Source organism: Pagrus pagrus, assembly GCF_965226575.1.
Source record: "Pagrus pagrus genome assembly, chromosome: 9".
In the NCBI taxonomy this organism is placed as follows: Eukaryota; Metazoa; Chordata; class Actinopteri; order Spariformes; family Sparidae; genus Pagrus; species Pagrus pagrus.
The window spans coordinates 29,023,083-29,095,171 of NC_140193.1; the positions used below are offsets into that span (position 1 = coordinate 29,023,083).

Genomic DNA, 72,089 nt, shown 5'->3' on the forward strand with positions numbered 1-72,089 from the left:
TATATAAAGTTTTAAAATTTTATTAATTTAAGTAATATATCTACATATTTACTCGTTTTTTTTAACAAATGGTTGCTTTTGAGCCTTTCAGACACTTCTACAAAGAATTAAAGGCAGAAAAATAATTTCAAATCCTTTTTATTGCTGAGTCAAGCAGCATATTAACATGACAACCATCCAACATTAGGCCTACAACAAGGCACCATTAGCTACTGCTCTTCACGCCGACAGGAAGACCGACTGATCATCTCAGTAATATACCACAGATTTATCATGAATCAAACTCGGACCAGAAAAGCGTTTTCAACTACTCCATCCCCCTCCCCCCCTCCCTCCCCCCGCCGGTCGGTGCCTCCCCGTCTTAACTCACGTTACTCATTTTGCTCTGGTCTTATCTGGAGACATGCAGCTGCCTCAGTGAGAGAAGTAGCTAGTCGATGACGTAATGTGTACTGTTATGTTTATTCTACCGTTACTGGCACGGCTAATATGTGTAGCAAGGCTAATAGCAGATGGCTAATTCTAACTTTAGCTTGCATATTACATAGTGCTTAAACGTTAACTCGGCGTGATCGAGACCAACACAGCGGGGAATATCGTGAAGTGGGTTGAATTGAAACTTGTTGACTTATTGTTTATTTCACAAACTTGTTTATTTACCGTTGAGGCGGACCACTCTCCTCCGTGCGTCCCTGCCGCTGCCTGCTCCAGCGGAGTTTGTCATGAGGTCGGTGCGCCCTCTACAGGACAAATAGCCTAATGTCGGGGGATCTTTTCAAATGGGGGAACATTTTCAAAGTAAAACCAAGTCTTATTCCCTGCATTTTATTTCTGAAAATATCGGCGACAATCGGCGAGTTTTGGCCGATTACCGATTAGTCTCAAACGGGCTATATTCGGCCGATTTAATCGGCTCGTCGATAAATCGGCCGTGCCCTACTTCAAAGTGGCCATTTCACTCACGGGGAGCGAGATTCACGCAACGCGTGAAATGTAAGTGACAACTGTAGCCACTAGGTGGAAGCATAGTACTGAATTGCAGCTCAAACGATTTTGGGACAATTCCACATTTGAGCAGTTGAGCAGCTACCGCAGAGCGGGATTGCGCTCCTTGGTATGGCCTCGTGTTGAGATATGCGGAGCTGCTCGGCTGGACTGTCATTTATTTTGTTTGTTTCGTTGTTTTGTTTGTTTGTTTGTTTTCGCCACTCTCCCACCTATTGGTAAGGTTAACAGTCGGCTTTTTTGCTCCAAGTGTGCTCGCCTGCCTTTAAATTGAGGGGCTTAGAGGTTTTTTTGCTGTGGACACGGGCAGGAGTTATATTCGAGTCTGTGCAGTGGATTGTGGTTGCTCTACAAGAGGTGCTGTGTTATGAGAACTGCCAGGTGTGTGTGTGTGTGTGTGTAACACCACAAGTCACTGTTTAATTTTTCCCCTCTCTCACTCGCAGTAAGCCCGAGGGAGCCAGGCCGGCTGTAATCCAGTTTATAGAGGAGATGTTTTAATCATTGTTGCAACCACCACCATTATTTACGTGTGCCAATAAATAACTTTTGTATAAATAAAGAAACAAGTGTTTTAAAACTTTATACTGGAGTTCTGGCTCTTTTCTTGAACCAGGGTAACATTTGTTTACTGGTAAAATTGCCGACCTGAATTATTGTCCGCCCCCGTGAGCCTATATCACGGCCTGACTGGATGTTGCTTAAATATAAGAATAGCCTATAATAAAATCTGATACCCTAAAGACATCTGAGGTTGTGATTTTGCTCGCTCGCTGCAGCCACGGCTAAGCGGAGGCAGAAACAATTACGCACAGCCTACAGAAGTTTCAACGTCCATACAAGCATTTAAGAAATGATTCTTATCAGTTCCATAATTCAGAGAGGATTTTTACTCAATGAAAAAATGTATAAAGATCAGTTTTTAGGTTGAAGACACGACAGCAGCACGTACAGTGAGTCCAATATGTATTTATGATAATATGTATTCAAACATGGAGAGACAGAATATCAAAAAAAAAATCCAGAAAATGAACCTAAGGAATATATATTAATTGATTTGTATTTCATTGAGGGAAATAAGTATTTGATCCCTTAGTATTCATTAGGAGTTCTGGCTTTTACAGACCAGGTAGACACTCCCAATCGACTTGTTACCTGAACTGAAGCCACCTGTTCTCACTAATCACCCGTGTGAAAAACACCTGTTCACAGAATCAGACAATCAGACAGATTCCAAACTGTTCACCATGGGGAAGACCAAAGAGCTGTCTCAGGACCTCAGAGTCAGGATTGTTGATCTCCACAAAGCTGGAATGGGGTACAAAAAGATTAGCAAGGTGTTGGATTTGAAGGTAACAACCATTGGTGCAATTGTAAGAAAATTTAAAAAGCATAACATGATCATCAACAGACCTCGGTCCGGTGCTCCTAAGAAGATTCCACCTCGTGGGGTAGCAATGATTCTGAGAACGGTCAAAAATCATCCTGCAACCACTCGGCAGGAGTTGGCAAATGACCTGAAGGCAGCTGGGACCACAGTTTGCAAGGAAACAATAGGCAACACTTTGCGCAGCAATGGGTTAACATCCCGCAGTGCCCGAAAGGTACCCCTTCTCAAGAAGGCACATGTGGACGCGCGCCTTAAGTACGCCAATGATCACCTGAAAGATGAACCAAGTTATTGGGAGAAAGTTATGTGGTCGGACGAGACCAAAATTGAGCTTTTTGGCCTCAATTCTACCCGTCATGTGTGGAGGAAAAAAAATGCTGCTTATGACCCCAAGAACACTGTGCCCACCGTCAAGCATGGAGGTGGAAGCATAATGTTTTGGGGGTGTTTCTCCGCCAAGGGTACAGGGCTACTTCACCGCATCACTGGGAAGATGGATGGAGCCATGTACCGTACAATCCTGAAGGACAACCTCCTCCCCTCTGCCAGGAAGTTGAAAATTGGCCGTGGTTGGGTCTTCCAACATGATAATGACCCGAAGCACACAGCAAAGGCAACAAAGGATTGGCTCAAGAAACATCACATCAAGGTCATGGAATGGCCCAGCCAGTCACCGGACCTCAATCCGATCGAAAATCTATGGAGGGAGCTGAAGGTCAGAGTGGCCAGGCGACAGCCCACCAACCTTCATGATTTAGAGAGGATCTGCAAAGAAGAGTGGGCCAAAATTCCACCTGGTGTGTGTGCTAAACTTGTGGTTAACTACAAAAAACGTCTCACTGCTGTGCTTGCAAACAAAGGCTTTGCCACTAAGTATTGAGTGTGTTTGGCCAGAGGGATCAAATACTTATTTCCCTCAATGATATACAAATTAATTAAAATATATTCTTTAAAGTTATTTTCTGGAATTTCTTTTTGATATTTTGTCTCTCCATGTTTGAATACATATTATCATAAATTTATAGACTGATCATGTCTTTATTAGTGGGCAAACCGGCAAAATCAGCAAGGGATCAAATACATATTGGACTCACTGTATGTCCAGACGCTGATGTGTCAGCTGGGGCAGCGGGTCGGTGATAAATAAGACACATGACCACAGTGTGACTGATGTATAGCTCCCCTGGTAGAGCAGCTCCCTCAGTAAGCAGAATCAACCGCTAGTATGGGTTCGAATCTCAGTGTAGGTTGTACCTTTAGTTAATGTGTTTTCTTTTCTCATCATCATTATGATCACATATGGCTCCAAGTTTGAACAAATAAATGAGCAAATGAGCATTAATTCTCCGCCGGGCCGCGGCACCAGCTTTCCTGCTTGTGTACATAAAATACATTAAATTCTGACACCACAACTGTAGCGTACCGAATATCAATAGATGATAACCAGAAAAAAAAACGTTCTATTGATCTGATTCACCGGCTTCATGGACGTCGGAACTATTTTCTGAGAGGGGGGGCGGGATTTTTGTTGGGAGGGGCGGGGGAAGCACGCACTTTTATCAATGATTAAGGATTTGATTTGAAGTTTTTTTATAATGGCGTGCAGTTATAAGAGAACTAGAATGGATGAACACGGCATCTTTATTGTTAAGAAAATGAAAATTTGATCACTAAATCAGGCCATTTAAGGAACATAACAGCATTATTTGTACCCTTGAATGAAAAAAAGAAAAGTCTGCGCTCCTGACTCAGGGCTTTCATGCATATCCAAAAGTGGACCTTCTCTCAGTTGACCTACTGATTTTAAGCAGGGTCGAGACATCGCTTTCATCCATAAAGTCACTGTGAACGTTCATAACGGTCAAATGTGTTAGTCTCTCCTGTTTCATGGTGCGCAGCCAGGTTTTCAGCCTGCGCAAGGCTGAGAAAGAGCGCTCGGATGGCGCGACAGATATTAGCAGGGCCAGGCACAGCTTAATGAGCTTCTCCACCTCCGACAGCATGGAGCGGGTTTGGGGCTGCAAGGTATGCAGGATGGACACACCCTGGATGGTGCTTACTTCTCGTCCCCTACACACATCCCTCAGTATGTCCAGCTCAAGGCTTAGCCACTCTCGTGGAAAGGGGGTCAGTTCCGAGGAACCCACATCCACTCGTTTCCCCTGAGCCGCCTCAAGAACTGCCTGCTCTTGCCCTGCAGCTATGCGGAGTCCTTCCTGATCAAAACGCCGCTCCGCCTCGGAGCGCACCAGGTCCAGATGCAGCCTGACTCCTATGCCAGATGCCTAGGCTACTGTATGTAGTCAGGCAGGCTGCATGTCACATCAAAAGCATAGATCTATGCATTAATTATATGTAAGAGATAAATGTATGTCAGATTCTTTATTTTTTTAAAGCGTAATGCCGTGGGTAGGGATGCTGATGGGGTGCGGGGGGGCAGATGGGAGGGGGTGCGGCCGCCAGTAACTCTGTTACTGTGATGATAAATATTGAATCTATAATAACCAGATCCTGACATGTAAATGTGATGTCTGTGGGAATAAAAAGCACTGATAATTAGCCTACAATACATTTTACATTTAACTGATTTTGATGAATCGTTTTTATATCCAGTGACTTTAACTACTAAAAATGACATAATGTATATAATGTAATTATCAGTGCTTTTTATTCCCACTGACATCACATATAAGGAATAGAAAGCACAAATATTTGTGTTAAATTCTGACACCACAACTGAAAGAAAGAAAGAAAGCCATAGACGTCGGAACAAGGGCCGCACCCCCGCACCCCTAGTAGTTAAAGTCACTGGATATAAAAATGATTCATCAAAATCAGTTAAATGCAAAATGTATTGTAGGCTAATTATCAGTGCTTTTTATTCCCACAGACATCACATTTACATGTCAGGATCTGGTTATTATAGATTCAATATTTATCATCACAGTAACAGAGTTACATACATTGGCAGCTGTAAACACTCATAAAAACATTAGAAAAATAGGCTACATATGTGGGTTTGTTGCCTACCTGTTTACTAAACATATAAGGAGTAGTTAACATTTATAATCATCAGAGAACGTTAAAGACATTGTTTTTGGTACGTCTGTTTACCAGATATATTCGTACGTGTGTGAATGTGTAAATGAGAGGCTTTAACTTAAAGCACTTTGTAGAAGGAGCTTTATAAAGTTCACTCCATGACTTCGACGTACGATTCAGCGCTCAGTGAAGCGTCTATGTGTAACCCAGATCTCGAGTTTAAGGGTGATAAACTAATTACTAAAGTGAGACTGGGCTTGAGTTCGATTAAAACAGGGAAAAATTATTATTATAAAAATATCTTAAATGAATCTAGGTCAGTTTTCTAAGTACATTTTAAGGACCACCACGACTGTGTTTTTTAAAGACAAAACATTCACAGGTGTTTATTTACAAAGGAAAATAAATCAAATAGGTGTTAGCTCGTCTCTCAGGAAGTGAAATATAAAATAAAATAAATGCACAATATACATACAAATGAGAATTTTCTTTAAAGGCAAAAATAAAATACAGACCCTTTAAATTGTTTTAAAATTAAATGAAATCGTTACCTTTCACAGTTTCTGGTAAACAAAACAAATGCTATTTCTATAAACTTTTATGCATTCACATTTACCACATGTGGGCCCACACACAAAAGACAAACTCATAACTGTTGCAGGCCTGTGATGACGCTCGGGTGCGGTGAGGCCTAAAAACTGTTAGGGCCACTTCACTCAAGAGCAGAAAAATAAAAGCACGTGCATTGTCATGTTAGTTCGTTACTCGCGGATCCAAGTGACAGAAAAGGGGATAGCAGGGGGACATATGTCAATAGCAGTCACAGATGGGGGTGATGGCAGGCAGAAGTCCAAGCGCAGCACACACGACGAAAAATCCCGGGAAGAAGAAAACAGCAGGGTCCATCCAACAGCAACCGTCTCAATCTCTCTCTTCACAGTGTCCGTCTCCTTTAATTACATGAACTCTGTTGAGCCATAATATCACCACGCTATATCAAATTGACTTAACGTTAACTCATTTTAGCATTTAGAGATTAACAACAGGCTAAAGCCATGCTATCAAACACGGGATGCTACGCTAGTTAGCGGGTGGCTAAATACATTGCACTCCGGTCTTTTCCACTACAACATTAAGTTACAGCTCACAAAATCATGGCATATACATTATATTTACCTTCTGCGAGTCACATAAAAGAGCAAAAACCAGGACCACGGGTAGTCGACCTCAATAACTCTTAATTGTTTCCCACTCTGAACTCCGGACGATAGCTCTCTTCACGACCGTCTGTGTCTCTCCTCTCGCATGCGCACTACACATTCACACTAACCTGCGCCAATAGTCCCGCCCCTTACCAGCAAATACACACTGATTGGCTCTTGAACTCGATAACAACCAAAAGGAAAACAGAAATGAAATGATTGACACATGACAGGTAATGGTTACATGCTGGCATTCCGACATCCCAAAATTCCGACATACCGCCATTCCGACATGTCACCATTCCGACATACCGCTATTCCGACATGCGAAAGTTCCGCCATTCCGACAAAGTTTCGTCCCGGCATTCCGACAAGACTAATACTAACCCAACCCATAACCCTAACCCTAACCTTAACCCTTTTAAAAGATGTGTTCCGACAATGGAAACAGAAATTGTCGGAGTGGTGGGACGTTTTCAATCAATGGAAGTGCCGCCATTACGACAACTAGATGTCAACGTCGGAGTGGCGGTATGTCGGAATGACCCGCGGATACCACAGGTAACAAGTTAGGTTACTAACATAAATACTGCTTGCTCATCTCTTTTTTCTCTCAGATCAGTTATTTGATTAACTTACATTAACTTAAAGACCTTAATACTTATTTATCTTTTTAACTGTAAATAGTCTATTTTATTAAACTGTACATCATATTTATACTTTTAAACAGCATATATTAACCATTTTTAATATCTTGAACTGTATTTATCATGAACTTTTCCTCTTTATATCATGAATTATTTATAAAACAACATATTATATTTTTTAACTCAATTTTAATGCACTGTACCCTATATGAATTTTGTACAGGGCTACATATGTATATAAATATGTATATCTATGGCTAGTTCCCGATATATCTAACACAGCAAGAAAGGTGGGACTTGAGGCAGAACAGCCAATCATCAGCCGGTCACACTGAAAGCCGGTGTCATGTTTGAAGCAATAACAGGAGAGGGAGGGGGAGAGGAGGCATCCGCAGCGCAGACAGAGAGCGGCCAGAGAAACTGAGCGACTGTAGTAAGATTTGAGCAGGAGGGAATGCTAATGTTAAGGCAACTGGAACAAGTTCGCTTAACTGGAAAGACCACATCCATCCCCCACACTTTTGAAAAGCTTGCTACGCCAGTGCCCCCACCCCCACCCCGGCGCGCTGAGGACAGCAAAGAGGTCTGCAACAAATACATTGATCACTTGGGCAAAGTCATCAAGCAAGTGATAGCATTAAAGGATAACTACCGTTTTTTACAACCTGGACCTTATTTTTAGCAAAATATATGATCATTTAATCACCCAGATAACTTTGGTGTCATTTGGCGTCGTTCGGACGAAATTAGATCCAGTGTAGCGCCGATATATCCATATAATGCGAGTGACGGGGCACCGAAGCGCAGCCTTTATGAGCATTATCTGCCACGAAACGAGTTCATTTCATTAATATTTTGTTACGATATGCTAGTGCTATTCCCCTCTGAGTCCGGGCTCGTCTATTGTCAACATCCGGGGTCTGTAGGTTGATCTACTACCTCTGACCTGGAGGATGTCGTCTCTGAGCTGCGCGCGCACCCGCGACAGCCGGCTTGTTTACCTGTAGCTGCTACTGCTAGTTTGACCCCGGATGTTGATAACGGACGAGCCCGGACTCAGAGGGGAATAGCGCTAGCGTATCATGACACAATATTAATGAAATGAACTAGTTTCGTGGCAGATAATGCGTTATATAGAGGCTGTGTGTCGCTGCCCCGTCACTCGCATTATATGGATATATCGGCGCTACACTGGATCTAATTTCGTCCGAACAACGCCGAATGACACCAAAGTTATCTGGGTGAGTACATGATCATATATTTTGCTAGAAATAAGGTCCAGGTTGTAAAAAACGGTAGTTATCCTTTAAAGGGCGCACCAACTGGCATGTGACTGGCAGACAGTGAACATTACGGCCAAGGGATCTCCTCCTGCAGGGAGACTGCTTCAGGGACTCACTCCGCTTTAAATAACCTTCTGTATATCCGACTACTGTGAAGCTGCTGATAATGTATTTTAATAAAGCTAGAGAAAACTGTCTGACATGACGTGGCGTCGTTCTTCTTTCTATAAGCCTGTTGTAGAAAATATAAGGAATAGAAAGGTCACACTGAAAGCCGGTGAAAGAAAGAAAGAAAGCCGGTGAATCAGATCAATAGAAAGTTTTTTTTTCTGGTTATCATCTATTGATATTCGGTACGCTACAGTTGTGGTGTCAGAATTTAACACAATTATTTGCGCTTTCTATTCTACACAAGCAGGAAAGCTGGTGCCGCGGCCCGGTGGAGAATTAATGCTCATTTGCTCATTTATTTGCTCAAACTTGGAGCCATATGTGATCATAATGATGATGAGAAAAGAAAACACATTAACTAAAGGTACAACCTATACTGAGATTTGAACCCATACGAGCGATGATTCTGCTTACGGAGGGAGCTGCTCTACCAGGGGAGCTATACATCAGTCATAATGCTCTCATGTGTCTTATGCATCACCGACCCGCTGCCCCAGCTGACACACATCAGCGTCTGGACATACGTGCTGCTGTCGTGTCTTCAACCTAAAAACTGATCTCTATACATTTTTTCGTTGAGTAAAAATCCTCTCTGAATTATGGAACTGATAAGAATCATTTCTTAAATGCTTGTATGGACGTTGAAACTTCTGTAGGCTGTGCGTAATTGTTTCTGCCTCCGCTTAGCCGTGGCTGCAGCGAGCGAGGCAAACCACAACCTCAGATGTCTTTAGGGTCTTTGACGTGTGCACAAAAAAAAAACACAGTTAAACATAAAAGCAAAACGAAAACAGATAAACATAAAATGGGAATATCACAGATAAATACAAAATACAAAGAATAAGACCTTAAAAGACATTTAAAAGGCTTCATAGTGAGTTGTTGATGATGATGATGGCGGATGAGATGAATGATTTTTTTCACTAAGTTTGTCCTTGCTAGAGGGACCCTGTAGCGACAGGCTGAAGGAAGAAGTTAGAATGAGGTGTGGAGTGGGTGAGGTATTATTAGCTACATTCTTGTATTCAAGCAACAACGAACAGAAACAGAAATCAGGCAACTCTGTCCATTCCCCGTTCATGGTCACTGCTCCCTGCTGCTGCATGTTGTCGTCCCCCTGCTCACAGATGCCACCTGGTGGTTGTTTGGGCACATTGCCGCTTCTCATGAAAACACATTTGATCCTCCACTAAAAAGGTGCGTGATTCTCGCGTGATTCACGCGAGAACTCGGCCACAGCGAAGTAGTACCTACTGTATCTGTGCACAACCTTTACTGAATGCCTCTTTATATTTTATGAAAAAACTTTTAACTTGCCCGATATATTTTCTTTGAGCTACAACTTTGCAGTGTCACACAGTGTTTCTGAATGCATTTCCCTGTGGACGAGCTGCTTCAATTGGGGGCTTGGGGGTGTTGGTGAAATTGATTTGGGGACACGCCCCTTGACTCTATTGGTGCTTACGGTTCTGTAGAGGTATCAATCATCCAAATCGACAATTATTGAATACAAATTTCGCGACTTCCTGTCAAAAATATCAGTTTTTGTTGCCACAAACACGGCTGGAAATTGTCCAAAGATATCCTTAAAACCATAAATGGTGTCACACTTACAAATGATGAAATGCCTAAGTTAATTCTTAAGTTTCCGAAAACCATTCTGTAAATAGTAAATTGTGGAAGTTTTTTGTAAATATAGCAACTTATGTTGAACCCATATCAATTTCAGGCATAAATCATCAACTTCCAGTTTAAGCACCACCCGCTTCTGATTTAAGCCCCTCCCATTCCAATACACATGCATATAATTTGGTAGGCTGAACAGATACAGATAATGGTGTGCGGGCCAGTACAAAGCTTAGCACAGGGGCTGTTCTGGGGTCCGTTTCACAAAGCAGGTTTAGTGAAAACTCTGAGTCTGTTAACCCTGAAATGAGGGAAACTCTGAGTTTTCCGTTTCACAAAGGGAGGTAACTCAAACCAGAGAAAGAGGGGTAACTCTAGCCTGTTTCACAGAGAGAGGTAACTTAAGCTCTCGGTCAGTTACCATGGTAACATACTCTATGAACCTAACCTGGTCGGGACCAGGTTTTTCCTCACCAAACCTCGAGTTTCTCTCTGTCTCCGCCCTCTTTCAGCCACACACGGTATTTGATTTCCTCATTCATTCAGTCAGCAGGCGAGTTTTGGCGTAATATAGTTCTGCCGTCTGTTTTTTGAGAAAATCATTGCAAAAATCAGTCAGTAGGCGACATTAGAAGTTATATTAGGTGGCGACTATTTTCACTACCATGGCATGTCCTTTTGATAATGATCCCGTGGATGAAGGTGCAGCATTACTGCGCAGAGAATTAAATATTCGTCGGGAGATGATTATCAGACCGCGCATAGACGTTCTTGCATTTCCAGACAATTATCTTTTTGAGCGGTACCGTTTCACGTCACAGTCCATCATTTACATACACAACCTAATCCGTCCTTACATTTCCAACATTACCAACCGAAGTCATGCTCTCACATCCCAGCAGATAGTGTGTGTTGCGCTGCGTTTTTTTGCAAATGGGAGTTTTTTATACAACGTCGGAGATGCAGAGCACTTTACAAAAGTAAAAAAAAGTCATGAAAGGGAAATAAATATTTTTATGAATAGGCTTAAAATATATAGATAGGTCTAGGCATATTAAATTTTATAAAAGCGCTTGTGTCTTGGGGGCTGAGCTCAGAGGATGAGCTCCCTCCAGGCTTAGGGCCAGCTCCTCTGCCTCTGTTAGAGGTGCGGTGCTGGGCCACCACCCGTTTTACGGGCATCTGCTTTCTTTCTGTTGGCTGAGTAGAAGTCTGTGTTAGTTTAAATAGGCTTAATTCTTTAACAGAACATGATATAGATGAGAAGACATTTATGTGTGTGAAAACAGCATTATGTTGGGGATAAAACAACTGTACAGTCAAACAGCCACTTAATATTTACTTTACAATGTAAAACATGATCAAAATGAGGTACTCCCATGAGATTATGCCGAGGTCTTACCTGTTTGAACAATGTTTTTATGTTTCATCTTAAGCTGCTTACACTTCCTTCTAAAAACGTGCTCAAACTCACCGTATGAGCGCATTAATAAAAAAAAAACGTAGCCCTCCTCTTCCCCGTTGCCATGGTGACTCGTCGAATCGGGGCTCCATTGATGCTGTCTTTTTATACTTGTGGCGCACGCGCTTAACTCCAGGTGAAACTACTCCGAGTTGATCAAACTAACTCAAATCAGCTGTTCTGGAACCGAAAACTCAGAGTTTCCTATCTCAGAGTAGATCAACTCAGAGTTCAAGGTTAGACTCAGAGTTTGTTGAACCTGCTTTGTGAAACGGACCCCTGGTGTTGCCTGGAAGAGTCAACACAAAAGTCTTCATCTGCTTCCGTCTGAGGATGGCAAGACCCAGTGGATTAACTTTATGTTTGATGGAAATATGACAGAAATGTCCTCATGACGGCTGGGAAGCTATTGAATTGTGTGGGTGCATTTTACTCATGAACAGGACTTATAAATTAATCAGCGTATAGTCTAGACCTGCTCAAATTGGAAAGTGTCATGAGATAACTTCTGTTGTGAATTGGCGCTATACAAATAAAGATTTATTGATTGATTGACTGGTTCAGTAACTTGTGTTTATATTTCTACAGACTGCATTATCAATGAGGGCCAATAACTGTACAAGCTCAAGAATAAATGTGTGTCTTAAATGTGTTTTAAATGTGAACCATGTGTATTGTTGAGCCTGCAGGAGAATTTCTGTCACTGTTGGGATGGACAATAACATTTTTCTGTTCTATTCTAATCCTATATCAATACCGGCTAGCTGGGACCCAACTTCAAACTTGCAAGCTGTATGTTTTGACTCCACTGTCCTCCATAGGAGAGAAAAGAAAAGACAACAGAAAAGGCGTAGTTCCTACAGAAACTTAGAAAGGCTAAATTCTGGAGCCTTTACAGAGGAGCAATAGAAAGCATCCCTAATGGAAGCATCACAAACTGGCATGATTCATCATGGCCCAGGACAGGAAGGTTTTACAGCAGCTGATTAAAACCGCCCAGAACATCACTGGTACCATCTACAGAGCATCAGTGATATCACCCACCCCAGCCACAGGCTGTTCACTCTGCTGCCATCTGGAAAAAGATACAGAAGTCTCTGCTGTCTTACCACCAGACTACAGAGCAGCTTCATTCCCCGGGCTGTGAGACTCTCCAATTGATCACCAACACTCAATAAATGTACTCTGTAACCTTGTAAAAGTGAGTCCAAACATCATACTGACACTGCAAGTTTTTGAAGAAATATACAGCCTGTTCTGCCTGTAATTTTCCAAATCAACACTGAGCATATGTTGATATTTAATGAGCCTTTCCTTCATCATTAATTATTTATGAAATGTGAAAGCACTTTAAAGGTGCCGATGTTCCCCTCAGATGCCTAAACGTTGTTCATTTCAGAATACAGTATATGTCACAACATGATAAATCAGCTCCTGTACACTCAACTCTTCTGGTGAATTCATTCAAAAGTCATGTTTCGATGAAGGTCACTCAACTAAAATGTAGCACAATATGCCACAATTTGTTTTGTATACAAATCTGTATACAAATGTAAAATTCACTTTTTCTGAAGGAATTGCATTCTGCAAATTTTACCAGCAGTGTGGCAAAAAAAACTAAACAAACATACAGTTGTATTTTCCGGTCTCTGTATTTGCTTTTGTTTTGTTTTTTTGTTTACTTATTTTTATCATTAAATTTTTTTTTCAGAATTTACAGTGAATAATTTAAAAATGTAGAGACAAAAGGTGAGCCGAAAATTTCCATTTCCAATTTCCAGCTCTGGAGCCACATGCGGGTCTTTTGCCCCACTGCAGTGGCTCCCTGGGGCTTTGACATTTTACATGAAAATGAATAATATATATACATATATATATATATATATATATATATAGATATATAGATATATAGATATACATATATATCATCCTCACTGCTTTAGGCCTACAGTGATTCTTGCATTCTCCGACAGTAAAAATGTGCAGCCTACACACAGAATTGTATCTGTTCTATCAAGTTGTGATTAATTGAATGATCCTGAGTTAACACATTGTGTTTTATGCTCAAGCCCGAGGGTTGCTTGCTGTATGTGGCCCAGGATAAAAAAGAAGGATTAACTCACACTGAAATGGATTAAAATAAATTTAAACTGTCCTGTGTTTTTTTTTTTTTTTTACTTTTAGTGCCTGCCACTATTAGTCTAGGCAGAATTTCTGAAAATGTGCTTATTTAAAGTGGTGGTGCATAGTCAAGAAGATATGTACTTTGTGGGTGGGTGGGGGTGGGGTGAGGGTGATATTGGGGATGACCAGGGTTCCATTACAGCACATTTGACCTCAAATTAAAATACAAAGTAAAAGAAGCCTGATAATAAAAAATATTAATGATAATAAAAATAATAGCTGAGCTAACTATTTTTGCAATATCTAAGCACTTTCTTCACATTACATCTCAAATCTGAATATGCCATCGGATTGCTCATGTAGGAAAACCTACAAAAGCACATTTAATTCATATTTTTACCTTGTCTAGTCAAAAAGATACACTGAAAAATAGTTTTCAGCCTGGCGGCGACGACCATGTTGTATTTCTCAATTTTTAGGCATTTTGGGGCATTTTTCAGCTTCATATACAGCAGATTTGGATTCAGCACCCCTTAATACCCCTAGAAATGTTGTATATTATAAATATTCACAAAATGCCTTCCAGGTTCTGATTTTGTGAAAACTGACCCTGTCTATAGTATGTGTTTTATTTATTATCAAATGAGGCTACTTTTTATTTTGTACGTTTTCACAAACACAGGGAGGACTTAAGCAGGTCTGCATATATAGTGATGTATTGCTACTCTTTTTCTATTTATTGTAGGTTAGTTCTTTTATTTCATAAATGCACCAAAACATGGCATCATTGAAATGGAAATGCAAAGTTCAAGTACCTTATACTGTAAGCATAAGTAGCCCACTGCAAAGTTGCCACATCATGTGGAATTATAAATGAATGCTCATTGAGGCTGATTAATAATCTTGATAGGCTAATTTAGACTTTCTAGGCCGTGTTACCTTCATTATAAGACACAAATATGTTTTGCGGCTCCAGACATATTGTTTTGGTTAGGGACTGGGGCAAAAATGGCTCTTTTGATCGTAAAGGTTGCTGACCCCTGCTCTAGAAGAACTGTTGGAGACCAGGGATGCCAAGCAGCTCTGTGTTTGAGGAGAAGTTTCACTGGAAGTGAAATCTATCACTGATTTGTCCACCTAGTCTCTCTGTGTCCTTGTCCCCCGACTCTCTCTTTATACATGTTCTCAATCTTGTTTACTCCCCAGCAGAACGAAGAAATTCTCACGGATTCTTTTGGCCTTTTGTCATCCCAAAGTAGCTTCTGTCAGGGGACATTCCAGTTAACAAATACTCTGTAATTAAGTGACAGCTGCCGATGCAGGATGTGAGTACAACTTGACAATGTCAGGTGCCTAATTACTGCCATTATGAGATACAATTCATTTCGAAAGAGCAAAACTTACTAAGCTTTTTTATTTAGCATGTGTGAGAATCTAAACTAAACTGTTTTATGTAACTTGTCATGAAGAAATTGAGCTTAAAGTGCCTAATATTTAATGTAAGTCTTAAAACATATAATGTATAATACAGCATAGATAATACAGTTACTGGCATGGCATCATTGTAAAGATCTGCCAACATATTAATTAGTATTTATTAGGGCTGGGACTTTAACGCGTTAATTAAAGGATAACTACCGTTTTTTACAACCTGGACCTTATTTCTAGCAAAATATATGGTTTACTCACCCAGATAACTTTGGTGTCATTTGAAGTCGTTCGGACGAAATTAGATCCAGCGTAGCGCCGATATATCCATATAATGCGAGTGACGGGGCATCGACACACAGCCTCTATATAACGCATTATCTGCCATGAAACTAGTTCATTTCACTAATATTTTGTCATGATACGCTAGTGCTATTCCCCTCTGAGTCCGTGCTCGTCCGTTATCAACATCCGGGGTCAAACTAGCAGTAACAGCTACAGGTAAACAAGCCGGCTGTCGCGGGTGCGCGCGCAGCTCAGAGACGACATCTCCCAGGTCAGAGGTAGTAGGTCAACCTACAGACCCCGGATGTTGACAATAGACGAGCCCGGACTCAGAGGGGAATAGCATGAGCGCATCGTAACAAAATATTGGTGAAATGAACTAGTTTCGTGGCAGATAATGCTCATAAAGGCTGCCCTTCGGTGCCCCGTCACTCACATTATATGGATATATCGGCGCTACACTGGATCTAATTTCGTCCGAACAACTTCAAATGACACCAAAGTTATCTGGGTGAGTAAATGACCATATATTTTGCTAGAAATAAGGTCCAGGTTGTAAAAAACGGTGAAAGTTTTCAGATCATGTCTGTGACTGGACACATGAGAGCAGCTAGGGATGGCGCTCTTATCCGCCCTGGCAACAAATAGCAACATAAGCAAGACAGCTAGACTTTCAATGCGTTACACCAACCACAGCACGCTGTCCAGCTCCTCTCTCAGGCCGGCCTTGAAAGTGAAAGTGAAAGTTAAAACTTTGCCGAGCAATCCTTGTCGCTGCTGAATCATTGTGGGTGATTATTTATTATTTATTTCATTCGTAAGGCCGTGTAATAAGCGGGATAATGTATAGTTACATTACATTATCCCTTACTTACATCAGGCTGAGTTCAACAAATCAATTTATGCTACTGTGATTTTAGTAGTTAAATACAGTAATCATCATAGTGTAGTGGCAGGAAAGACCATTTACCAAATAACGTGTTACTTAAACATTTTTCATTGTGCTGTGCTCTAAAAATAAACTAACAAACTAGTGTAGAGTCCTGTATAAGGAATGTTCAACTTAAATTTTCCCCTTAAATTTAGGTTCTCGGGAAAATTGCATCTTATCAGGTAATCGTTAATCGATCGATAAGGTCCATCAACTAACGATTAATGAATTAACCGATAATTTGCATCCCTAGTCTGTTGGTCTTGGTTAAGTACCACGTTGAAAAAAAATAAACAATGTTTTGTTGCTTAAGCTTATGTATTCAGTCATTATTCAATGGTATACTAAAACCCATATGAAAAAAATTGCTTCTCACTGTTCTCAGGTCAAATATTTATATGTGATTAAAAATGCGATTAATTTCGATTAATTAATTACAAAGCCTCTAATTAATTAGATTATTTTTTTTAATCGAGTCCCGGCCCTAGTATTTATAGATACTGTTTGGGTTTAAGGTCAAATGAGTCATCAGTTGTTTGGTTCTGAATAGAGTCTGTCTTGTGTCTATATTTACTTTTTAAAAACACATTTCGTGTGAGTGTTTGATAACTGGTTGGACATGTGGTGTCAATCAAATTGCACAACACAAAAGAAAAAATCTTAACCTCAAATGTTCAATTCAAATCAAGAGACATGTCGTCTGGAATGTAGGAGGGCTGGAAAGAATTTGACAGTTCTATTCGAAGTGTCACTGATGACTTTTACCTCCAGGGAAGATCTCTGGTTTGCCACACCTGGGCTTTTCATGTGTCAGTCACAAACTAAGCACAAAAAAAGAGCTTTAGAGAGTTACATCACATCATGTCACGCACAAGCTCCCTTGCAGGTAGCAGCACATGCAAATACACATAAAGTCCGAATTCCAGTCAGATTAAGTAAAGACGCACTATTTTCATGGGTGCTTTAAGCTAATTTTTACTCAGTAGGATGAGCAGTCCTTGTTTTCCACAATCCTTTGTAATCGAGCTTCACATGTGTGTCAGGAAAGACTGATCAGTGCCTGGATTTCATGTTTCAGAGTGCAGGAAGAAAAACATTTGACCCAAACTTTGACAGTAGATTGAGTTAAGATTGGGATACTTGTTGTTTTGGGTTGGTGTTGAGGGCATCATTGTATAAGGGGACTCTGCATGCTCCAAATGAGTTTAGGGTGTTTTTGGAGTTATCTCTATAATGGCCTGCAGGTACTGGCAAGGGTTCTTTTCAACATGCACTATAAATATCGGGACAGTTGTGATCTCTGGTGTGCCTTTTATGGTTTTGATAGCCAAGCGAACCAAGGATACTTGTTGTACAGACAGGTCGTTGAGACAGTCCCTGCTGAAATCTACCAGCAGTCATTGAGCCAGCTAACTCTTGCCAGACATGAAAACACATGTTGACATGGGACAGCATGTGGGGAAAAAAACGAGGACCAGTAATGTTGACTACTAATTTAATTACTTTGATAAGTTTTAAAATGATGATATATTAATCCAGAGACCATAATGCGATCACACCAGTAGGCTGTCAACATGTTTACACTCGGTAACACTTTACAGTACGATACACAAAAATGTTAGTAGTTACAGGGGAGCGTGTAAGGAATGAATCAGGAATGACTTGATAGCTAATGAGTAATTCCTCAATAACTGTTATTTCAGGACTATAAAGTAGATAATGATGGGTTAATGGCTGAGTTGCTTACTAATTCCTGATCACATATCATTACGATTCTTTTCTTTTTGTGTACCTTCATTTAAAATGATATGTAATACCAATAAGTTACTCATTACTTAATGATTAGGTACTGAGTATTTCCTGGGAGTTCTCATTTAGTTCTTTAATAACAGACCAGAGGGTACACAAAAAGAGTAAGTCATGATTCAGTTATTAGGAATGATTAGTCGTCACTAGTTCATTTCACTCAGTGGCTGGTTGAAAGTGAATCAAGAGTTACTGATATTTATGAACTAATCATTACCTAATGATTCATTAATATATTATCTCCCAGTCTGTGCGCCAGTAACTCATCATTATCTGCTATATACTCCTGAAATTGCAGTTATTTCAGAATTACTCATTAATGATTCATTAACTCAGGTCATTCCCAACTACTCACATTTTTTGTACCTTATTGTAAATTGTTACCCAGCCTTCCCAACAACACAAAATTATTCATTCACAGTCATAATAATTTTTTTAAGGAAAGGGATACTTCTATTCTGTACCTTTCCACAATCTCTGTAGATGTGTTACTATGAAAAAAAATATTTGTCTACATAAAAATGTTATCAATGTGACCTTTAAACAAGACAATGTCACTAATGCGATTGTTGGCTATGAAGTCTTTAAGAATGTGAAAATACATAAATTTAAATTTCATTAGTTTTATGACTTTTTGATTGACTTCCTCAAAAAATATATTTTAAGTTGACAAACATCATGCGTGTAATTCATGGCACAATTCAGGCGGGAATATACAATTATTTGTCTGACTCCATTCACTACCATAAATATTTTTTTTATGAAATATGGTCCGATGGGGGAAACCTGAAGGCTTCAGCTCTGTATTGCACCATAAAAGAGCCAACCATACAGCTTCAGATTCCATTGGCTCCTTTAGCCATCTAGTTCGACCATCTTTGGTTGAACTAGATAGTTAGAGTCAATTTTATATAGACATTTTTGATTATATCAGCAACTATGATTTTAAAATTCAATGTGGGAAAAAAACATTGGAGAAAGTATTTCTCCCACCCAAGCTCCTCCTACCCAGTACATAGAACCCTAATCATTGTTTGTTGTTTGGTTGTACCTAAGAAGAATGGCTAGGACATTGTAAATGATGTGTTTTGAACAAATACTGATCAATTCAAAACTATATATATTCACAAACTCATTTTTTAAAAATGGACTTCAGCCACTGCACATGAAGCTGAATGCTTGTCTGGTACTCTCAGAGTAGGGTATTCAAATCAGGAAAAACATCAGCAAAGTATGAATCAATAGATATATAGTCTGGAATGTAAGAGGGCAGGAACAAGTCCAAAGTATACTGGAGCACATAGATTAAGACAACATAGGTTTATTCAGTGTGATTCAATGTGATGCGTCTTCATCAGAGTCACATGACTCACATTGAGAGAGAGTCACATTGAGCACAATAATTGTTGCAATTATCCTTTCTTCAGTGTAAATGTGAAGGCTTTTTCTTTAGTTAACACTGAACACTCTGACTCTCCAACATTAAACTGTATCTCTGCATATTACAGAGGCTCCATTAACACGGGGACCAGTCAAAGGTAGCACATGATATTGAGGTTACTGTATATAAAAAACAAATTAAGACAATTAAGATGACATATAATCACACTTTCAGTAGATTTATGTGACATGTTCTTCATTAAATACATATACATACAATAGAAGTGGTAGACATTTATACATCTCACTGCCTACACAGTCTCTACAGTATGTTGGCTTCACAGGAGTCAGGCTGAAGTATCTTTAATGTTACAATAAACTTAATAGATTTTCGAAACCACGGATAGCAAAAAGCATAGACCACCGGATTGAGGCAAGAGTTGAAATAGAAGAGCCACGTCTCTAAGGGCACAGATGTAACACTAAACAAGCTGTTCTGACCTATGAGAGAGGAACAGTAATATGGACAATGGCATGACAGAAACACAACTACAACAACACCAAGAGTCCTGGCTGCTTTCAACTCTGATTTCTTGGCAGAAACAGTCTCTGAGCTCTGAAGTGTGACAGCTGTAATGTAGGACCGCATGGCACGAGCCTGAGACACAGCCACCACAAAAACTCTCATATACAGAACTACAATGACAGTGACAGGACCAATAAAGGTCAAAATAAGGTCAACAACTCCTGCAATGTAGTGAATGACAATCACACACTCTCCAGCACAGGAATTATACCTGCCTTGTTTTTTTAAGTTATCCATCATTATTAGGCTGTTGTATAGAACAGAGCAGACCCAACAAAGGCAAGTACAGAGTGTCACTACTCTCACAGTGATTTTAGTGGAGTAATGCAGAGGGTCACAAATAGCCACATAGCGGTCAACTGATATGAGCACCATGGTTCCTACTGAAGCAGAGGTAATAATGAAGTCTAAAACACCGAACAAAGCACACATGAGGTCACCAAGAAACCAGCAGCCGTCTGTGAGAAGGATCTGAAAGGACATGAGGAGACCCATTGTGCAATCTGCGACAGCCAGAGAGAGGAGGAGGAGATTGGTTGGGGTGTGGAGCTGCCTGTATTGAAAGAGGGGCATCATATGTATTATTTTTTGTAGTATCAATTTCTATTCCATTATAATATTATCAGACCTAATCCATGAGTAAAATGTAAAAGCAGAGTTTATAATCATCTGACACTTTATATTCTCTTTCTGTGAACCATTAATTTATATATGTCTGGCACTTTCATGAATTGATTAAATAATTTGCTACTTGAAGTGGGAGATAGAGATGATGACCAGCAGGTTGAGAGTTGCAGTGAGCAGAGAGATGAAGGACAGCAGAGTGTAAATCAGCACAGCCTCAGTGTGTGGGAGCTTTGCCCTCCTACAGGATGTGTTGAGGAGTTTTGGAAAGCAGAGTTCAGTTTCTTCCAGTGTTTCCATCATTGAAGAAAAAGGATGAGAGGAGAGGCTGCTGACCTCTGGCTGTTTGTTCTATCAAACAACTGATTTATGTCTTCTCCCCCTCACCCCCCTTTTTCCCTCAACTACAGCTATAGTTTCATTTACAGTCCATCCTCCTCCACAGTATCACCGACAAAAAAAAAAAGGCTGTGGGAAGGAGTGGCCTCTGCATACCATCAGGAAAATGATAGATGAAGAATTTCCTGCTCTTGTAAATGTGTTTGAGTGCTGACAGCCCTGTTTCTGAAAACTCCTGCCCAAAATTGTAAAATTGATAAAAACTTGCCTAAAATTTTCACAACTTTGGAAGGAGGCCTATTTCATGAAATGAGGCTAATGAAATCTAAAAAGCCTCAACTTTGGCCCATGAGCTGCATGTTTATACACTCTGAAGTAACAGCAGTGTCAAAAGTAATTGCTTGGTCTGAATTTGCCAAGCCAAACTGTCTCAGCTGAAGCTACTTCTGAGCCTTGATCAACTGAGCTAAACCAGGTGCCTGTCTGACTTTGAAACTGAATTTGAATTAATTGTTTAGAATTTAAATTGCCTAACTTGAATTACTGCATTAAAAAGAATGATCTGAATATTAGGAGTGTAACAGGACATGTATTTGTCCCGAACCATCGCGGAACATATGTCACAGTATGGAGAATGCAGTCATATGAAGAATATAACAGATGATGAAACTATGGTAAGAGCATAGAGATAGGACACAATAAAACAAGACAAAGAAGAAGATATTGTGAATAAATATCATAGAACTAGATAGTAGATAGAAAGAACCCAAGGATGGTGCTTATTTAATCAAATGAGAATTGCTCACCTAGCATACAGTCATGGTGAAAAGTTTACATCCACTTGTAAAGAACATGTTCACCATGGCAGTCTTGACTTCCGATGGATTCTACAGCTCTCAATTTTCTGTGATGGAATGAGTGGAACACATACTAATTGTCGCAAAAAACATTCATGAAGTTTGCTTCATATCTACATTTATTATAGGTCTTCTGAAAAGGTGACCAAGTCTGCTGGCTCAAAAATATACATACAGCAACTTGAACGATCAATTGAGGTGATTATAGAAAGTTGTGTGATTCAAATTTTCTTTGTAGCATGGCCTCTTGTGTCACTGCAATCATCAGGAAGAAAATGCAAACTATCACCTGCTGCTGAGAGAAAACTGGTCAGGATGGTCTCACTTGATGCAAGAGTGCTGGGTCAGGGCACTTCATCCTTGCAGACAGGGGGTACCCATGCCTCCAACACTCCCCTCATAACTCCCTATAAAAGGCCAGTACAAGGTGTGGGAGTCCAGCACTTCAGACAGCACTGAGGACAGTGTTTTCCGGGCCCTTGCACCTCTGTGTGTGTTGGGGTTCCCACACTCACACACGGACGTGCCAGGACATGACATGATGCATTTATGGCTCGATCCTAATTGCTCACAAGAAAACATTTTTGTTGACTCAGATGATTTTTTTTTTTTTTAGATGATAAAAAATGATGTTTCACCAATTTTGTAATGGAAGACTTTTGAAGCAATGTGAGTGGATGCCTTATCTCCTATCAATCATCGCAAAAGAAACATGACACTCAACCATCCACTTAAACACAAGAAAACTGTCAAACACCAGCTTGGAATGCTTGTGAAAGAATTTCTAGAGCCTTCATGTTTACCACATAGACCTATTTCAATTTTGAGCAAGTCAGCTGTTAAAAAGAAAAAGCAACAGGACCAATTATAAGATTAAATCAGAATCTGGCATTCCATTTATCTCACACAATGATATTAACAATACACAATGGCAGTTTTATGAACAGTTTTTACATGCATGTAAATTGATCACATGTCGTGTAGACTAAAATTACATGCAATGAAGAAAAACAATAAATTCCCCAAAAAAGAGGGAATCACAACCTCTAATCACAACCTGAAGGAGAGTAACACCTGTAGTTCTCTATTGTATTGACACTATCTCTCCACCCAACTGCTCATTTGTAGGTTTTTCAAGGGTTTTCTGGCAGTTCAAGCACACTGATGGCTGTTGCATGGTGGGTCCACTGATGAGCCTAGTGTAGCCCTGTTGTGGAATCCAATGTTGTTGGTGGGAAGCAGCAGAGCATGCTGAGTTTGCCAGGGGTGATGGGAGGGCACCATTATGGACACATTGCAAGGCTGTGCCCGCTTCTGTGGCTTTGGGTAACTCTGCTGCAGAAACCACCGTTGTTTGGCTGCCTGTGTTGTTCAAGCAGGGACTATGTCCTTGCCATTGGCCCAGGATGAAAAACCATGTGGTGGCTCTATGCTGCATGTCTTCCCCAGTCACTCTCTCCCAAAATCAGAAAAAATGAAGATGGAAATGGTAATAGGTCACATATAGGCTGTGGTGTGCGCATGTCACCTGTATGCCCGGCTGAGCTTTCAGGATGCAAGTAATAATAATAAGAAATTTAAGGTAAAGGTCACCTGGCCACACTGTAAAAAGGGATTTTAATTTTTTGTCAACAATACATAAAATTTAATGTTGTGTCGTGCACATAATGTTGTCAACAAAAATATGTCATGTATTATGATTGGAAGTTGCCAGAACTTGATCTTCAAATAATATTTTGGGGAACTTCTGTCAAGTTTTCATGTGTCATGTAGTGTGAGACTGATTGACAGCCTCTGCGGTTGAACCTGTGCATCAGTGAAATTGTCAACATTCACTGCAGACAGCCTGTCATCTGTCCCTGTTCAGCTGTTTCAACGGATGTCAGCAACAAGCATATGCAGAGTAAGTGCTAATTTGTGAAAAGTAATCTATATGTGTAATTAAGATTTAGTTTAATGCAGATAAGTTATTACTACTAGATGCCAGGTATGTGGCCACTGTCAGAGACCACTTTCAGGAGCTTCACTTACACTTCAGAAACAGTGCCAATTGTACCACCACCCTGGGTGTTAGTGACTTGAAAATAAAGGTAATAGTAATTTAACAGCATTGTAGTTGTCTTCTGCTGATTCACTACTAATCATGATCTCTAATGTAATTACAATCGAATAACAGAGTTATAGAACTATTCATAACTATCATGTTTTTAATTGCAACATTTCCAGGAGGTAAAGGGCCCCCACTGGCATTCTCAGCACAAAGCTATTGAGACACTAGAGAGGAACCTGAGTGCAGTTCTTGGGAGCCCTGGCAGAGGAGGCAGAGGTTAGAATATGTCTTGTGGCGAAGGGACTCTACACATTCTCTGCTACGTACAGATTTGTGGCAGCAGTTACCTACAGACCGATGTTTTGCCCCACCTCGCATGCCTGTCCAAAATCTTCCAAAAAATGAATTTTCTCCATATCAAGGAGCATGTATGCTTAATGTTGATTTATGTGACTTAAGTGTTTTATTTGTCACATTGATATGAGGGCTATTTGCATGTCTGACCAGTATTGTCCAGTATATGTCACAATTCAGACTTGCTCTACCTCCTGAGCTACAGCCATGTTGCACTTGTTATTGCGGTTTCCTGTAAGCTGCAAGTGTGATTTTTCAATGATGAAGGAGGAGCACTTTTAAAAGCACAGATAAATATGCATTTTCTTTATTGGTACAGTTTGTGAATAGTTTTTTTCTTTACATGGTGAAAACAGACCTAAGAAACAAGCTCCAGGGAAAACACCTGGCTGCCTGTTTGAGGATCTCTATATATGGACCACATCCTGAGGCCTTCCCTTATGAAAAGGCATTATAATATTTTTTCAGAAAGCCTCATACAATGATGTGTTCCTCTAAAGCTTGATTTATGCTTCTGCGTCGCGGCGACGGCGGAGCTACGTCGTCGACGCAGACCCCTACGCAGACCCTGCGCCGTAGCCTGACGTGCGCCTCCAAAAAATCCTGACTACGCGTCACGTCGACGCGTCGAGACGCGAACGGCAAGGACTGGGATTGGTCCGCTCAGACCGTCATTCCGGCAGTTGCTTTTCCGGTCAACAGTATAACAACACCGCCAGTTACTTCTGCTGCTTGCATGCTTGTCTCCTATTGCTTGTGAACTCCATGCTTTGTGAGATCCCAGCAGGGCAGGAGGAGTATTGGTGTTGTGTAGCATGTAGCTTGTAGCCCCACACTGTGACCAGAATGCTACACAGCATATCCGCTCTGACCGCAAATGCAGTGCAAGAGAGCAAGAACCCCCCGAAACCAATCCCCCCCCCCCCCCCCCCCGGCTTGGCGGTGAATTGAACGCGTTCCCTCGACGCAGAACTTCGAATGCTCAATGACGGCGTAGGGTCGACGACGTAGCTCCGCCGTCGCCGCGACGCAGAAGCATAAACTAGGCTTAAGGTGTGCACAGTGTGCAAGTAGTCTCTGGAGCAGGCTCTTTTAGCAGTGGAGCACTTTTATCAGCTGAAAAGGGCTGTTTAGTTGCTAAATGAAGCCAAAGAAAGAACTTTGTGACCCCTAAACTCGACGTTAATCTTTTGTGGCAGACGATACTGTTTTTGCATTGTTTTTGCACTATTTTTGCACTACGCTAAACCAAACAAAACCAATAAAGTGTTGTTAATACTTGATGCATACTGAGCCAGTGTATTTCTTATGTGCATTTCTTATGTGCTTCATGTAACATCTCAGGAAGGTTAGCATTACACTTAAAATACTTAATAACTAAACACAAAATACGTTATACTGTAGCCTGCATAATACACACAAAACTTAACCAAACTGGAAAATAGTCTCAAGACTGCTAGAGCTCCATTTACTGCTTGTGGAATTAGAATGACATTTGCACATGACACAAGAAAAAACACATGAAAAACAAAAATACTGCACTCTGCTGTAACTCTCAGTCAACATAATGTGTGTTATTCTGTCACTTTCTTAGAAATTAGATGTTGTCCTCAACATCATGACCTTTTGCACTGAAATGCAGTTAAACATGTTCAAAACCCCTGTTACAGACTGGAACTCTTTTGATGCATTCAGGTTTGTCTCAGTCCATTTCAACTGTCCAGTTCAGTTCACATTACATACAAATAAAGCTGCTGGTTATAGTATGTCTGCACTGGCTGTGTCCATGTTTAAGGCCTTACATACAGCAAGACTGTAGCAGAATGAGTTCTGATTTTGTCATATCTTGGCCTACGCTGCCTCTAAGTCAGTTGAGGTCTCCAGCTCATCTTCCTGTGTGTCATCCACTGAGGCAAGCGATGTCTCCTCCTCAGTATCAGGTGTGGAGTCCTCTTTAGCATCCTGGATTTCCGGTAAGTCATCATCACTGTTTTCCATCTGAGGTGGTTCTATTGTAGGTTTGTTTATGTCTGGTTCAATCACATTTGCCATTACAGAGGTCTCTACTACTGGTTCCGATAGTGGAACCATGAGCTGAGGTGGCACAAGACAGTAATCAACCTCATCATCCTCTTCCTCTGAATCTGCTCTCCCTTTTCTGTTACAGCAGTTTTCCTTTTTGTTTTCACAGGTAGGTGCAACTCGGCTTACAATATCAGATGATTGCATGGTAAAAGGAGGTTTCAATGCAGGATCCTGGACTTTCCTTTATCATGTTCAGGTCTCAACTCGTAGATGGGGATATCCTCTCCTACTTGTTGAACCTCAGTATAAACGCTGTCTTCCCAGTGATTTCACAATTTTCCAGGTCCAGCCCAAGGGGTCATGTTTTGGACTAACACCCAGTTGCCTAGGTAACTTGCTATCATAATTCCTCATGTTTCTGTGAGCAGATTTTTGGGCATTCTCTTTTGCATTAGCATAAGCATCTTGCATTCCTTGGTACCACTTTTCAACATAGTCACGCTGACTGCAACTTCCAGGTTCATTGGGTAAGTTGAAGTGTATACCAATGTGTAGTCTTGGAGAGCAGCCATACAGCAGGTAAAAATGGGGAAAAGCCTGTGACTGTTATTATTTGGACTTTGTGGTTGCCTGTTTGTGGTCTGTGTTTTGTGCTTTTTGTTTCAGAGGTGCTTGGTGAGGCTGGGCGTGACTTTGTTGCTGGTCGGAGCTGTGCCAGTCCACACACCTGCAGTGCATTGAGTATAATTGCAACTGCACTTATACCCAGATCTTCTCTCTGCGCGGTGGCAGGTTATGTCGCCAGCTCCAGTGGTAACTGATCGCTCTCAGTATCTCTTGAGTTCATGTATTTAGAAAGCCTTCTTGTGTTCACTCGCCAGCGCATTAACCCTGCCTTCCTAATCTTCCAGTGTGACCAGACCCTACCTGAGAACCAGCTCCTCAACCACTACAGGGACTTCTGTACATGTGCAGTTATAAGCAAAAATTCCAAGACATCTTGTCTTCCGTTAGTCTTAAGCATCTGCATCAATGTTTTGATTGAAACATTCCACTTGGCTCTTCCCCTGCGGATGGTAAGGGGTAGTCCTCGATGCAGCCACAATGCAATTATAGGAGCTGAATGTGTTTGGTTGTGTTCTGAGGTTTTGGTGTAATTCACTCAGTGTGTGTGTGGGGTCGCTGTGCTGTCACCTGGGGAGCTCAGGTGCATACAGGTGGCATTATTCACTCCCTTTGTTAGGTTTTGACCCGGAAGGGCAAACCGTTTTTGACCGCTGTGGTGCAGAGGCGCTCTTCATGAGCTGTTTTGTTTGTTTGTTTGTTTCCTTTGTTTACGGACAATGCACCACAATAAAACCCACTGTGGAGCAACTCAAGGAACAGCGTGGACATTCATTAATTGCGGTATGAGAGCAAAGCCAAGGCGAGGCGTGTCAACCAGGTTATTCCGGAGTTAGAAACCTCAGTAGCTCTAGTATTAGACTGAGCCCCTTTAATAGCAATGTTTTCTCAGTTGCTAGAAGAGCTCATTCTCGAAACTCAACTTTTCTGATTGTGATGAATGTGCTAAGGAAATCCAAATTTTAGGGCATAGTCATTGAATATTTCATCGGCTACTGTTATTCCAGACTTTGATGTTGTAGGGTACACCTCAGCAAAAACTGTGAAATGACCTACAATGACCAGAATATACTCATAGCCACCTTTGCACTTATCAAGGTGGCCTGAAGTCCACTGACACAAGTTTCGAAAGGCTGGGTTGTCACAATGTTTGTAATAGGGGCCCTTGTCTCGCGGCTGGGTTTTTTCTATTTCAGACAAGTACAGCTCAATACATACTGCTCTATTTCACGCTGCATGTAAGGCCAGAAAAAAGCAGTCTCTAATCAGTGATACTGTCCTGCCAGTGCCTTGGTGCCACATCTGATTGTGCAGCTCCTTAAAAGCTGTGGGTTTGAGTTTGTCTTTCCCTAAGAGCTCCACTTTGATCCATCTCCAATTTATCCCATTGCCGGAGGAGAAAACGGCTCCGTGCACACTGAATTTTTTCAGTTTGTGGCATTGGGATCTTATTCCAGACTACTTACACTGTAAAACTGGGCCAATATATGAGTAGTCTTTCTGATCCAGCTATATTTGTACTGGCTTTAAAGGGTCAACTGAGGTATTTCAGGCATCAAGCAGACTTTTAACAGATATGGCCATAGACCATGAGGCATTTGACTCTGGCTGTGTTTCCACTGCCTGGGCAGTCGTTCCCACTGCATCATAAGACATAACCTCCATGCACACACCCATCAACTTCTCAATGTCAACTGGCATTCTAGACAAACTATCAGTTTCTATGTATTCTTTGCCAGGGCTGTATTTTATCATAAAATTAAAGTTGGCTAATTCTGCTAAACATTCACTATCCATGGCATTAAACTTAGCAGTGGACAGCATGTCAGTTAAGGGACTATGCAAACAGTCATGGAATCTTTCTGTATTTTCCCAATTGAGAGCAAGGAATTCCAGTTCAAAGTGAAGGTGTTTTTTTTCTGTACGCTTTTTCACTTTGTTTCTGATGCAGCCCAGCTCTTACCCTTGTTAAAAGCATCTGTATGAAGGACAAAAACGGCTGGGGAAAATCTGGGAATGCCAGGCCATGTGGTTGAATTAGACAGTCTATAAGTTGCTCAAGAATCTGTTGGTGTGAGTCAGTCCACTTAATCTTTGTGTGAGATGGTAGCACTTTTCAATTTCCTGCTTTGTGTGACTTACTTCCTGGTGGCTGTGAGCTTTGCGAACAGGTGCCTTCATGAGCTCATAAAGGGGGCTGGCAATGCAAGAAAAGTCCTTTATGTATTAGCGACAGTAGCGTAATAGTTACTTAATAGTCTCAACTCACAAACTGTTTTTTTTCTTTCAGGAGGGTCAGTGCAGTCCATTTTCTTTCCTTCTGTTGATACTATTCTCCCAAGGCCACTTGATTTTAGTTTTATTCCATACTGCCTCAGTCTCTGCAATACTTTCTTTACATCATCAACATGGTTTTCGAATGTTTTTGCTGAATACAAGGGTGTCATCCAAATACAGTGTTTCCTCTAGGATTTTTTTCAGCAGCGGGGGCAGGCTCTCCGGGGAGCCGTGGCGGCGTAAACAAATGACACTTGACTGCAGATTTTACTTTTATGCCCAGCATAATCCCCCTTTTTATTGAATGGCCAGTTGAAAATGGCTTTTTAAAGGCTGAATGTAAAAATAAAAAATAATTACAAAAATACAACAATAAAATAAAAAAATAAAAACAATAAATAATAATTTCTTGATGGGGCTGTAGAATCAGTGGCAAAGTTTGCATCCAGTGAATTTTTCTGGGTTTTTTATAGAAGAGCTCTTTCTGTCATCACTAACATACTGTTAGTAATCAAAGAAGATCTGAGGCTTTGTTCTATATGTTATAATATAATATATATATATATATATATATACATATATATATATGTATATATATATATGTATAAATAACGATTTCAGTATTGAGCTACAATCAGGCTACATTCATGACTCTGTACAGTCAAACTTACCAAAAACTTCTCATTGATCATCATTATAAAGTTTCAGGGCGTTCCTGTAACCATGGTAACTTGCGGTGCCAGAGGGGAGGGAGAGACGCTGAATGAAGCCGTTTACACAGATACACTGCAGACAAAGTCCAGACTATAGTTGTTATTTCACACATGTAGCACACAACAGGAGACTCTCCATGTCAGAAGAGTTCTCACGTGCTGACTACACTCAATTGATAACGTAGCAGCGCGACGAGTCCTTGCTAGCTAAGCAGCTAAACTTTAGCGCCGCTCCGTGTTGAGATCCCGCCCCGTGTGGGTCACTACACTGTCATTGGTCAGGTGCGCACACACTGTTAACGATACCATTGGCTGTAGAGTGTGACAATCTGAGGAAGATAGTTATCTAGTTTACCTCAGCACTCGCGACACCCGACTAAAGGTGAGAACATATAGGTTTGCACGACTGGCTTCTCAATACAACCTATGTTATGATCTGGTCTAGAGAAAGAGTTGGCCTCCTCCCTCAACATCTCACGACTAACCTGCCTCTGGTTTTCATCTAGGTGGCTGAGATCATTGGGGGCGTCCCAGAGCTCTGTCCTCTTTTCCTGGTCTTTTGTGTGCTGGGCTTGAATGTTGTTTACATCAACAGGTGAGCGAACATACAATGGGTGGTGGGCTGACGAGTCAACTGGGTGTTTAGCTGGGAGGTTAGCTTAGGGGTTCACTGGGTGGTTGGGTCCCCCAAAGTATGTGTCTTTGCTAACACGAGGATACAGTTTTGGTGCAGTCTCTGTCCTATGAATCGACTCTCTGATTTGCAACATTTCTGCTTTAAGATCCTTCAACAGTGCTATGTCTGCTTTGATTTCTTTCTTTAGGTCTGACAGCACATCTGGAGGGAGCTTGACGATGCTTGGTCTAACTGTGCACTTCTGGTCTCCAATTGCGTTGCTAGATTTAACAGCATGGATGCCAGTGTCGCTGTGGTGCAAGTCTGCTTCTTTTTATCTTGTCTCTCCTTCTCGTGAGCACATGCATATGTAGCCTCTCCAAGAGCAACTCATCTGAGGTATCTTGTTGCAGCAGGTAAGGTTGAAGATCAGTTTTAATGTTGTCATTTTGTAAGCCTGTAAGTACTGTGTGCATGAACATGCTCTGCAATAGTGCAGGGACATACTTGAGGCTAGACTCTGCTTCCTGTGATGCACACAATATGTTCTGCCTTAAATCTATTGCTCTAATTGAGAAGTTTTGTGGAATCTCTTTATTGTTCTGGACTTAAGTGGTAAGCTGTTTGTATAGCTCAGTTGCACTCCTCTCTTGATAGTGTGAGCAAGGGATCCTCCTAAGAGTAGGCAGGCATTGACAATGACATTTGCAACTTAAAACACATGAAAAAACAAACTCACTCTGCTGTAACTCTCTGTCAACATAATACACATTGTTCCATCTGTCACATATGCAGGTTTTAGGCCAGAGAATAAAAGTGTAGTGCAGCGCCCCAACCTGGTCCTTCTCTCAAGCCTCAGCGGTTGCTGAAGCAAAATCCATGGTGTGGGAAGAGTTCTGGGAGGCTATGGATAAGGACTTTCTGTTGGCCCAGTTAAAGCTCTGGCAACCATTCACACACTCAGCAAGTGAAAGCAGGCTGGTTTAGCAGGGGAGGAGAACTGCTGACCTGGAAAGAGAGTATATTCAGGTGGTGGCCATGGGTGGCTAGGTTCGGACTTAGCGTATTGAAGATAGATGATGTAATTAAAGCAGTGAGAAGTTCAGTCACTGCTTGTTAAAAGAAATGTCACCAGAGGGAAAAAGGGAGGAGGGATGTCATCATAAATAAGTTGTATGACAGAGCTTCAGGCAGACACTTGAAAGATCGAGCAGCATCTCGTCTCCTCATTCTGATGATGAAAACTCTTGATGAAGTTGAACTCTGCTTTCCAGAACTCCTCAACTCCTCCTGCAGGAAGACTCAGCGTCCTCACTCTGTATCCATGCTCACTTACATCATTCTGTCCTCCATCTCTCTGCTCACTGTGGCTCTCAATCTGCTTGTGATCATCTCCATCTCACACTTCAAGTAGGCAAATATTATTTACTGATTTATGCCTCAACGAAAATTTTAGTGAAATCTGTGTAACCCATGTTTCTATGTTTCTATAATTGCTTTTAATAGATGGAATGATACAGATATCGACATTATTTTGCTCTCTTATCTTCCCAGGCAACTTCACACCCCCGCCAACCTCCTCCTCCTTTCTCTGGCCACCTCAGATTTCTTTGTGGGCCTCCTCATGATCTTTCAAATTGTCCTTGTAGACGGCTGCTGGTTCCTCGGTGACCTCATGTGTACTGTGTATTATCTTTTGAATTATATTATTACCTCTGCCTCAATAGGAACCATGGTGCTCATATCTGTTGACCGCTATGTTGCTATTTGTGATCCTTTACATTACCCCGCTAAAGTCACTCAAAAAAGAGTTCAAGTCTGTGTTTGTCTGTGTTGGATGTTTTCTGCTCTCTTTCACAGTCTGCTGCTGAAAGATAACCTGAAACAACCAGGCAGGTATAACTCCTGTATTGGACAATGTGTGATTGTCATTGATCATGTTGCAGGACGTGTTGATCTCTTTTTGTCCTTTATTGGTCCTGTCACTGTCATTGTCATTCTGTACATAAGAGTATTTGTGGTGGCTGTGTCTCAGGCTCGTGCCATGCGGTCTCATATTGCAGCTGTCACTCACCATTGTTCAGGGAAAGTAATTGCTAAGAAATCTGAGTTGAAAGCAGCCACTACTCTTGGAGTTGTTGTAGTTGTGTTTTTAATATGTGTCTGCCCATACTTTTGTGTTGCACTTACAGGCCAGGACACCATGCTCAATGCTGTGGCTGCTGCCTTTGTAATATGTCTGTTCTATTTTAACTCCTGTTTAAATCCTCTGATCTACGCCTTTTTCTACACCTGGTTCAGAAAATCCATCAAACTCATTGTTACACTCAGGATTCTGCAAGTTGACTCATGTGAAATCAACATGCTGTAGCGAGAGAATTTGATGTATAAAGAGGCCGACACACCATTAATGTTATGTTACTAATATGTAATTTCTGTATGTTCTATACAGAGAAAATAGGTATTTAATTCATGTTGTTGACTGAGTGAATTACAAAAGTCTCAGAAATATGTCGTAATAGTGATGATTCAGTCTCCATGAGCCTCTGCTGCTTATTGTCATTATTATATAATTGCCATTGCTTCCTTCTTTTAAAATAAAAGTAAAAAATAAAATATATATATAAAATATTTTATGCTTTTGAGCCATATTTACAAGCACAAACTTAACATGTGTTTTTTACGGAAAACAAACACATTATCAGTTCGCCTTTCTTAAACAAGACAAAACATTTGCAGGAAAACAAAACAATGGAACAATCTGGCACCAGAGTAGACAAGAGACCAGGATGATATAGCTGAGGTTGATGAGCTGATGATCTGCAGGAGTGCCTCTCTGCTGCCACACCCAAAGACACAGACACACACACAGGGAAAGAGCAAGTGAGGGAGAAGGGAGGGGGGAAGACAGATAAGGGAAAAAACACAAACGACAAAAAACCCTAAATGCCACAGTAACCAAGACAAAACTACACTGAAGGATTGTTGCTTCAGGATGGAATAAAACATTGCTTGCCCCAAGTTAAATATTTGGATTTTGGAAAGAGCCCGTAGAAGGGAGAGACTTTTAAGGGATAGAAACAATCCACTAGATAGATATAACAATCAGGAACTAGTGGAGAGATTTCGGTTTTCTAGAGAAACTATCCTTTTGCTGGCTGGCAAACTCTAGGATACCATAAACCCTGCAGCAGCAAGAAACCATCATGTTCCTGCAGTTGTGCAAGTGTATGTAGTGTTACAGCTTTATGCTAAAGAAAGTTCCCTAAACTCACTGGGTGATGCTGTTGGACTATGCAAACTAACTGCATCGCGGATTACCTAAAGGGTATCAAGTGAACTGTGAAAGAAGCTTACTTTATTTCCAACAAGCACTATGGCTCTGAATAAGGTAAAAGTGGAGTTTTGGGCAAAAGCAGGATTTCCAAATGTGGTAGGAGCAATAGAAGGCACACACGTAAGGCAGCAAAATGAGCATCTGTATGTCCCCCAAAACAGAGGCAACAGCCCGCTATACACCAATCAGCCACAACATTAAAACCACTAACAAGTGACCAACAAACATTGATCATCTTGTTAGCAATGGGCTGCTTGGAAACCTTGGGACCTGGCATTCATGTGGATGCCACTTGACACGGAATCACCTACCCAAACACCATTGTAGACCAATACCACCCCCCACCAATACCACCCCCCACCCGCAGTGAGGGGGTACACTGCAATTGGGGAGTGCCATTACCATGAGGGGGTGTACATGGTCTGCAACCATGATTGGGTGGGTGGTGTATCTCATGTCAGGACCCAAGGTTTCCCAGCAGAAGTTTTGATTGTAACGAGATGACAAATAATATTCACTTCACCTGCATGTGGTTTTAATGTTGTGGCTTAATGATGTATATGCAACACTAATTCTGTGTTTGCACATTGCAGTAATTTTTGTGGGCTTTTGTTTGTCTTATTGAATAACCACAATCTACTGATTTATGTCAGGGTTACTTAAAACTACTTACTCTTTCTAGTACACTTTTTGCATTTCCCAAATATAAGCATTTTGGCTTGTCAGCTAGCATTTCTAGACAAAATAAAATACCACGCACCAGTTAAGTTGCAGTTTACATCCATTGTTTTTCCAGATTCATATAAGACATGAAAAGACTTTGACTAAACGCTGTTAATCTCTCCCACAAGTGAGTTTGCTTAAATCAACAGCTAACTCCAAATGAAACCATAACTTTCCCCAAAACTGAACCAGAAACAGACAAGTCATGTACTTTTGATGGGATTTCTACCAGGTGTGATACAATGAGTGCAACATTGAGCTCAGACATCTGGCAGATGGCCGATGGCAGATGGCCAGAGGAGATACCAAAGTCACCAACATTGAGAATGATGAGCGTAAAAGGCCTAATACTTCAATCTCTATGGAGAGGAACAAAGCAGCAGAGGTGAGGAGGAAGGAGGGCTGGGCCAGAAGGATAGTGATAAATTAGTTGTATGACGGAAACCTTTGGTCAAACAGCTGCCAGAGCTCAGCAGGTTCTCCTCTCTCTGGTGATGGAAACCTTGGAGGGAACTGACCTCTGCTTTCCACAACTCCTCAACAGCTCCTGCAGGAAGCCAATACGTCCTCACTTTGAGACCATGCTGATTTACATTCTGCTGTCCTTCATCTCTCTGCTCACTGCAGCTCTTAACCTGCTGGTCATCATTTCTATCTCCCACTTCAAGTAGACATTCATTAATTCATGAAACTAATGAATAGTAATAAAAAGTATTGCCTGATATTAAACTGTGAAAAATGGTGATCTTATTGTATTTGAGCTCTATCTGCTGTTATCTCAATGGAAATTGATGCTATAAATATTGATAAATTTATTGCTGTTCTTCCTCTCCAGGCAGCTCCACACCCCCACCAACCTCCTCCTCCTCTCTCTGGCTGTCACAGATTTTTTCGTTGGCCTCTTCATGTTTTTTCCAATTATGCTCATAGATGGCTGCTGGTTCCTTGGTGACCTCATGTGTACTGTGTACCAGTATGTAGCATATGTTATTTCCTCAGCCTCAGTAGGAACCATGGTGCTCATATCTGTTGACCGCTATGTGGCTATTTGTCATCCTCTGCATTACTCCAGTGAAATCACACAAAAAAGAGTTCAGGTGTGTGTTTGTCTGTGTTGGATATGCTCTGTAATATTTCAAAGTCTGATCCTGAAGGATATATTGAAAGAACCAGGCAGGTATCACTCCTGCTTTGGGGAATGTATATTGTTCATTAACTACATTGCTGGACTTGCAGATCTCACTTTTTCCTTCATTGTTCCCATTACTGTTATTATTGTTTTGTATATGAGAGTATTTGTGGTGGCTGTGTCTCAGGCTCGTGCCATGCGGTCTCATATTGCAGCTGTCACACAATCAGGGAAAGTAACTGCAAAGAAATCTGAAATGAAAGCAGCCAGGACTCTTGGTGTTGTTGTTGTTGTGTTTCTAATATGTCTCTGCCCATATTATTGTGTTGCTCTTACAGGCCAAGATAACTTGCTCAATGCTTCATCTGCTGCCTTTGTAATATGCATGTACTGGTTTAACTCCTGCCTAAACCCTGTAATATATGCCCTTTTTTATGCTTGGTTTAGAAAATCAATTAAGCTCATAGTTACATTTAAGATACTGCAGCCTGACTCCTGTGAGGTGAACATACTGTAGACAGACTGAAATCAGAAATTAGACCCTCGGCATGACTGAAAAACATACTTGGTTGAGGTGAAAAGTAATAAATACTGAAAGATCATTCACAAGCTCATACAAGGTCAAAACTGCCTACAGGTGAAGTGAATGATGTTGATCATTTCTTTACAAAGTAATGTTCTGCTAAGTGGTCAAGGGGATGTTCGTTGACAGAAGCTAGCAACTATCTGGGCACGGCTGCAGACCAAGTACACGTGTACTTGGCAACGGCTTTATCTGATGAGATTGAAATGTTGTGCCTGATCGGTGTGTATTTGTCTTCACATTGTGTAGACTACAATATGATCTTCTCTAAGAATGACTGTGTGACGCTACTGCTGGTTTGTTTATTCAGTTATTGTTTTACAAGAAGCCTCTACCCAGTGAACAAAAAGTGGTCTAAAGACGTCCTCTGGAAAGCCAGAATATACGTTTTTAATACGTCTTTTCTGGACGTTGAATAGACGTTTATATGTCGTTTGTCGACTAATTCTGCCTGTCAATGGACATCCAGATCATGGCCTGGCCCGACGGACATGATATCAACTTGTTTTGGACGTCCACAGATGTTGCCTGCTCAGTGGGTAGGGTTGACTGTGTATGGAGCCAGATCAAGGACAAAAGGTTTGTTAATTTAAAAAAAAAAAAGAATTTGATCGAAAAAATAAAATTTGAAACTGAAAGTTCTACACAGGCGATCTGTGATTTCTGTTCATGGATCAATCTCCATTTTACATAATTCTCACGTAAATCTGTCATGGTCTGACCAGGGCAGTCGGGGTTATTTGTGTTTTCTTTCCCCCCTTGTCTGTCTTCCCCCTCCCTTTCTCCTCACCTGCTCCTGTGTGTCTGGACAGGTGGGCGTGGCAGCAGTGTCGGCAAGCAGCGGAGAGGCGCACCTGCAGATCATTCCATTCATCACCCCCTGCTATATAACCCCGGTCTCATCTCCACTCCGGCGCCAGATTGTTCCGCCTGTTACGGTATTCACATTGACGGCCGATTACTAAGTGTTACTGTTTTCTATTCGTCTGCGTTCTACGAACCTCCAAGTGTGTTTTCGGACATATCCTAATTGTTTGTTTCTCCCTCGTGGCAGAAGACTCCAGCGCCTCTTCGCCCCGGCTTCCTGAGCTTCCACCTGCCTGCCTGCCTGCCTGCCTGCTGACCAGTCAGACCCAGTTCTCAGTATTCCCCTCAAAGAACCCTCCGAGGTCTAAATAAACTGTATTTTTGTTTCAACCACCGCCTCCGCTCTCCTTCTCTCTGCATTTTGGGTCCAAGCCACAGACGCCACATAACAAAATCAGCTTCATATCAGTTTGATGCTGTCCAGACCTGTCCCTCTCAGACCACATTAATAACAGGAATACGCTAAAAGTCAAACACAAAGGAAAAAATACAAGACAATAGTTTACATTATTGATCTGTCACATATTTATATTGTCAAGGCTTCACATCTTAATTCTTACATACCATTTAATATTTGACAGGCCGACTTAAATTAGTCGAATGTTAATACAGACAACAACTATTCATTGTTTTGCTGTTTATAATATGAATGTGGGCTATTTAGTCTCCACCCACCCACACAGCATGTCTTCTAAACCTTCAAAATCAGCAAAAATAAAAGGTTTCTATAAAACGTCATATAGTTGAGTCAACATCTAAGTCATACATGTCAAACTCAAGGGTACAATTGTTTCTGGCCCGCGAGATAATATCTTATGTCTATACTGGCCCACCAATATATAAGAGGGACACCACTGATACTACAAATCCCAGATTGCACTGCAAAAACCCCCCTCTCCCCCATCTTAACTGACATACTCATCAAGTCCTGTGCTCATCCAGTCACTTCGAGTCAAATTTAAGATAGCCCCTAAAAGAAATGGCCAAATGAAAGGTGGACTCAGTGTATCTGTTCACTAACATAAAGGGTAAACCTGTTTGTCTTGTGTGTGGAGCTGATGTGGCTGTAATTAAAGAATATAACACAAGACGACACTGTGAAACGATACACCAGGACAAGTATCAAGGATCTGTACATACAGCAGAAGCTCCAGAAGGTACAAGAGTTTAAAAAAAAGTCTGGTGTCACAGCAGACTATGTTCACAAAAGCAAAATCTCAATGTGAGGCTGCCATTAAAGCTAGTTTTATTGTGGCAGAAGAAATAGCTAAATCAGCCTGGCCATTTACCAAGAGAGAGTTTATGAAGCAGTGCATGATTCAAACGTGCGCTGCATGTGTCCAGACAAAAAGGGAGCGTTTTTAAATGTAAGCCTAAGCGAAAACATCAATCATGTGCGCTTGCCACCAATCTACAAAAACAGTTGATGTAAAAAGGAAAAGACTTCATTGCATATTCCCTTGCTGTGGATGAGAGCAGCGACACAACTGATACTGCCCAGCTGTCAATCTTCACCCGTGGAGTGAACTCCAATTCATGGGTTACAGAGAAACTTTGGGGAATTAAATCAATGCATGGCACAACCATGGGAAAGACACATTTGAAGAAGTATCTAAATGTGTAAATGAAATGAAGCTGCCTTGGGACAAACTGGTAGGACTGACGACAAAGGTAGCTCCTGCGCTGTGCGGTGAAAAGAGGGCAGGATGCGGGAGAAGCATCATACACCAGGAAGTGTTGTGCAGTAAAGCCCTGAAAATGGAAAATGTAATGAGCACTGTAACAGGGGCAGTTAACTTTGTAAGAGCCAAAGGTTTAAATCACCAACAATTTAAGTCTTTTCTGGAGGAGATAAGTTCTGAACATGGCACCTTGTCACACAGTGGTGCACTGGCTAAGCCGAGGGAAAATGCTGAAGAGATGTTTTGAGTTACATGAGGAAATCTGTCAGTTTGTGGAAAGCAAAGGGAGAGACATCACAGAGCTCCAGGATGAAAAGTGGCTGTGTGAGTTGGCGTTTCTGTGCAACATAAATGCACTAAACCTCCAGCTTCAGGCCCGGGATCGTGCAATGACAGTTTTAAAGTGGAGCTGTGCCTGTAGGAGACGCAGATGTTGTAAGGAAACTGCCAATCCATGACAGCAGGTCTCTACCGCTGTCTTTCCAAGTGCACATTTTGCTGAAAAACTGAGCATATTTAGTATAGAGTTCACATGGCGATTTGCATTTATTGAAGAACTCATTCAAAAAACCCATACACTTTGAGCTGAATGGAGCTGCAGGGAATTTGTACTTTAAGTTATGAATCCACAGAAAAGAAGGGAAAAAGAAGCAAGCAAACTCCAATATCTGGCAAATTTATACACAGACACACACACCCTCATTGTGAGCCTTTGCTCACTAGCTTAGCACTAGTTTGGGGCAAGTAAACACAAAAGATCCCCGCAATCAAACTCATGAGTAACATGAGGCAAAAAAGACAAGGCTTCCTGTAATTGAATCAAAGAAGTCAGTGCTCTTCATGGGATTTCTACCAGCTGGGATAAACTTTGTGCAAAAAGATAAGGGCAAGGATGTACTCCCTCAGCCAACTTTGACCTGTGACATCTGGCAGATGGCCAAAGGTGGAGATAAACATAAACCAAAGTCACCAACATTGAGGTGGATGAACAGAAGGCCTAATACTTCAATCTCCATGGAGAGGAACAAAGCAGCAGAGGTGAGGAGGAAGGAGGCTGGGCCGGAAGGATAGTGATAAATTAGTTGTATGACAAAAAAACATTTGGTCAAACAGCTGCCGGAGCTCAGCAGGTTCTCCTCTCTCTGGTGATGGAGACCTTGGAGGGAACTGAACTCTGCTTTCCACAACTCCTCAACAGCTCCTGCAGGAAGCCAATACGTCCTCACTTTGAGACCATGCTGATTTACATTCTGCTGTCCTTCATCTCTCTGCTCACTGCAGCTCTTAACCTGCTGGTCATCATCTCTATCTCCCACTTCAAGTAGTCATTCATTAATTCATGAAACTAATGAATAGTAATACAAAGTATTGCCTGATATTAAACTGTGAAAAATGGTGATCTTATTGTATTTCAGTCATGTGCTCTATCTGCTGTTATCTCAATGGTAATTGATACTATACATATTGATAAATATATTGCTGTTCTTCCTCTCCAGGCAGCTCCACACCCCCACCAACATTATCCTCCTCTCTCTGGCTGTCACAGATTTCTACATGGGCCTCTTCATGTTTTTTCCAATTATGCTCATAGACGGCTGCTGGTTCCTTGGTGACCTCATGTGTACTCTGTACCAGTATGTAGCATATATTATTGCCTCTGCTTCAGTAGGAACCATGGTGCTCGTATCTGTTGACCGCTATGTGGCTATTTGTCATCCTCTGCATTACTCCAGTGAAATCACACAAAAAAGAGTTCAGGTGTGTGTTTGTCTGTGTTGGATTGTTACCATGTGGGAGTGTAGCTCAAGAGAAAGTCAGGTAAACTCTCCATCAGATGACATGAAGAGGCAGGAGACAGGTGTGCAAAACAAAGTAAATTTTAATTGCTGCCAGGCCTGAGCAAAACCAAATACAAACTAAGGGGAAAATGGCTGAAAAGAAAAAAAACACAAACTTAAAGGGGGAGAGCTGGCTGGTCATCACCCTCACGGCAAGAGAGAGCTCCTTCTGAACTGGGGCCTTATATAAGCTGTGGGGCCCCGCCCCCACCATTTAACAATCAACCCAGCTGCTTCCAATATGCTACTCAGTGCAGGCCTCCTTCAGGGCCTGACTACAGGTCTCTGTTCCTGTTGAGACGGACACAGTTACATTAATGGGCGGTCAAGTCAAATAGGCTGTGCACCGCCTACTTGACTGGAACACATCAAAATACAATTACAGAGGTTTTAGATACAACAATACAGAGGTTACATTACAACGAATACAGAGGCTACCTTCACTCTGTCACATTTCTTCCCTCCTCTCCCTCTGGGTTGTACATACCTGGTACACGTGACAAATAGTCGGCTATGAGGTTCCGCCTACCTGGACAATACTCAAGGACAAAGTGGTATGGCTGAAGAGCCAGACACCAGCGCAGTATTCTCGAGTTTTGGCTCTGCATGGACTGCATCCACTTCAGGGCTCGATGGTCGGTTTGAAGGATGAACTCTCGTCCGAGAAGATAATACCTCAGGGAGTCCACCGCCCACTTGATGGCAAGTCCCTCCTTCTCAATGGTCGAGTACTTCCTTTCTCGGTCGAAGAGCTTCCGACTCAGAAACAAGATGGGCCTCTCCTCTCCAGGTTCTCCTTGGGCCAAGACCGCACCCAAGCCAACATCAGAGGCGTCCACTTGTACAAGAAACTTCTTGGTGAAGTCAGGGCTCTGCAAAACAGGATCTCGACACAACAGTTCCTTTAACTTGTTAAAGGCCTCCTCACATTCTTCAGTCCATGGAAGACGGGAAGAATTAGTCTTCCGAGTGAGATTAGTTATTGGAGCAGCTAAGGTGGCGAAATGGGGCACAAATCTTCGGTACCACCCTATTAGGCCAAGAAAAGACCGTACTTGCCTTTTGGTCTGCGGTCTGGGTATCTGTCGTATCGTCCCCAGCTTCTCCACCAGCGGCTTGATCTCTCCATGCCCGATGCGGTACCCCAGGTATGTCACCTCCTCCTGGGCCCAGGAGCACTTCTTCTGGTTGATGGTCAATCCAGCTTCCTGAAGTCTCCGGAGGACCTGCTCAAGATGACAGAGATGCTCCTGCCAAGACTCGCTGTAGATGATAACATCATCTAGGTAGGCGGCTGCATACTGACCACAATCAGCTAAAACAATGTCCATGAGTCTTTGAAAGGTAGCAGGTGCCCCGTGCAGACCGAATGGCATCACTGTATACTGATACAAGCCGGTAGGTGTTCGGATGGCTGTGTATGGTCTACAAGCAGTGGTAAGTGGGACCTGCCAGTACCCCTTGCATAGATCTAATGTGGTCATGTATTTAGCTCTACCTAACCTTTCCAACAGTTCATCGATTCTGGGCATCGGATAGGAGTCAAAACAGGAAACACTGTTCAACTTACGGAAGTCGGTGCAGAATCGAAGACTTCCATCTTTTTTCGGAACCAGAAGAACAGGACTGGACCATTCACTTCTTGAGGGCTCTATGACCCCCATCTCTAACATGGTTGCGACCTCCTTCTTCAGTGGCTCCACCATCCTCTCAGGAACACGGTAAGGTCTCTGTCGGATTGGTGTTGAATCCTTCAACACAACGTCATGGCTGATGACCTTTGTGTGACCCGGTCTCTCCTGGAAGAGCGAAGGGAAGGACACTTGTACCTGGGTCAGCTGAGCTTGTTGCTCCTTACTCAGATGCTCAGGTGACTCCACGGCCACTCCTTGAGGTCGAGCTGGTTCCATGTCCGGTTCCTCATCACCATCCTCTGCCACACGTACCATCATCACTGGTTTTGCCGCTGAGGTTACGTCTCTCTCCTTGAACTCTCGCAGCAGGTTAACGTGCAGGATCTGCTTCTGGCGCTTCTTATCTGGGCACAAGATTTCAAATGTTACGGGTCCAACTTTTCTGGTGACAACATAGGGCCCTTGCCATTTGGCAAGCAACTTACAGGTGCCTGAAGGCAGCAGTACTAACACCTTCTGCCCTGGTTTCAGTTCTCTGTCTCTAGCATGGATGTCATACCACACCTTCTGCTTGGTTTGTGCCTCTCGCAGGTGCTCCTGGGCCAGATGTCTCATCTTCTCCAGCTGGTCCCGCATTTGGAGGATGTAGGAGGCGATACTGCACTGGGCTGACTCACCCGCCACCCAACTCTCCCTGAGTACGTCCAGGGGCCCCCTAACCTGCCGGCCATAAACCAACTCAAAAGGAGAAAACCCTGTTGAGGCCTGTGGAACCTCTCTATAAGCAAAAAGGAGGAAAGGAATCCATCTATCCCAATCTCTCCCTGTCTCATCCACAAACTTTCTTAGCATGCTTTTAAGTGTACCATTAAAGCGCTCGACCAACCCATCAGTTTGTGGATGATATGGTGTAGTTCTGATGCCTGTGATGCCTAACTGCTGGTACAAGGTTTTCATAAGCTTGGACATGAAATTAGTACCTTGGTCCGTAATTATTTCAGTAGGAACACCAACTCTGGAAATCAGATCGATTAGGCACCGAACTATATGCTTAACCTGGATGGAGCGCAGTGGATATACTTCGGGATACCTCGTAGCATAATCACAGATTACCAGAGCAAATCGATGCCCCGAGCTGCTTTTCACTAAAGGGCCGATGATATCCATACCAAGGCGCTCGAATGGTGTGCCGATTATAGGTAAGGGTTGCAAAAGACCTCGATCGGATTTGCGAACTGGTGCTACTTGCTGACACTCTGTACATGTACTACAGTACTCCTGAACATCCTGATAGAGTCTAGGCCAATAGAACCTCTGACTGATTCTATCATAGCTTTTCTGTTGGCCCAGATGTCCTGCCCATGGAATGTGGTGTCCCAAATGTAAAATTAGCTGATGGAACGATTTAGGAACAACCAATCTGGGAATCTCAGTGTCTGCGATGTACAAGAGGTTATCTTTGAGGATGTATTTGTCACCAATAAAAGTAGCTTGTTTAACTGGTACACCATCTATCTCACATACCTTGGCAAAAAGAGGTTGAAGCAAAGGATCTGATCTTTGCAGCTCCTTAAAGTTGTCAGGGACTTGCCACTGTGGGTCCAGCAAAGTGGTCTCTGGATCTGGAGAAACTGGAACTGGATCCTGCACCCTGGCCTTCCCCACATGCTTGTCCCAACGGCGCTGCTTTTTACCCTTCTTAACCTTTGTACCCCCTTCAAAAAGGTCTGCATGGAGGTTAGGAAGGGGTTGCAAGCCTGTGGCTTGAGACCTAGTAACCACAGCACATGACTCGGAAACAGACTGAACAAGGTTAGACAGAACCGGTAAATCATCCCCCAACACAACATCATGGGACAGTTGACCCACTACACCCACCTTCATCCTATACACTTGACCTTTGATCACAACATTCACGTTAGCAGTAGGATACATTCGTTCATCCCCATGTACACATCCCAAACCCACTAGGTCCCCAGAGTTCAAAGCCCCATTGTCTACAAACTTAGCTTTCACCAATGTCTGGGAACTACCTGTATCTAACAGTGCTTCAGCAGGTTGCCCATTGACAAGAACTGAGGTAGTATATCGGGATTTAGCTTGAAAAGTTTGCACTCTGGGCTGAAGCTCGGGCTCAGGAACATAGCACATGTTGGCCTCTCTAGGCTTTTTAAGTGGACACAAGGCTGCCTTGTGACCTGGTTGCTGGCAATTAAAGCAGATAAGCCCCCCGGTACTAAAATTGGGCCTTGCTCCACCCCCTGCATCCTGCTTAGCTATACCCTCATCATATTTTGACCACTCTGGTTTACCCCTCCCCACAGTCACCTTGTAGGGCCGAGGCAGTTCTCGGTGTGCCGCCAGGTACCTCTCGGCCAGTCTTGCAGCCTCCTCCCCCGTCTGTGGCTGATGTTCTTTTACCCACGTTCGAACATCTGGGCGGAGAACGCGCAGGTACTGCTCGAGGATCAAGGTCTCGGCCATCTCCTCTGTGGTCTTGGTCTCTGGTCGCATCCACCGTCGGTAGAGTCCCTTCAACCTGTTGTAGGTCTCCCTCGCCGTCTCTCCCACTGGTACGATGCTTGACCGGAACCGTTGGCGATAGGTCTCTTCTGTAACATTATATTTGGCAAGGACAGCCGCTTTGATGTCTTCATAGATGTGTGACCGCTGTTCTTCCTTGCCAGCATAGGCCTCCAAAGCTTTACCGGTGAGGAGGGTGACGACCCGGGCTGCCCACTCCTCTTGACCCCAGCCCCAGGTCCTGGCGATACGCTCGAAGCAGATGAAAAAACTTTCAACATCCTCACCCTCGCTGAAGGTTGGGATCCTTGCCCCGTCGTACCGGCCGATGGGCCGCACTGTCGGCTGGCCGGGCTGTGGCCCGGATGGACCGACGTCTGGCCCAGAGGAGTGGAGGTCTGATGGCGCTGTGCAGGGGCTGGGCAGCGGGCGGCGCTGCGCTGGAGTAGGCAGGGCATAAGGATTCTGCTGATTAGCTGCGTCATCAGTCACACGGTCTTGGCTGGGTTTTCGATAAACAATGTCTTTTAAATCTTCCAGTCCATCAAACAACAGTTTTTCATTTCTTTGTTGTCTGTACATGAACTCTCTTATTTCATTCATGAATTGTTGTCCCACACCAATACTCTCATGTGAAGGCTGCGGAGTACTTAGCTTTTGCTTTACTGCTGGATATTCAATTTCTGGCTCCTGCTCCTGTTGCCGGTCCTCCAATGCCTGGGCTCCAGCAGCCGGCCCCGGTTCTGTGTCCTCCACTTGCTCCTCACCCCACTTTGCCAGTGGGTTTTTCCGGGTAACTCGGCCACGCCCTCGTCCTCGTTCAGACATCTCAGGTGCTTTACTGACTACTTCTCACTGGAGACTTCACACATCCCACCACTGCCACCATTTGTTACCATGTGGGAGTGTAGCTCAAGAGAAAGTCAGGTAAACTCTCCATCAGATGACATGAAGAGGCAGGAGACAGGTGTAAATTTTAATTGCTGCCAGGCCTGAGCAAAACCAAATACAAACTAAGGGGAAAATGGCTGAAAAGAAAAAAACACAAACTTAAAGGGGGAGAGCTGGCTGGTCATCACCCTCACGGCAAGAGAGAGCTCCTTCTGAACTGGGGCCTTATATAAGCTGTGGGGCCCCGCCCCCACCATTTAACAATCAACCCAGCTGCTTCCAATATGCTACTCAGTGCAGGCCTCCTTCAGGGCCTGACTACAGGTCTCTGTTCCTGTTGAGACAGACACAGTTACATTAATGGGCGGTCAAGTCAAATAGGCTGTGCACCGCCTACTTGACTGGAACACATCAAAATACAATTACAGAGGTTTTAGATACAACAATACAGAGGTTACATTACAACGAATACAGAGGCTACCTTCACTCTGTCACATGGATATGCTCTGTAATATTTCAAAGTCTGATCCTGAAGGATATAATGAAAGAACCAGGCAGGTATCACTCCTGCATTGGGGAATGTATATTGGTCATTAATTACATTGCTGGACTTGCAGATCTCACTTTTTCCTTCATTGCTCCCATTACTGTTATTGTTGTTTTGTATATGAGAGTATTTGTGGTGGCTGTTTCTCAGGCTCATGCCATGCGGGCTCATATTGCAGCTGTCACACTATCAGGGAAAGTAACTGCAAAGAAATCTGAAATGAAAGCAGCCAGGACTCTTGGTATTGTTGTAGTTGTGTTTCTAATATGTCTCTGCCCATATTATTGTGTTGTACTTACAGGCCAAGATAACTTGCTCAATGCTTCATCTGCTGCCTTTGTAATATGCATGTACAGTTTTAACTCCTGCCTAAACCCTGTAATATATGCCCTTTTTTATACTTGGTTTAGAAAATCAATTAAGCTCATAGTTACATTTAAGATACTGCAGCCTGACTCCTGTGAGTTTAACATACTATAGAAAGACTCTGCATGGGCCTGAAATTAGGCCCTCAGCATGACTGAAAAACATACTTGGTCATGGTGAAAAGTAATTAAATACTGCAAGATCATTCACAAGATCATACAAGGTCAAAACTGCCTACAGGTGAAGTGAATGACATTGATCATTTCTTTACAAGGCAATGTTCTGCAAAGTGGTCAAGGGGATGTTCATTGACAGAGATTAGCAACTATCCATGCACGGCTGCAGACCAAGTACACCCCCTCATGGCAACGACTTTATCTGATGACTTTGAAATGTTGTGGCTGATTGATGACAATGGTTTTAATGTTGTGGCTGATCAGTGTGTATTTGTCTTCACATTGTGTAGACTACAATATGATATTCTCTAAGAATGTGTGAAGCTACTGCTGGTTTGTTTATTTTCATTTACAATACAGTTTATAGAAAGTGTTGAGTCATGTTTCTCAAAGTACCCACATTTCCTGAAGGCAACATAATTGGGGAAGGCCCTGAGCCTTCTTTATTATATGTCACTCACAACCCATGCCCCTCTCAGTTTATGCCACGCCCCCAACGCCAGATCAGGGCCAAAAATCCAAAACTTTAAAAAGTAGAATCTGAAAGTCAAATAAATATCTAAAACCAAAAAAATGAGACTGAATGTGAAAAAAAAGAAACAAAATCTGAATCTAAAAACATAAAATCTGCAACTGAAAAAAAGTGAAAATTTAAAAAAAGATTTATTCAAAAGAAAATGAGAATTCAATCAAAATGATATCCAAATTGAAATGAACCTCCTACTACACTCATTTTTATTTTGAAAATGTTTTAGAATTTTTTTTATAAATCAAGATCAAAACTTGAACTTTCAATTTCAAATTAACAAAGCTTTTAGCCTTGATTTGACTCCATAATTGTGTGGCCTTTAAAATTCTGAACTGTGACACATTTGTGTTGTGCTAACTGTACTCCAACAACAAAGGATTTGAAAAGAAAAAGTTTAAAGTCCCAACTTCAAGTAGTATTTTCGGATGTTTATATCCACATAAGAATATAACAGTCTCCAGTCAACCACAGACATCAGAAGATGCTTGGTACTGTGTGTCTGGTGATGGTGTACCAGGCCTGTAATGCAGCCATTTTGTATGTGGACACTTTTAAATGCATACGAGTTAGAAAGAAGAGTAAATTCAGAACTAAGCTCAGAACTTTTAAGAAATACTCAAATGTTTTGAAGAAATACTAGAAAAGAAAGAAATAATATGGTCTTCATTTGATAGTAAACAAACACAGTATAAAGTAAACAAGTAAGACGTAATAATCCATAATTTGTATTATTTCGTCAAAACCAAGAAATAATATGTTTTTCAGCAGTGTGTGGCAGGTTTTTATTAGGAGTGGTTATGAGTGAGGAGGGAGCCAAAGTTAAATGGACTGCCTTGTGGTGAGAATAGCTGTGATTGGTGTGAGACTGATTGGTAACGATCGGCATACTGTCAGCTGATTACAGCTGGGGCAAATGAGATCATGTCCTGCATGAACTAACGCTAAGCTTCATTTCATTCAGGAACACTCTTGTCATAGGTTAAACCATTTATTGCAACAAATGGAATACAGTGATGCTTGTTGCTGACGGCTCCGCTCTTAAGATGCTCCCTGAATTGACCAACGTCAAGCAAGGCTAATGCCCATGGTAAGCATCAGCCTATGGTAAAACCATCTCTTTATAGCAGCAAACTTGCTGCAGACCTCAGAAGCATTATCTTAGAGATGCATGCATCATGTAAGAGGCCATTCTACAATTACGTGAAGTATCAATGTGTAGCAGCAAGCCTGCTGCAGACCTCAGCAAGATTATCTGAAGAAAGATGTAAGCATGAATCACGTAGGAGCTAATTCTACGATTATGTGAAGTATTAATACCTAGTAACATGCCAGTTGCAGACTTCAGAAAGCACTCTGTTGGGGGGGGATTCTGTTGGAGGCTGCACAGAGTGACTGGACTGTCATAACTGCTCCTGGAGCCCCGCCCACAATCAAGGCATTTTTTGAATTTACAGCCCAGATGCACCTCAGCCAAAACCTAGGGGTTTAGTTACACTTTAAAGATACACGCATGCATCATGTGAGGTCATACCTAAATCAGTGCAGTGCATTCGCCAACTGCTCAAATGCAGTGCTTTAACACTAGAAGGGCCGGAATTCCAAAACTACTAGAACTTAGAATTTTGACTGCTAGATTTTAAACTCTATAATCTCTCATGTAAATACCCAATTGAGTGATGAATGCATTCATTGTGTCATATTTTTTTAAAAAACAACATAACACCGAAATGTACATTTAAACAAGTTTAATTACACATTTATCAATATTCATATCATTGCACATAGTGAACTGTAATTATTGCATATATTTACACAAGATTTTAATAGATAAAACTCAACAAGAAAATTAACAATTAAAAGTATCTTATTTGATTACGAAACATTTTATTTTAACACTTAATCATATATAGTAAAAAAATTATAATCGAAAAAGCTGGAAACGAGCTGATTTAAAACAAAAACAAAAAAAGAGCCAAGAAACAAGTTTAGGCAATAGAACAATAAAACAACATACAATTATATAATACAAATTTTATAAACTAATTACATGAATTACTTTTAGGGACAATACCGTTGCGATCAATGGTCACAGTCCACTCAAATGACCTCTGCTCTCCTCGCACAATTGCCACACACGGGCTTGTGGCATTTGCTGCAAGTGTCCAACGTTTTGTTCTGTTTGCAGCTCTTTCAGACCTGGCACTGCCTCCGTTTCTGTGTCTGCTGCTGCTGCAGTGGTTGCTTCCACTGCTGCCCACCTTGTACCAACTGCCACGCTGCCCCTTTCCCCTCCATGTATTCTGCCCTCAGCTCCTCTGCCAGTTGCTGCAGGAATTTCCTCCGGGCTATCCTGCTGCTGGTGCACTCCTTGAATAAGATGTGGGCATTGATCCCAGCCAACTCTAGGATGTTATAGAAGACCGTCACTGGCCATCTTCGCGTACCTCGCGTGCCTTTGACGGAGTACGCCCTCGCCATCTGGTCCAGGACGTCCACGCCATACTTCGTGTTGTTGTAGTACATCACAGACTCTAGCTTTGCCTTCGCCCCACTAAAGGTGCCCGCACCTGTGTGCACGGTGCTCAGAATGCAGACATTCTTCCTCGGCTTTCCCTGGTACACAGTCAGAGTCGCATCACCACACTTAAGCACCTTCGTGTTGAACAGCTCCGCTTGCTTTTTGACGGAGGGGGGCAACTTCCGTTTTTGTTTGTCCATGGTGCCAACCAGGCTGGTCTTCTTTGCCTGTAAAGAAATTGTCTGTGGTAATGTTTCTTCCCTTCCCAAGGAATGGCTCCGCCAGTCTCAGCACCACACTCTCTCCCACGAGCTGACCTGTGCTCCGCGTCTCCTCCTTCCCCAGATACGGAGACCTGTTCAACATGTACTTGGAGTCGATATCTGCAGCCAACCAAAATTTGATGCCGAATTTAACAGGCTTATTCCCCATATATTGGGTGAACTTGCAGCGGGCCTTTGTGGGGAACAGCTGCTCATCAATCATGATGTTGGTGCTGGGTTTGTAGCAGGCTACACTGTTCTGGATGAACCGGTCCCAAGCACACGTCGGGTCTCCTTCCTGTGAAAACGCAGGAACCTCATTATGTCCCTGAAGCGATTTCTTGCCATGGTTTGTCTGAAAAATGGGAAGCCCCATTCCTCAGACCACAGACTGTCAAGTTCAATGTTTTTGGCGCACCGTGCGCCACAGACATACAACAGCGCTATGACCGCTTTGAGTACAGCCACTGTCAGGTCCCACGAGGTCCCGATGAGCCTTATAATATTGATATATTATCAATTGGGCTAAGTTCAGAAGACCCAGGTTGACTCTTGGAGTGGAGAAGAAGACACTGAAGGCAGCTTTAGACTTAGCACACCATATTTTATACTTTGTGAACCAAAGACATTAAATATTAGCAGTGATAAATAAAATAGTAGTACAAATGGCCATTCATAGAATATATATATATATATATATATATCCCAGTACTGTACAGTATATTCAAAATCTTAACACATAATTCAATGTGAATAAATAACACAATATTTGTCATATTAAAATATTCACCACAGTAATCGCAATATCACAAACCACAAGCATCCAGGACCAAAGTGCATAGCAGTACCAGTGACTACCTGGACATTTTCCCCAGCGGCAGGTAGTGGTCATGGAAGACATGACAGAAAATGGTATTAGTTGTGAAACAACACTTGACCTTTACCCTCCCTTCGTATTTTGCATGTTTAAGGTGGTTCAATACATGTGAGAATCTACAGTGATATTAGCAATGTTAAGGTCATGCATGGGATTTAAAGAGTCTTAGCTTGTTGTGTATTTTATGCAATCAGTTTATAAAAGTGTCTTCATAAACATCCTCTGTGTATCTTGGGAGGTGACAGAGGGCAAACACATCATTAGCATTACAGTGCACCTCTTCGTTCTTATTCAATGGACATCTCAATAGGTCTCCCAGCCCCCCACACTCATCTGGCTGTTGAATCAACTAGCGAATTTTGTCCCGCATTCTGTCAGTGTGCATCCACAGACACAAAGAGCACAGACAGATCTCGAGAGCAAGAGCCACCACGCACTCTCTAAACTCTGATCAAGCTGTCTAAACCTGGCTGTGCTGATAACACATAAAGCAAGAATCTGTTACTACACTGCCTATTCATCCCCTAAGATGCTATGCATTTTTCATCTAGTACTTAGCTAAAATAGAGAAAGCTCATGAACCCAAAGTCCCCGCCATTTTGTTTATATATTGTGAAAGTGGAGGCTAAAAACACTCTAATGAAACTGTAAAACAAGTCGGTTGGGGGAGAAATGTTTCACTTCTCTTGGCGGAGTGGCTTGAGGAATGAAGGGAGGAGCAAGAGACCAGTGGTTGGGCTCAAACCCTGGGCCTCTGCAGGGTGTCTGTATATGGGTTGCACGCTATACCAACTGAGCTGCTGGGATGCATCAGAGAAAGACATTTTAATCAGAGTAGAAAGATCTTCATTGACGGATTTCATGTGCTTAAACACACTAAATAAACACACAGTCTTAGTTTTCATGACTGAATAAACTGAATAAACAAATGGTTCATTTCAGAATAAAATACGTATAGTATATTCTCAAATTATGTGCTCATAACTTTGGGGCTGCAGCAGGCAAAGGATTAACTAACTTTAATAACTGTATATACTGCTGGGTGGCTTAACCTAGGAAAATATAACCTAGCTACAGCTTTAGATTATCCATATAAAATATAAATAAAGTAAGTAAAGTAACCAGTAAGGCTAACGCTAACTAAACTAACTAAAGCTTTAAAATAAATGGCATAAAAGTGTAATATTTGCCACTGAGATGTAATGGGGTAGAAGAGTATGGTTTAGGTTTAAAGGGTATCTATGCTGTATATGTTTTGTGTGAGAGAAGCGCCATCTCATGGTGACACCCTGCAATTGAAGGTATGAATGTGTCTACAGTGGAATCTAGGCAGACAACTGTCTTTAGGCTGGCAGCTGGCTGTCAGCCGAAAGGCAGTCAGATGGGAGAGGAAAATCCAGGCGGCTGTAACTGTAGATATAAAAGATAAATCTGAACAATGGAAAGTCTGCAATACTGGTGAGCATACCAAATCTACAGACAGAGCCGGCCCTTGGCATAGGCTGTATAGGCGAATGCTCAGGGTGCCGTCATCCACAGGGGGCGCTGCAAAGGGGGGAGAAAAAAAAAAAAAACTATTTGCTACAGTGCTATTACTACTATTATTTTGAAATATTATATAAGCCCACAGCACCATAACTTCATAGCAAAGCCTATTAAATAATGGATGAACTAGTGGGTCTCCATGTTCGGTGTGATGACATTCTATGTCCGTGACAACCTCTGTAGTCTCATTTAGACACATGTTAGCAACCGCCATTTTTAAGACACGTAAGTGCATTTAGTTAAATCTGCATTTAATGAAGAACCTGTTCAAAAAACCCATTGACTTCAAGCTGCCCCATAGACGAGCTGCAGGGAATATGTACTTTAAGTTATGAATGCACAGAGAAGAAGGGAAAAAGAAGAGAGTGAACCAGGGTATCTAAAGCCTGACCAGGGACAAAGACTGCAAATTAGCTGAAGCTAGACATCTTATATGCATCACATTTTCCCATTTTCTGTGGCAATGTTGTATGTATCGTCCTTGTTAAATAAACATTAAATAAATAAATAAATACTGACTTTGTTGACAGTCGTGTACCTTTGTTCGCTAGGTTATGGCTAATGTACAATAAAGTGTTGTAGCTGTTGAAGTAAAACTCATGAGTAACGTGAGGTGAAATTTGCTTTGTGTGTGGGTAAACAGACCATAAGATTAGACTCCCTGAAAGTGAATAAAATAAGTCATGTCCTGTTCATGAGATTTCTACCAGCTGGGAAAACCTGGCTGCAAAAAGATTAGGGCAAGGATGTACTCCCACAAAGAGCAACATTTACCACTTGAGCTCAGCCAACTTTGACCTGTGACATCTAGCAGATGGCCAAAGGTGGAGATAAACATAAACCAAAGTCACCAACATTGAGGTGGATGAACAAAGAAGGCATAATACTTCAATCTCTATGGAGAGGATCAAAGCAGCAGAGGTGAGGAGGAAGGAGGGCTGGGCCAGAAGGATAGTGATAAATTAGTTGTATGACAGAAAGCTTTGGTCAAAAAGCTGCCAGAGCTCAGCAGGTTCTCCTCTCTCTGGTGATGGAGACCTTGGAGGGAACTGACCTCTGCTTTCCACAACTCCTCAACAGCTCCTGCAGGAAGCCAATACGTCCTCACTTTGAGACCATGCTCATTTACATTCTGCTGTCCTTCATCGCTTTGCTCACTGCAGCTCTTAACCTGCTGGTCATCATCTCTATCTCCCACTTCAAGTAGACATTCATTCATTCATAAAACTGATACATAGTAACAAAGAGTCTTGCCTGTGAGAAACAGAGGATTTTTTTTCATAGTAATCTGATTGTATTTCAGTCCTGTGCTCTGTTTGCTGTTATCTCAATGGCAATTGATGCTATAAATATTGATAAATATATTGCTGTTCTTCCTCTCCAGGCAGCTCCACACCCCCACCAACCTCCTCCTCCTCTCTCTGGCTGTCTCAGATTTCTTCGTTGGTCTCCTCATGTTCTTTCAAATTGTCCTCATAGATGGCTGCTGGTTCCTTGGTGACCTCATGTGTACTCTGTATCAGTATGTAGCATATATTATTGCCTCTGCTTCAGTAGGAACCATGGTGCTCGTATCTGTTGACCGCTATGTGGCTATTTGTCATCCTCTGCATTACTACAGTGAAATCACACAAAAAAGAGTTCAGGTGTGTGTTTGTCTGTGTTGGATATGCTCTGTAATTTTTCAAAGTCTGATCCTGAAGGATATATTGAAAGAACCAGGCAGGTATCACTCCTGCATTGGGGAGTGTGTATTTGTCATTAACTACATTGCTGGACTTGCAGATCTCACTTTTTCCTTCATTGTTCCGATTACTGTGATTGTTGTTTTGTATATGAGAATATTTGTGGTGGCTGTGTCTCAGGCTCGTGCCATGCGGGCTCATATTGCAGCTGTCACACAATCAGGGAAAGTAACTGCAAAGAAATCTGAAATGAAAGCAGCCAGGACTCTTGGTGTTGTTGTAGTTTTGTTTCTAATATGTCTCTGCCCATATTATTGTGTCGCTCTTACAGGCCAAGATAACTTGCTCAATACTTCATCTGCTGCCTTTGTAATATGTCTGTATTATTTTAACTCCTGTCTAAACCCTGTAATTTATGCCCTTTGTTATCCCTGGTTTAGAAGATCAACTAAGCTCATAGTTACATTTAAGATACTGCAGCCTGACTCCTGTGAGTTGAACATACTGTAGAAAGACTCTGCATGGGCCTGAAATTAGGCCGTCATCATGAATAGAAAAATGTACTCTGTCATGGTGAAATAATATGACAGTAAAGTAATCAAATGCTGCTAATCTTACGTATGCGTTTACATTGCTTATGGTACATTATTATATTCTTGAAGAATGACTGGGTGAAGCCACTGAGTGGAGAACAGCTACTTCAGGTTTGTTAATTTTCTGTTATTTTTTTCAAAACAGCATCTCTTGGATTTACTGTGTAGTCTGCAAATATCAGGACTGTAACCTATTTTTGTTTTGATGGCAGTGTGTTTAGCACGGTGGATTTGAAAGGAAACTGCAGGCTTTTATTCCCAACTTGTAGTCGTATTTTTCAGATGTTAATTAGAAGAATCTTGTCTGAAAGTGCACCCTATTTTATACATGACTGAATACTGTAGCCCACAGACATTAGCAGGTACTGTGTCTTCATTGGGGATGCAGTGCTAGGCCTTCAATGCAGCCATTTTGTATGTGAACACTTACAAAAACTTTTAAATGTACAATATGTAAATTCTGCCAGCAGGCTCTCTATCAAAAAAACCAACAAATAAGTTTGTGTGGAGGGCTGGGCAGAGTGGGGGGCAGGAGCCACTGCTCAGCTGCTTAGGGTCGGCTAGAAATTCTGAATTACAGCCAGACCCTCTACAGGAAATATTTCTTGAGTCAATTCGGGAAAACTCCAAGGAGTGTTATCTATCACAAGAGATGGAAATTTATCCCAGCTTTCAAAATGATATGCTGTGACCACTGACTGTAAAACAAGCCAGTGTGATGTTACTCATAGGTTTCTGAATGGTAAAGAGATGGAGCCTGGGTGGACTTCAGATATTCCAGTTATTTCCATTATCCTCTAGTGTCTCTACTTTTTCCAAGTCTCCTCTTTGTATGTTAATGTAGTAAGAACATTTCCTCTCTATTCAGCAATCTACAGCAGACCTAAGCAGCTCTGTGTTTGCTGTTGCAGAGGTTGAGAAGCAAGAAAGAATATACTGTAAGTCCACTTTTGAATTTTCAATTTCATTTTTTAATTAAAAAAATAAACTATGTGCTTTCCTGGACTACCTGGTGTGTCTCCTCCAGAGCTTGCCAGCTCCAGCAGCAGTCTGTCAGTTATCCGGGGTTGCTATCTTGACACTGGTGCCTTACCCTATAGCTCAGTGAGCCAAATTATTTGTCCAATATTTGCTATAAAAAAATTCCAAGACACCACAAACAAGGCTGAGAAGCAAGTTCAGTGACTGGAATTAGCTGAGGTGAAGCCTCAGCCTGCTTTGAGTGACAGCTCATTGCTTTAATGAATCAATTAATAAACTTAATAAACCCAATAAGCTTCAGTTGTCCTCACTTGAATATAGTTTATTATGACACAAATACACGGACACAGTCAAATATCAAAAGGTTTAATGTCATGGCATTTTGCAAGACTTTCCAAGGCATCTACAGTCCTGTAAAATAATGGTACCTTGGAGAATGCGAACAATGTGGGTAACTTTCTGTCAATGTCATTTCACATTCAGTCACATCAGCGGAGTCTGGTACATCCACAAGCTCTGCATTTTATCTTTATCTTTACCTCTGCAAGTGCGAAGGACTCTGAGACTTCCAAATCACCTAAACAATGCACAAGTCATACATTCCTTCTGTAAATTTATACCACAGTTATTCTTTGATTAGTTTGGACCTTGGTTGAATGTGACATGACGTGACTTATACGTCAATGAACGTGACAGCCAACATGAACTAGTAAGCCATCGAATGCAGTGAGAGTGGGAGCTGCATAAATGGAATATTTAAATAGTGTAAATAAAACAGTCGAGGCAAGTGACAAAGCTGGCCCTGATTGGTCAGATGAACTCGATGCTGAAGAGGAGTCCGAATCAGTAAATGAGGCGCCAGCACCGAAGCCAGGCAGCACCACTTCTAGCAAGAAAGTAAAAAGAGGTTACCAGGCTATCTCAATTTGGGCTTACATATCTTCAGTGTGCTGTGCAATGAAATGAGCAGTAAACATGTTTAGATGGCTGTTGAGAGGTAAAGTGCTAACCAGGCTCTACAAATGCATTATGAAGTGAGGATATTTTTTTTCCTAGAGCAACAGTCTAATCTTTTCTATGACCCACAGTGGCTGGGAAATTTTGCCTATCCAGCATACATTTTCATATCTGAATTAGCACAACATGGGACTACAGAAATACAGTCTGACAGTTGTTGAGGTCCATGACAAAATCACTGTCATGAAGAAAAAGCTGCAGCTGCTTGCCACAAAAGTCAGGGCTGGGGATGTCGCTGCTTTCCCAGCTTTGGAGACCTATCTCAAGCTGGGTTCATCCGACACTTCGATTCAAGATGCAATGTCTTGGCACCTCTTACCCATGGCAGACCAGTTCACTGAGTAACTTTCAGTTGAGGCCAGGCCTGACTGGATCAGAGACCCCTTTTCTGTTGACGCAACAGAAATACCAGATGATCTGACAGGTGCCGAACAGGAGATGCTGTGTGAATTATCAGACAGCATTCTGGTTTTGGAATTCCCCAAAATGTCACTTGTTAATTTTTGGATCCAACAACAGGCTGAGTACCCAGCATCATCTCTGAAAGCTATGTAGTTTTTGATGCCTTTCGTAACAACCTATCTTTGTGTGAAATGCTTTTCTGCTCTCACTGCCACAAAGATCACCACAGCTAAGGTTCCCCTGTCTCACTGAAATGGTTTGTGTATATATGTGCATTATTATTATTATATCATTGTTATTAAATGCTGTTATACATGAAGTGGGTCCTTCATTGCTTTTGTTGGTAACAGTTAATTACCTGCAGTATATGACTGTCAGTCCACCTCCTGTATAGAGAAGTGTACAGCAGAACAATGCTCTGCTTCCCTGTAGATGCTACGCACTGCTTCTCCACACAAGGGGAGATCTGCTGAAGGTAATTCATCATCTAGGGATAAGTACCTCATACAACTCCACATTAAACACCCAAACTAACTTTAAGAATGCAAATATAAGTGCCTTTTCCTCGTCTGTCCTACAGGTAAGGCAGGGAACCTTAGACAAGGCTTTGCTTGGCTTTATCAGTGAAGGCAACCAGCCATTCTCTGATTGAATTACCGTAATTTCAGAACATAATACAAACATTACAACCTCACTGCACAATAACGTCATGAAAAACAGTGGCCTTGAAAATTCGAGAAGCTGCCAAAGCCAAAAAGCTTGATTATTAGGACGTTGAGTTTTGTGAACCATGGCGCTACAACCACAGATCGCTGGACTGTCAGACAACGCAGTTACTTGGGAGTCACATGTCACTGGATAGACCAGACCTTTTTATAAAAGTAACTCAGCTAAGTCACTCAGCTGTGCTGGCTTGTTGATGCATGAAAGGTTCCTAGACATTTGATGTGTTACGGTGGGTTTTGGTCGAGAACCAAAATGCAGAGATCCGAGGCTGGAAATCAGGTTTAAAAGGAATTTATTACAGGACTGAGTTCTTGAAGAAATAGCGGACGAGGAGGGCAGCAGGCAGGCAGGGTTGTCTGGTGGCAGCATGGAGGGAACTCAGGTGAGCCAGTGGAGCAGGAAGCAGAACGGAGAGGCGCTGGAGGTTCTGCACACGAGGGAAACAAAACACAAGCATGAGACGTAGCCCGGACAGGGACACTGGACACAAACACTGGAGCATAGGCACAGGAGAAATCTCAACACTACAAAATACTTTCGAAGATAGCTAAACACAATAGCAAGCGGCACTAATACAATCACCATACGGAACGGAACAATCTGGCACCGGAGTGGAGAAGAGACCGGGAATAAATAGCAGAGGTTGATGAGTTGATGATCTGCAGGTGTGCCTCTCTGCTGCTGTTGTCAGCGCTGCCACGCACACAGACACAGGATTAAAATGTAGATTGATTTTCACCCCCGCTTATCATTAGTAGAATTGTACTATAATGTTGACTTCATCTGAATGGAGTTGCAGGGGAAATGCACTTTAAGGAATGAATGCACATAAGAGCGTAAAGAGAAGAAAGAGTGACTGGTGAATACATTCATTCATTGAGAGGCTCAATTGAATTCAAACACAGACTCACACACTCTCAATGTGTGCCGTTACACAATAACTTAAGGCTAGGGTACAGTAAAGTGTTGTACCTGTTGGTGAATAGACACTCACGCAATAACACTGGACTTCCTGGAACTGAATCAGAGAAGTCATGTGGTGTCAACCTCTTAAAAGTCAGCATCTGGCTAGTTCGCCAAACTTTACAGTCACAGCTAAGCAAATATGCAAATGTCTCAATTTAATGTACAGACATACCATACATTGTTAGACAGTGTAGATTCTCATTAGTCTATTCATACAAACCACTTCAAGATAAAACCACATCAGCAAAGTACAGTCAATGAAAAAAACAAACTAGTATCTATGAAGATTTGCCAACTCAACAATAAACTGTCTTGGTGTTTCAGTAGTATGTCGAACTCAACCAAAACTGTTTTCTCTTATTCCCAAATGTCCAGTAAATCCATTTCAGTTACACACAGTATTCCATGATTAAATGGTGTCACAGTGGCAAAAAATTGCGATCACGGATGCTTATTCATGCTTTTATCTGTCAAACAACTCCTCGCAGACACCATTATCCCTCTACACCGGAGATCCTGAGATGGCAGCCATCTGATTGACAGCTCATTTGAGCAGATATGAGCTTCTATGTCCGCCCTAGAGCCTACAATAACCAATGACTGATCCTCTCTCCTGAGCCACTTACACACCAGCCTGAATGATTGATGCATCCTGTAACCAAAACTACAGCTGAGATTTTAAATCCAGTAATATGTAGTTTATTTCAGTTTTTAAAGCTATAAGTTAGAGATCAGGGGGGTATTCCAGAAAGGAGGTTCAACAAACTCTGAGGCTAACCCTGAATTCCAATTGACTTACCCTGTGAAGTGAAACTCTGAGTTTTCCGTTCCAGAACAGCTGATCTGAGTTAGGTAAGTCGACTCCGAGTATGTTAACTCTGAGTTGAGCTTGTGCCTGACGACTAGTAAAAAGCCATCATCAATGGAGCTCCGATGCTGTGATTCACCATGGCAACAGGGGAGAAAACAGGAAGCAGACATTTTCTGGGGGAAAAAAAAAAAAAGGTAACACGGCTGCGGCCGTAATAAAAATCACTGACAGTTTTAGATGCAGTCGTCTTTTCATTTTGAATTTAACATCACTTTCTTCTATATTAGCCTTTGAGGAAGTGGTTGAATGTTGTTCAATGTTTTATTTTAGGCTATTTTTATTCAATTTAAATTGGCTGAAAATGAAATAGGCTATAAAAACAGTCTCACGATGGCTCCTCACTTTGGTTTTATTTCACATATTAAACAAAGTAAAAGTTTATTCAGTGGATATTTTAACTTAACTTTTACCACCAACAGATGCTGTTTAACACACATCTGCTGAGTAGATGAACATGAAGTGGTGCTCACCTCCACCTCCACCACGTCCGCCAGAGGCAGAGGAGCTGGTCCTGAGTCAGGTCTAGGGTTGGGCATCGTTTGGATTTTAATGATTCCGATTCCTGTTATAAACGATTCTTGATTCCGATTTTTTGAGTTGTGCAGGTCAACAGGTCACAGATTTCACAGGAGAATTTTTTCATTTGAAAAAGCCTTTACACAAGCCAATTTTATTTATTCACATTGCCAGTAGGGGGGGTGTACTTTGGGTTTATTGAATGGATCATATCCCTGCAAACACAAAAACAAACATTAGATATATTCAGTAAATTTAACTTAGCATTTAACTTTTAAACAGAGAATAAGAGCAATGTGCAATAAATACACACAAACACTTTAGCACATGTCCATATGTTGTGAGGTTTTTAAATGAAATGACCACTGCGCCAAAGACAAATCTGTCAATAAAGTTAAACCTGAACTGTTACTGTAACGTTAGGTCAGGGGTAGATAACAAGTAGCTACCAGCTAAGTTAGTTAGCTTAACGTTATTCTTATTTGCTTACGGTACCTAAATGTGGGCGATTCGACATCTGAAAAGGGATGCAGCCTTTTCACCACATAAACCGTTACTTTTCTGTGGCACTCTTCGACTTGCTCCGCTGACAGCTTTCCCCTTGCTGCTAGAGTGAATGGGGTGTCACGTCATTTCTCTGCTGGTTGAAGAAACGTCTCTGCTGGCTGGGGTCGCTGGCTGGTTAACGTAGCAGCAGCAGAAGCAGCAGGCTCAGACTGGCTAACGTTAGCATCACTCTGCGAGCTTTCAACAACTATGAACAGATTTGACAGTTTTTGCAATTGGTAGTCTATAACTTTAGCTAGTCTGTTAAGAATAAGACAATCATAATTTTCATGTACCCGATTCCGTTAGCAACGAGGAGTTGTTGGCTGATGTTTAACTGTCTGAAGTGGAGGAAGCGACGGGAGCAGGAGAGCGGCGCAACGAGTTAAACACTGTACACTCTAATTATTATACCATGCTGCAGGCGAAGGTGTTTTGTCATGTTTGTTGTGCATCCTCCTTTGGCAGTAATAAGTTTACGGTCCATGTTCACACGAGTGATGTGCTTCTTACTAGTGGAGCACACCGGGTGGAGTAATACAAACTCTGTAAACAAATGGAGCAACCCGGGTGGAGTAATACAAACCCCGGAAACAAACTAGTGCGGGCATTTAGGAACTGCAAAAAAGAATCGAAATTCAAACATCTTCGTAACGGTTCCAGAACCGGATGTTAGGAACCGGTTCCTATTTGGAACCGGTTCTCGGTGCCCAACCCTAGTCAGGTCGCTGGGTGACCAGAGGCTGAGGGCGTCACTCACCCCCAGGACCCAGCATTAGAGGCAGACACACACTTACTGTCTACAGATTGAACTAGAAGTCATGTAATCTTATACGCGGCGGCAAACTAGAAACACGGACTTTGAAATTACGTTGTTGGAAAAAATACAATAGGCTATACTGATGGTTACTTTTGTAGCTATCTGTGGGAAATAAAGAAAGCCAAATGAAATGTGAGTTGTTTCTCATTTTCTAGTTGCTTGAAGGTGATTGATTAACCTGCAAAGTGATTTAAAAAAAAAAAAAAAAAAAGATTGTTCAGATCTGAGAACACGTCAGCGAAGACATGTAGCCTGATATTCGTTGTGCGGCCGGAGAATATAAAGGACGGACTGATGAGAAGTGGTCTACTGTTCGGTTCAGTCCTCGTCGGAGTGAGAGCTCATCTAAATGAATGTAAATTCTCCTACTGGTGTAAAACTATGAATTATTTCTGCTTCAACATGATCGGACTGAGAAGGAAAGGACAGCCGCTGTCAGACAGCTCCGTCAGACTCAGGGTTTCTTCAGGTAAACCTGCCAGTGAGCAGGTTATGTTCACAGAGTAAGTTACCGCAGTAACAGACCCAGAGTTTAAGTTACCTCTCTTTCTGGAACTGAAAACTCAGAGTTTCTCTCATCTCAGGGTTAACAAACTGAGTTTTCACAAATCCTGCTTTCTGGAATACCCCCCAGGTTTATATAATGTTATGCACCTTTTTCTTTTAATAGGCTTTAAGCACCTTTGACTATTAGTAAATAAGGAAATAAAGAACTATAATGAGTTTTTGCCGTGTTACTCTGCTGAGGCTATCAGGGGTATTTTGAGGTCATACAATAGCATTGTTTTGCCAAGCGCCTGGATATTTGTAAAGAGTCTATAAGTGTTAAGAGCCCATTTTCAGTAATATTGTTAGTAAACTGAACTAGTTTTCAGACCGACGCAGCTGTCATTTTCACACCCAGCGCCCACACTGTAAATAGCACATGTACTTGCACCCACCCGTGTGCCCCTTGGCATGTTGGTCTTAAAATGAGGTGTGGTCAGGCTTGCTGATGACGGATTGCTATCTTGAGGCAGCAGAAAGTGACCATGGATGAACAAAATGCTGGTCTAAAGTCAAAAGCGTTCATACACTCTGATTTTATGATTTGAGAGGCTGCTTTCAGTTAATTTAAACATTTCCGTGAATGTAGTCATGTACTGTATCAAATATCATGGCAAACTAAAATCTGTAGTTATAAACTCTCCAAAGGAAACGAGTTAGGAGTTTTAAATGATTGTGGCGAGGCGGAGGCTGTCAATGTGAATTTGGTTGTTCAACAACGCCACCTTGGGAATTGCACCCAAGGAATTATCTACCAGTTATCAGAATCACAGGTTCGTTCCACTCGACAGGCAAGACATGTGGTTCCCAGTTTACAAAAGAAACACTTTACTTACAAAAATGATCATTCATACAAAAATAATGAAAAGGGAAGCCAAATCAGGGGCTGAGGCCTACTGGTGGGGAAAGAGCTATTGAAGGGGAAGGGGACTCAACAAAAGCAAATAAAGAAAAAGGGTTTACCCAGGCACATGTGGCAGTCACACACTGTGATATCACCGAAATCCAAGGAAGCACAGCACACAGAAGGAGGGACACCACCATCCGCATCACCACTACCAGCCTGCAGCCACTGAGAAGGATAAAGAAAAAGAAAGTTACAACAGAAATAATTAACCCAAAATGTACAACTTACAGCAAGGGGCAGTTCACAGCATAAATAAGCTAAACACAATTGCCTAAACCAAACAAACAATTTACTTAATCAAAACAATAGTCAAGTAAAGAAAACAAAAATACAAATTGTCCAAAAATAAAAGGGATTAACTCTTCACGATCATTCAGTTAAAATGAAAGAACTAAACAGTTTGAAAATGTGGTGTCAGCAGTCCACCATAGAATCCGGCTGTGGCCAAAAGACAGAAAGCAGCACCACCAAGCAGGACAGAGCCGCAGAAATAGGCAGCAATAGACAAGTCACCGCCGGAGACAAAGTCCGACAACGCAGGGGACAAGGGAGTGTAAAAAAAGCAGTAGAGACAAAACAGCAGCGGTTCCAATCAGCTGGTGGTGGAGTCACGTGATTCACCACCGGTGGATTTCAGCCAGCTGATGAGCGTTTCCTGATGGTAAACATAAAATTAGAATGGCTAAGCTAAATTTACAGTTGCTTTTAAGAGCTAGATTTAACGTAGCATACCTGTTTTCAGAGTCAAACGTGCACAGGGAGAGGGAGGGAGAGAGGGACCCACGCAGCTGCGGACATCTACCTGTGACAACACTAGCGTTAGCCACAGGATAGCATTCGGTGTGACGCAGAGGGAGAGAGGACACTTACCACCGCCAGAGAGAACCAGGCATCAAACAGAGCACGGCACACTCGGTCGCTACTCTGCAGTGAAAACACACATGCTTTAGGCATGAGGAAACCGAGCGATAAGTGAATTGAAGCAGCTGCAGCAGCAGCACAATGCATTACCTGCACGGACAGACACCTCTGACCCAGAAGTGACACGTCAGAGGGAGTGCAAGAAGGAGGGCCGTACTTATGTACTGCTGCCCTAGTGATCAGCTGTGTGCAATTAACTGCAGCAAGACAACCCTATTTCTCTGCTGCTACATAATCAATGAAGTTTATCAGATGTTCCTTGTGCGCAACTGCGCATGTTAATGTAGATATACATATGTAGTTTCTACTGCTGGAGGGTCGCGCAGGTAATGTCATTAATATTTTCCTCATTAAGGACGTATTTCTCCCCTCTGATCCTACTGGTTATTGCTCAGGATGATACTTTTTATGACTGTCTAAATAGGACCCATTGTGTCTTCCAGCTGATGTAAGCGATAATTCAGGTTCTTCTAACCCAGCACTCAAAATAAAAATCATCTTAATAACCTTTCAAGAGAGCCCCAAACCATGTCGTTACTCCAACAGCTTCACCAACAGCTTCGTATTTACTTTTGGCTAGACTGGGATAGGTGTTTTGGGATAATTTTACATACATTTCCAGAAATAACAAGTTTGTGGGATTTCTACCGGGATAGTCTCAAGTGCACAAAGATTAGGGCAAGGATGTACTCCCACAATGTGCAACATTTGCCACTTGAGCTCAGCCAACTTTGACCTGTGACATCTAGCAGATGGCCAAAGGTGGAGATAAACATAAACCAAAGTCACCAACATTGAGGAGGATGAACAAAGAAAGCCTAATACTTAAATCTCTATGGAGAGGAACAAAGCAGCAGAGGTGAGGAGGAAGGAGGGCTGGGCTGGAAGGATAGTGATAAATTAGTTGTATGACAGAAAGCTTTGGTCAAAAGGCCGCCAGAGCGCAGCAGGTTCTCCTCTCTCTGGTGATGGAGACCTTGGAGGGAACTGAACTCTGCTTTCCACAACTCCTCAACAGCTCCTGCAGGAAGCCAATACGTCCTCACTTTGAGACCATGCCGATTTACATTCTACTTTCCTTCAGCTCTCTGCTCACTGCAGCTCTTAACCTGCTGGTCGTTATCATTTCTATCTCCCACTTCAAGTAATGATTCATTAATATATGAAACTAATGAATAGTAGTAAAAAGTATGGACATTTAAACTGTGAGAAACAGGATTTTTTTTCATAGTAATCTGATCATATTTCAGTCATGTGCTCATCTGTTATCTGAATGATGATTGATACTATAAATAATGATAAATTCATGCTGGTCTTCCTCTCCAGGCAGCTCCACACCCCCACCAACCTCCTCCTCCTCTCTCTGGCTGTCTCAGATTTCTTCGTTGGTCTCCTCATGTTCTTTCAAATTGTCCTCGTAGACGGCTGCTGGTTCCTCGGTGACCTCATGTGTACTGTGTACCAGTATCTAGCATATATTATTGCCTCTGTCTCAGTAGGAACCATGGTGCTCATATCTGTTGACCGCTATGTGGCTATATGTCATCCTCTGCATTACTCCAGTGAAATCACACAAAAAAGAGTTCAGGTGTGTGTTTGTCTGTGTTGGATATGCTCTGTAATATTTCAAAGTCTGATCCTGAAGGATATAATGAAAGAACCAGGCAGGTATCACTCCTGCATTGGAGAGTGTGTATTTTTCATTAACTACATTGCTGGACTTGCAGATCTCACTTTTTCCTTCATTGTGCCCATTACTCTTATTGTTGTTTTGTATATGAGAGTATTTGTGGTGGCTGTGTCTCAGGCTCGTGCCATGCGGTCTCATATTGCAGCTGTCACACAATCAGGGAAAGTAACTGCAAAGAAATCTGAAATGAAAGCAGCCAGGACTCTTGGTATTGTTGTAGTTTTGTTTCTAATATGTCTCTGCCCATATTATTGTGTTGCTCTTACAGGCCAAGATAACTTGCTCAATTCAGCATCTGCTGCCTTTGTTTTCTGGTTGTATGATTTTAACTCCTGTCTAAATCCTGTGGTTTATGCATTTTGTTATCCCTGGTTAAGAAAATCAATTAAGCTCATAGTTACATTTAAGATACTGCAGCCTGACTCCTGTGAGATGAACATAGTGTAGAGACACTGCATGGGGCCTGAAATGAGACCCTGAACATGAAGAGACAAATGTACATGTCACGGTAATGAAATGCTGTGAATCACATGTGTGTCTTTACGTTGCTTATGCTACAATATGATATTCTCTAAGAATGACTTTGTTAATTTTCCATCATGTCCAAAACAGCATCTCTTGGGTTCACCATGTAGTCTGTAAATATCAGGACTTTAACCTTTTTTTTGTGGTGCTGGCTTTACAATGCAGTGAAGAAAACTGAGTTTCCATTCCCAACCTCTAGTAGTGTTTTTTCAGATGTTATTATCCACATCAGAAGAAAATATTTGAAATTGTACTCCATTTTATACTTGACTGAAGTCCCTGAAAAACTTGGAGCATACCAGCCCACTTGAAACAACTTTGGAATTTAGGTCTATTCGTGGTCTATTCATTTTTTGTTCTGATTCCTTGTGGCTTCAATAAACCATTATACAAGTTAGACAAAAGAGTAAATTTAAAAAAAGAAAAAAATACAGCCCATCTTTGAGGGATTCTTTCTCAGCTTCATTACTTTTTAAAGAACAAAAAGTTTACTAAGTAATGCTATAAAAACAACACTCAATCCTTATAAATATACAATTAGATTAAACTTACTCTCCTCAATTAACGCTAAACTAAAATGTGTGCCCCATACAGCCAACAAAATAATTTGAGCACTGTGATTTATTGTTGGTGATTTTTCGTCTTCAGTATGTTGCCTATTAAGCCATGCAAGTGGCATGAGTCCCAAATGAAATATCTCAATAGTTACAGATTGATTGCCATGAAATTTTGGATTGGATTTATGGTCCCCAGAGGAAGAAGGCTATTGACTACTGATCCCCTAACTTGAATGTCTTGCATTTGATTTACTAACAAAGACCACCATAGCATATAAGTAGTTTTATTTTAAATGGCTCAAAGATAGATAGATAGCTAGATAGCTAGATAGATAGATAGATACAGTAGATGGTGCCTCTGTAGAACATGCACAGGATGGGAGCTGGGGCTCTGGCTCTTCTCAGCTTGCGGAGGATGTAGAGGCGCTGTTGGGCTGTGATGCGGTGTTATTGGTCCAAGAGAGGTCTTCTGAGATGTGCACACCCAGGAACCTGGTGCTGCTCCTTTGTCTTCTCCACATTCAGAGAGAGATTGTTGTCCTTGCACCACATGGCCAGGTGGCTCACCTCGCTCCTGTAGGTTGTCTCATCATCATTGCTGATGAGACCCACCACAGTCATGTCGTCCGCAAACTTGATGAAGAGGTTGGAGCTGTGTCACGGAGTGCAGTCGTGGGAGTTTTGGGCGTCTAGTGGCCATAGTAATGTCCAAATCTGATTAAGGGTGCTGCGTTGGTGCGTAGCTGTGATATGTACAGGCCTATAGGGATACTTGTTCTGCCCGACTGGTTGTGTTCTCTCTCTGTCTCTCTCTGTTGCACTCTGGCGCCCTCTCTTCCTTTTGTGTTTGTTTTCTTTCAGGAAGACACAACTATCCAGGGGTGTCGCAATTACCTGAGAGCGTTTAAGGAGGATTGAGTAAAGCGGTAAAAATAGGCAAGACTCTGAATCTCTAGATGACACGACGCAGCAGCCTGGCTTGACACACGCATGAAAAGCGCGTCTCAGGCATCCAATGTCAACACGAGAGGTAACGCCATGCAGCAGTGCTGCACATGCATCCAGCATGTCCAGCCTGTAAGCCGCCATCGACTTCTTTGGCATGCAGTTTGCCTACTGTATTGGCTCAGCATGTGTGGACTGGGGATTATGACAAGTGAATAAAGATTCTGTGATGACCTCGATGTCTGGGTGGAAACCAAAAGCGAAGCAATGAATGTGGAAGTGGACTAACTGCCAGTCAGATTTCAAAGTGGACTTCCAGGTTTTGATGCCAATGGGCTTTTTAAGATAAAACATGGTCAGAGACCAGTCTTGTCTACATCCTTGGGAGTCCGACCGTGAGCTGACAAGGGCATGTTTTGGAGCAATGGGTGGAAAAGGTGCAGTAGGTCCAAGCCTGTAATACACAGAAGGACTGTCTGCAGGTGGGGCGAAAGGGTGGGGTAGCAGGTTTTCAATGAAACATTCAGTGGCGAAGTGTGAAAGAGCCCTGCCAAGATGAAATTGTTGATGGTCATGGGATAAATTAGGGGGAGACTGAGAGACATGCTACAGGAATACAAATAACTTGTGGTTGTTGGGGAGGTGTTAGTGAGGGAGGGCAACAAGGACAGAAAAGGTCCTCCTGCCTCATTGTGGCTGTGGCAATATGAACAGCAGTGTGGGCAGTGGTGCTCACTGCTTGAGAGAAAGCAGGATTAGCTGCAGAAGTGGGCAGAGCCAGAGGAGCTTTGTTAGCCACTTGAGGAAGTGTAGAAGAAAGGATGCTGGAATGGAAAGCTTTGTGTACAAGGGTCCATTTTGCGGCCTGTGGACACAGGGTCGACAGAAAAGAGAAAACACGTTAGACAAATAAGAGACGTGGAGAGAAGGCACATTGGGAGATATGACCTGGGCCTCAGTGAGGGCTGGATGAGTTTGCTGCTCCACTCACTGCATGAAAAGTGGGATTTTCGTCAGTATGCGGCACTGTAAATTGACATGGAAGTTCAGGTTTACGGCTGCACACGGCAATTTACAGGCAACACTGAAAACTGCCGTGAATTGTCAGAAATTGACGCGGGCCTTGCTTGGCAGTTGTCCCTCCATGAGCCCCCCCCCCCCCCAATTCTAGGGGAGGCTTTAACATGTAAATGAAATGCTGTGAGCTATACACATGCAAATCAGGGTAGCAGGGGGAGTTTTACTCCAGGTGACATTTTTTGAATTAGAAAATCTCTGGTTTAAATAGATCAGGCTCAGTATAGCCTAATTATAAACTCTTAAATTTTAGCTTGAATTGATTTATTTAATGAAAGTATTGTAGATTAATTACTGTGTATGTCATTAGCAATGGCCAATGTTATGTAATACCTAACCGACAGAAGTTTCTGTGTAAAACTCGACAACTTTGTGTTCTCAACAGCTCCTCTTCCACACGGGGTCCCTCAGGGCTCAATCCTTGGCCCTCTTCTATTTGCACTTTATCTACTCCCCCTCGGTTCTGTTTTTAGAAAACACAGGGTCTCATTTCATTTTTATGCCAATGATTGCCAGATCTATTTTCCTTTGGCACAAAACAATGCTCACTCTGTCCTGCCACTCATAGACTGTCTTAACGACATTAAAGCCTGGCTCTCTTTTAATTTCCTCAGTCTTAATGAAAACAAGACTGAATTGATGATGTTCGGACCAAGTTACTGTACTCCCCCCAACATTGACCTTGGCTCTCTGCAGGGCCGGCCCTGTACATCTGGGGGCCGTAAGCAGGATAAAATTGGGGGCCCTACCTCACAGTGTATATATGTACCATCAAATATTCATAAAACCAGCTACCGTATGCAACCCTTGCATATTTTATTGTACCTCTATCAACATGATGGCGAGCAGATATTTTATTACTAATTAAATAGAAACACTTAAAGCTGTCTAATTGCACTTGTCATTTTTTCTTCTACTTTGTTTTTGTCTGAATTTTAATGTTAATATTGTGAAATGGCAATAACTGTGTTTATCCACTAGGCGGCTCCAAACCTGCAGTATTAAATCACTACTTTTGATGTAGCAGAAAGATAAAAGATTCTACAAAAGATTACAGTTTAAAAAGATTTATTTTATTTAAATTATCTGTACAGCTAAATTCTAGAACCCTTAAAACAAAACCTCAAACTCTATACAATTCTGTCCTGTGACAAGTAAACAAACAAGCCTAATATATACTGTACATTCACATCCAAACAAAATGAACAGGAAAACAGTTAACAAGGTAGAAAATGCAATGAATAATAGATAAAATATTCTTAATAAATTTGAATAAAATAAGAAAAATAAATAATAAGAAAAAATAAATAAATTATATTGTCTAAAACTTCAAAAAAACAAAACAAAACCTTCATTACTTTTTTTTTTTTTATCCCTGTCTTATACTCAAAGGTGCCAGTAATAAGTTAAATCTTACAACAAATAAACAAATAAGCTTAATTCACATCCAAACAAAATAAACAAGAAAAAAATTTAAGTAGAAAATGAAATGACTAACAGATAAAATAATTGAGCAATATGAAGAAAATAAGTTAATGAATAAGAAAATCAAAATCAAGTCTAAAACTCTACGAAAAACAACCTTCATTACACCCTTATCCCCTTTTTTTCCTTCCTTTGTTCCAGTTCAGAATTTTGGTCTTCTTGCTTTTTGGGATGCAAAGTCATTTATAACATCATCATAGGAAATCTGGCTTCCAATCTGGTGGTTGATACTGATGACTGCCAGTCCACTGAGGCGTTCTTCTGACATGGAGGACCTTAGGTAGGTCTTGATCAGTTTGAGCTTGGAGAAACTCCTTTCTGCAGATGCCACCGTCACTGGTAGTGTGCAGGCTATTCTCAGTGCCACCCAAAGGTTTGGATAAAACCCAGTCAGATCATTTTGGTGGATGAAGGTGAGAAGCTCAAATGTGGTCATACTCGTCTTGGGTAGGTTTGGAAGGCTCTGGATTTCTGTGGCTAGTTCTCGCCAGTCCAGGTCAGTCTCCCCCCCTTCAGTGAGTGTGTTCCCAAGTAGCTCACAGTGCTCTCTGAGTGCCTTGTCATCCATGTCAGAGAAACTGAGTAGAACACCAAATGTATCTCTGACATCCCTCAGTGACATGAAACGATCCTCCAAAGACTGAATGGCAGTGTCAACTACAACATTAAAGAATGTTATCTCCATTCTCTTTAATGCATCAGTCACAGTCTCATCTCCTGCCTCATAGCTGAACTGCTTTTTGGTGTTACGAAGCCTCTTCTGCTTGAGCTCTGCCTCCACATTCATGTTCTCACATACTTATCTTGCAGTTGTCTCCTCCAGCTTGTTCAGTATCAGTGAGGACAAGCCAAGGCCAGTGGCGTTCGGGGCAGGTAAGAAACCCAGAAAGTGCTCTTTAATCTCCGGGGGTGTTAGTGTGACAATTCTGACAACAACTGACACTTGTTCCTGGTGGCTGATGTCTGGGGTGCAGTCTAAAATGATTGCAAAATACTTTGACTGTTTTATTTCCGTCACCATAGTGCTCAGTATTTTCCCACTTATACTGGCAATCAGCTCGTTTTGGATGCTTTTCCCTAAGTAGGTAGTGTGTTTCTCACCAGTGGTGATGCGCCTAACATGTTCTTTAAAGACTGGGTCAAACTTGGCAAGAAGTTCTACCTCTTTTAGAAAATTGCCGTTGTTTGGGTTGTTGAGGGTGTCTACTGATCCTCTTAGAGCAAGGTTCCTCTCTGCTAGTGACTGAATGATGGTGATCAAACGAGTGAGCACCTCTCTCCAACGATTCTGCTCCGCTTGCAAGAGAGCCATCTCTGTCTGGTCAATTGTTTTTCCTGTTTTAAGTCTTAGTTCTAATTCCTTCCATGCTATCAAACGTTTGCCGTGGTCTGGGCTGGTTTCATGGGACATCAATATTGCACTTATATTGACCCAGAC

The 72,089-nt window shown here is 41.9% G+C and overlaps 4 protein-coding genes across 4 annotated transcripts; 3 read left to right on the forward strand and 1 right to left on the reverse strand.

Moving 5' to 3' along the window:
• Positions 1-20,104: 20,104 nt before the first annotated feature.
• Positions 20,105-21,295, reverse strand: LOC311262644 (trace amine-associated receptor 13c-like; the record flags this gene model as incomplete). Its single annotated transcript, XM_084362205.1, has 2 exons — positions 20,105-20,921; positions 21,120-21,295. 2 exons carry the CDS (start codon positions 21,293-21,295, stop codon positions 20,105-20,107), a joined length of 993 nt encoding a protein of 330 aa, XP_084218331.1.
• A 10,768-nt stretch (positions 21,296-32,063) lies between these two features.
• LOC311262651 (trace amine-associated receptor 8a-like) lies at positions 32,064-33,218 on the forward strand (the record flags this gene model as incomplete). Its single annotated transcript, XM_084362217.1, has 2 exons — positions 32,064-32,257; positions 32,402-33,218. The coding sequence occupies exons 1-2, from the start codon at positions 32,082-32,084 to the stop codon at positions 33,216-33,218; spliced, it is 993 nt and encodes a 330-aa protein (XP_084218343.1). The 5' UTR covers positions 32,064-32,081.
• A 2,123-nt stretch (positions 33,219-35,341) lies between these two features.
• LOC311262939 (trace amine-associated receptor 1-like) lies at positions 35,342-36,553 on the forward strand (the record flags this gene model as incomplete). The annotated part of the gene is made up of 2 exons (XM_084362689.1): positions 35,342-35,574; positions 35,743-36,553. 2 exons carry the CDS (start codon positions 35,342-35,344, stop codon positions 36,551-36,553), a joined length of 1,044 nt encoding a protein of 347 aa, XP_084218815.1.
• Positions 36,554-65,340: 28,787 nt separating this feature from the next.
• Positions 65,341-66,509, forward strand: LOC311262940 (trace amine-associated receptor 13c-like; the record flags this gene model as incomplete). The annotated part of the gene is made up of 2 exons (XM_084362690.1): positions 65,341-65,516; positions 65,699-66,509. The coding sequence occupies 2 exons, from the start codon at positions 65,341-65,343 to the stop codon at positions 66,507-66,509; spliced, it is 987 nt and encodes a 328-aa protein (XP_084218816.1).
• Between the last annotated feature and the right edge of the window lie 5,580 nt (positions 66,510-72,089).